At 40.9% G+C, this 72089-nt stretch overlaps 1 protein-coding gene, 4 long non-coding RNA genes and 7 gene segments (V, D, J or C); 6 read left to right on the plus strand and 6 right to left on the minus strand.

The window, feature by feature from the left end:
- Positions 1 to 20296: 20296 nt before the first annotated feature.
- Positions 20297 to 21572, minus strand: LOC124392107. The gene is made up of 2 exons (XR_006927104.1): positions 21467 to 21572; positions 20297 to 20772 (listed from the first exon to the last, which is right to left on the minus strand). It is a non-coding gene; the product is annotated as an uncharacterized LOC124392107 (long non-coding RNA).
- Positions 21573 to 21599: 27 nt separating this feature from the next.
- Positions 21600 to 22565, plus strand: LOC124392103. The segment is given in 2 exon segments: positions 21600 to 21782; positions 21910 to 22565. Coding segments are annotated over 2 exon segments (435 nt in total).
- Positions 22566 to 26914: 4349 nt separating this feature from the next.
- LOC124392106 lies at positions 26915 to 28294 on the minus strand. Its single transcript, XR_006927103.1, has 2 exons — positions 28169 to 28294; positions 26915 to 27389 (listed from the first exon to the last, which is right to left on the minus strand). It is a non-coding gene; the product is annotated as an uncharacterized LOC124392106 (long non-coding RNA).
- A 71-nt stretch (positions 28295 to 28365) lies between these two features.
- LOC124392102 lies at positions 28366 to 29460 on the plus strand. The segment is given in 2 exon segments: positions 28366 to 28458; positions 28591 to 29460. Coding segments are annotated over 2 exon segments (435 nt in total).
- A 3989-nt stretch (positions 29461 to 33449) lies between these two features.
- On the minus strand, positions 33450 to 34838 carry LOC124392069 (the record flags this gene model as incomplete). The annotated part of the segment is given in 2 exon segments: positions 33450 to 33881; positions 34811 to 34838. Coding segments are annotated over 2 exon segments (342 nt in total), but the record flags the coding sequence as incomplete, so codon positions are not given.
- A 127-nt stretch (positions 34839 to 34965) lies between these two features.
- Positions 34966 to 36355, plus strand: LOC124392108. Its single transcript, XR_006927105.1, has 3 exons — positions 34966 to 35122; positions 35226 to 35392; positions 36219 to 36355. It is a non-coding gene; the product is annotated as an uncharacterized LOC124392108 (long non-coding RNA).
- Positions 36356 to 45242: 8887 nt separating this feature from the next.
- On the minus strand, positions 45243 to 46073 carry LOC124392070. The segment is given in 2 exon segments: positions 45243 to 45718; positions 46064 to 46073. Coding segments are annotated over 2 exon segments (324 nt in total).
- A 581-nt stretch (positions 46074 to 46654) lies between these two features.
- LOC124392101 lies at positions 46655 to 47954 on the plus strand. The segment is given in 2 exon segments: positions 46655 to 46840; positions 46966 to 47954. Coding segments are annotated over 2 exon segments (441 nt in total).
- Positions 47955 to 51555: 3601 nt separating this feature from the next.
- Positions 51556 to 52982, minus strand: LOC124392105. Its single transcript, XR_006927102.1, has 2 exons — positions 52885 to 52982; positions 51556 to 52031 (listed from the first exon to the last, which is right to left on the minus strand). It is a non-coding gene; the product is annotated as an uncharacterized LOC124392105 (long non-coding RNA).
- A 57-nt stretch (positions 52983 to 53039) lies between these two features.
- Positions 53040 to 53793, plus strand: LOC124392104. The segment is given in 2 exon segments: positions 53040 to 53196; positions 53300 to 53793. Coding segments are annotated over 2 exon segments (432 nt in total).
- Positions 53794 to 59314: 5521 nt separating this feature from the next.
- On the plus strand, positions 59315 to 60150 carry LOC124392575. The segment is given in 3 exon segments: positions 59315 to 59452; positions 59568 to 59961; positions 60117 to 60150. Coding segments are annotated over 3 exon segments (510 nt in total).
- A 4873-nt stretch (positions 60151 to 65023) lies between these two features.
- Positions 65024 to 66512, minus strand: LOC124392671 (C-type lectin 1-like). Its single transcript, XM_046859838.1, has 4 exons — positions 66446 to 66512; positions 65938 to 66285; positions 65636 to 65727; positions 65024 to 65499 (listed from the first exon to the last, which is right to left on the minus strand). Exons 2-4 carry the CDS (start codon positions 66236 to 66238, stop codon positions 65392 to 65394), a joined length of 501 nt encoding a protein of 166 aa, XP_046715794.1. The 5' UTR covers positions 66239 to 66285; positions 66446 to 66512; the 3' UTR covers positions 65024 to 65391.
- Between the last annotated feature and the right edge of the window lie 5577 nt (positions 66513 to 72089).

Here is a 72089-nt window from a genome sequence, read left to right on the forward strand (position 1 = left end):
GCCGTCACACTGTCCTTATACATGTCCTGCACCACCCTCACATACTTCTCTGACACACCTGACTTCCTCATACAATACCACAACTCCTCTATTGGCACTCTGTCGTACGCTTTCTCTAAATCCACAAACACACAATGCAACCCCTTCGGTCCTTCTCTATACTTTGCCATCAACATCCTCAAAGCAAATAATGCGTCTGTGGTGCTCTTCCTTGGCATGAAACCATACTGTTGCTCACAGAATGTCACCTCTTCTATCAGCCTGGCTTCCACTACTCTTTCCCATAACTTCATGGTGTGACTGATCAACTTAATTCCCCTGTAGTTACTGCAGGTCTGCACCTCTCCCTTATGCTTAAAGATCAGTACCAGCACACTTCTTCTCCATTCCTCAGGCATCTTCTCACCTTCCAGAATCCTGTTAAACAATCTGGTTAAAAACTCCACTGCCATCTCTCCTAAACATCTCCACGCTTCTACTGGTATGTCATCTGGTCCAACCGACTTGCCACTCTTCATCCTCTTAATCGCTGCTCTCACTTCCTCCTTACTAATCCTATCTACATCCTGCTTCACCAACTCCACATCATCCAACCTTCTCTCTCTCTGATTTTCTTCATTCATCAGCTGCTCAAAATACTCCCTCCACCTTCTCAACACACTCTCCTCACTAGTCAACACATTTCCCTCTTCATCCTTTACTGCTCTAACTAGCACATCCTTCCCAGCTCGGTCCCTCTGCCTGGCCAATCGGTATAAATCCTTTTCTCCTTCCTTAGTATCCAACCTCTTATACAGCTCCTCATATGCCTTTTCCTTGGCTTTCGCCACATCCCTCTTTACAGAGCCTCTGTCTGACCTCTTCCCTGAACCTCACACTACACTCTTCCTCCTTCAGTTTCCACCATCTTATTCTTCTTTCAGTCCTCACTCTCCTCCTCTTCTTCTTCACCTCTAAAACCATCCTACAGACCACCATCCGATGCTGTCTAGCTACACTGTCCCCCGCCAACAACTTACAGTCTCCAATCTCCTTCAGGTTGCATCTCCTGCATAGCACATAGTCCACCTGTGTGCACCTTCCTCCACTCTTATACGTCACCCTATGATCCTCCTTCTTCTAAAAATAAGTGTTCACCACTGCCATTTCCATCCTTTTAGCAAAATCTACCACCATCTGCCCTTCCACATTTCTCTCCTTAAAACCATACCTACCATCACCTCCTCATCACCTTTTTTCCCTTCACCTACATGCCCATTAAAGTCTGCCCCAATCACCAATCATTCTTTCCTAGGTACACCATCTACCGCTTCATCTAATTCACTCCAGAATTTTTTCGTTTTCCTCCATCTCACAGCCGACTTGTGGAGCATACTCACTGATGACATTTATTATCATCCCTTCAACTTCCACCTTCATGATCATCACCCTATCAGAAACTCTCTTCACCTCCACTACACTCTTACTGTACTCTTCCTTCAGAATCCCCCCTACACCATTTCTTTTTCCATCCACACCATGATAAAACAGTTTAAACCCACCTCCAATGTTCCTGGCCTTACTCCCTTTCCACTTGGTCTCCTGAACACACAACATATCTACCTTTCTCCTCTCCATCATATCAGCTACCTCTCTCCCTTTACCCGTCATAGTACCAACATTTAAATTACCAACCCGAACCTCCACTCTCCTACACTGCTCCTTTCCCTGCCGTCTCTGTAGACGCCTTCCTCCTCTCCTTCTCCTCCTTCGCCAACAGTAGCGCAATTTCCACCGGTACCCTGTCGGCTAACGATACCGGTCGTTGTTAACCCGGGCCTCGACCGATCCGGTATGAATTTCTCATTTGTGATCCGCATATTTGATTTAGCATGTTTTACGCTGGATGCCCTTCCTAACACAACCCTCCCCATTTACCCGGGCTTGGGACCGGCACTAAGAGTGCACTGGCTTGTGCATCCATAATGGCTTCATAGATAATTGGAGCAATTTTGAGTGCAAGTGTAACACCCCTTTAAGTTAGTCGGCACCTCGTGAATTATTTAAATGCCCAGGTGAATTAGACAGAGGGTAACATGGACCAGTATTCTAGATTCGGAGGGAGCAGCAGTGAGAGATTAAATAAACAGACAGACAACAATAATGTGGTTGAATTATAATGAAGAGATTATATTGTAGCGAAGAGAAAATGAATGAAAAGTAACCAATTAACTGCTTCCCTTTTAGCAGAAAACACAAAATTCTATAAACCCAGATAATTTATTCTTTAATGAATGCAAATTGAATTAACCAAATTAGTTTCTATCTGTCTTTCTTTTCTTTAATATATATATTTATATTAGGATTTATTCTCATTTTAATCTAAGTCAATCTAATTTCACTTTGAACCTATTTAATCTCAACTGTTTTACCTTGAACTTAATTTAGAATTTGAGAAATTCCCCCTAGTTTAAACCACCTCTTTTATAATCACAATACCTCTTAACTTGGATAGAACATTTAAAATGGGCAGAAAAACAAACAAAAAAACAATTCTTGTAACCAGCAAAGTATAGGACTCAATTTAACAATGTATGGCAAAGAAATGAAGAACCATGAGAAAAAAACACAATGACCCTTAACCTTAAACTCTAATGAGCAATCGAGTGGAATGAACAATAATGCCACAAAATTCAACAGTCAATAAAATAAACAATGGTGATGCATAAAATCGATTATCTTTTTTTTTTTTTTTTTTTTTTAAAGCAAACAGTTCGTCCTTACCGAAGTGATGTTAGAGGAACAGTTCAGGCCTACCGTTATGCTGACCAAAAAAAAAAATAGTCCACAAACGATTGAGGAAAACAACCAAAGAGTTCGATGTCAAGTCAATCTGTCGCCCTGTGCAATTCTTCCTCTTTCCTTTTTTTTATTTATTTATTTATTTTTATTTATTTCAGGAAAACAAAGTAGTAAATCCACTGAAGTCCTCAGATATCCTCGTTTCACTCAAGGTCTGTTGGGTGGCTCGCCATCTTGTTCCGTGGTAGCAACTTAGTTCGTGTTGTTGCCAAATCCAAAATTCAACCAATTCAACAAAAAAAATCAGTTCAAACTAAACTAATACTTTACTAGAATCTCCTTCTAGTTTTTTTTTTTTTTTGTTTGTCTTTAATTCCCAAACGTGTTATTTTTTTTTTCTCTCTTTCTCAAATCTCCAACAATCCTTAGTATTCCTCTCTCTCTTCTTTTTTCCGTGCTGTCCCTCAGTCATTTCCGGCAATGAGTCCTCTCACTTCATTGGTCAATATCTCACACTCTCTTAAAGGAGACAACGTTCAGTAACGACCAATTACATTTTCACATTCAGAAAATGAAATAAAACACATATTTATTCAAATATAAATGTTATATTATTATTTTTTCTGAATTCAATCAATAATTTTCTCCTTCCTGTTTATTCAGTATCCCTTACTGATTTACTATTTATTTATTTATAATCACTCTGGGTTACACTCTCCCCCGTTTACTCTAGGCACGTCCTCGTGCATGCTAGTAGTAGGTTGTGTATCTATAAGTGAGTTGGCAAAATTGCTGTCTATAATAGACTTAGTGATAAAAGCACTGAGACTCTGGACGAAAGACTGCACTATCGAAATCAAAGGATTACCCAATTCAGGGTAGGTAAGTATTCGTGGTTTCTGTCTAACTCTATCAGACCTTCTGATAAAACTGCTATCACCCTCAGTTTGCTCCGCCTCTGTTTCACACTCACAGACTGTTTCTGGTCCCCCTATAGGTATATTCTGATCAGTCAACATGTCAGAAATACTGCAGGTGTGCTTTTACTGGCCACAGACTCCACAACCTCTGGACCAACATCAGATGAGTATCTCAATGTAGATGTACCCTCAATTCTAGATTGCTCTGAAACAGGCAGACAACTGACAGGAGAATCTGCCAGGGCAGGCAAATCATCATCTTGAACATGATCAGAGTCCAGATCCACTAGGACTGAAGGAACACCATTCTGTGACCTCTGTCCAGGCTCATATACCTCAGTAAGTCTAGTAGTCGTCAAAAGTGGACGATCTTGATACGGCAACTCTAAGCAGCTATCATCATCAGCGTCTGTCTGATCTTGTACATCATTACTAGGATTTCTACGAGTTGGCGGACGTTTCCGAGTCTTGGTCAAATCTACTGCCTCTTCTGATAACTTCAACAGATTACAAGGCAGCAAGAGGTCTCTGTGAAGTGTCCTAAAAGGCCCTTCCTTAATTTCTGGCTTAACAGTGTACACAGGAAGATCCCCTGCTCTGCTCACGACAACATACACAAGCGATTCCCACTTATCAGCTAGTTTCTGTTTACCTCTTAAGCGTACATTTCAACTAAAACCCTATCGCCAATGTCTAGGGTGGAATCAAGAACATGCTTATCAAAGCGAGCTTTGTTCCTCTCTCCAATTTTAGCAACATTTTTCATTGCTAGATCATATGTTCCCTGCAACCTAGACTTCAAATCACGTACATACTGAGAGTGTGTATTATACTGTTCTTTGTTCCTAGGAATATTGAAAACCAAATCAATAGGCAATCGCGGCTGCCTTCCAAACATCAATTGCACGGGTAAACCCAGTCGAGTCATGCTTGGTGCAATTATATGCGTGTACAAGAGGTTTCACAAAGCTACTCCAGTGCACCTTATCAGACTCTTTCAATGTACCCAGCATGCACAAAAGAGTACGATTAAACCGTTCGACTGGATTTCCTGGGGTGGTAAGGAGTTGTCCTGATCTTCTGAATCCCCATCAACGCCAAAGCTCTTTAATAGTCCTAGACTCAAAATCAGCCCCTTGATCACTATGCAATTTTTCAGGGATCCCATAATAGACTATGAAGTTCTCCCAAAGAGCCTTAGCTACAGTACATGACTTCTGGTTGGAAGTTGGCATAGCAACTGCATACTTGGTAAAGAAATCTGTAATAACTAGCACATCCTTTGTATTTTTGGAATCTGGCTCAATCGACAAGAAGTCCATACACACCAACTCAAGAGGTCGAGTCACTTGGATATTGACTAAAGGAGCAGCTTTTTCAGGTAAGGATTTATGACACACACATCTAGGGCATGTTTTGATCTTTTGCTCCACATCAACAGCCATTCTAGGCCAATAGAACCTTGATCTTACCAGATCAAGTGTGCGTTCTATACCTAAATGTCCCATTCCATCATGTAAATATGTGAGAACCACACTACGCAAAGATTCAGGAAGGACCAATTGGTATTGGAGGTGCTCACCCTCTCGTCTTCTCCGATAGAGGATTCCGTTCTGCAACTCCAATTTTTCCAGCTCCCTTATCAGCAATGGAAGGATAGGAAGTTCTTTCCTCACAGAAGGAGAAATTGTCTCCCCAGTCTCTAATTGTTGAATAACCTCACGTATGACAGGGTCAGATCTTTGCTTTTCTTTCAGATCATCTTCTCCAACAGTTAGAATTTCAGAAAGACCATTACATATCTCATTCCTATCAAAGCTGCATGGTATTGCATCAACATGCATAGCGATTCAACCAAAGCAAAAGGAGGATCTGCACAAAGACCCGAGTTGTGATGGACCGAGTGTTTTTCGCATATGGCCTGTATAGCCTCAGTGGGAACGGTGTAACCATCATCAACCAGGTGATTTAAAGTGAATTGCCGAATTCGCTCTAGCTCCTTTTGAGACGCCACATCATTTCTCAACCCTCCCTGAGGACGTCTGGACAGACTGTCAGCATCCAGATTTAGTTTCCCAGCTCTAAACTGCAACTTGAAAGAAAAAGTCGAAAGAGCTGAGAGCCATCTGTAGCTTGTAGAATCTAACTTTGCTGATGTTAATATGTATGTCAAAGGATTGCTGTCGGTAACAACAGTGAATTGGTTACCGTACAGATAGTCATAGAACTTCTCAGTGACAGCCCATTTAAGGGCCAAGAATTCTAGCTTATGAGCTGGATAATGGGCTTCACTCCGGGAAAGACCTCGACTGGCAAAAGCAATAACCTTCATTTGCCCATCTTGCTCTTGATATAGAGCTGCTCCCAGCCCTACAGTGCTTGCGTCTGTGTGAAGGACGTACGGAAGTTTTGGATTCGCAAAACCAAGCACTGGGGCGGTAGTAAGTGCCTCAATGATTGCTTCAAATGCATGCTGACAACTTTCAGACCAACGTTTCCCAAAAGTCTCCTTGGGATCATAATAATCTCTTCTCCTTAGACTTGCAGCCTTTACGGAGTGGCGGGTATCCCGATGTCAATCCGTTTAAAGGCTTCACAATCTTGGCAAAATCTCTGATAAACCTTCGATAGTACCCTACGAAACCTAAGAAAGAACGCAGTTCCTTCAGGTTCTTTGGGACTGGCCAAGATTTTAACACCTCCACTTTGTCAGGGTCTGTTTCTACACCACTGCTAGACACAATATGTCCAAGATACTTCACAGATGTCTGAAAAAATTTACATTTTTCTGGAGAGAGTTTTAAACCATACTCTTTCAATCGTTGCAGCACTCTCAACAACCTGCTCGTGTTCCTCCAACGTGTCCGAATATACAATTAAATCATCCAAGAAAACCACAACCTCCTTCAGATGGATGTCACTCATGCATCTCTCCATGAGCCTTTGAAAAGTACTGGGAGCATTAGTGACTCCTTGTGGCATCCTATTAAACTCCCAGAACCCCAATGGACAGACAAAAGCAGTTTTATGTTTATCGGACTCTTCCACCTCAATCTGATAGTAACCAGATTTGAGGTCAAGAACAGAAAACCAACGAGAACCAGTAAGAGCAGAAAAAGTCTCTTCCAAGTTGGGGAGGGCATATGCATCTTTGATCGTTTGTAAATTAAGTTTGCGGTAATCGATGCAGAGTCGAACATCCCATTTTTCTTTCGTACAACTACGATAGGTGAGGAAAAGATGACTCCGACTCCCGGATGACACCAGCATCCAGTAACTCTTGCAGATGCTTACGGACTGCATCATAATCCTGAGGGTGTATTGGCCGAGCCCTCTGTTTGAATGGAGTTTCATCATGTAACCTTATATGATGCTTCACCTTATCCGTTCTACCAAAGTCAAGATCATCAAGGGCAAAGATCTCTGCCATTGACCACAGCTTTTGTGAAATTCTGTCCTTCCATTCAGCAGGAACAGGTGAGTCACCAAAATCTACAGAGAAAGGCTGAGCAGCTTCCATCACTTCATTTTTTCACCGCAGCTTCGCTAGTGATCACGCTTTGCAGTGAGTGTAATTCTGCAATTACACACTTTGCAGGGATTGAAATATCATGCTCAGTTTCATTTTTCAGAATCACTGGTATTTTCTGTGATGTCCTATAAGGGAGTGAGACAAGACAGGAGGTGCACAAAAGACCTCCTGGCCAAGAAGACTCAGAAGGGGGCTCCATGAGGACCCATTTATCAGAGCATGGCTCTCGTGTGGTCACTGATCCTTCAAAAACGAAAGTTTGCCCAGCAGGAACAATCCCAGGCTTTGTACCTGGAATTCGCACAGATCCAATGACGCTATTAGATTTTTGTTTAAATCTATATTCAAGAACATTCAGAATAGCTTTGAACCCATAAGGTAAAATCTGATGTGATTCAGTAAGCCCTGAATCAGAGTGGCTCTTGTAGGCTAAATCAAGACTGTTTGTGCCTATAAGTACAGTAGATTGAACACTACTAGTGGTATCTGCAGTGACTAAAGCAAGAGTGGAAAGTTTTGTCTCAGCTCCAAGGAATTCTTTGGGGAACACTACATCTACTTCAATATACCCAAGATAAGGAACAAGCTGACCATTCGCTGCTTCCACCTCAAGAAGTTGCTCAAGAGGCTTAATTTCCAAATGAGACAAATTTTGCTCGTAGTACATCTGAGGAACTGTAGTCACCTGTGAGCCTGTATCGAGAAGACAATTACATTTCTGCCCCGCAATTAAGATATCGGCAGTGCATTTTGCCCCAACCAAACCCTTAGGCAGAACAAAAGCCTTGTTCCTAGTGCGAGTATGCCAGGTGTGATTTCTATTTTTACACCTGTTGGGACCTCTAGTATACCCCTCAGCCCCTGTTTGTCCCACAACTGGGGCTGATTCTAGTTTAACGGGACAGGATTTGATGACCCTCCTCTGGTCTCCCAAGCAACCTGCCTCTCTCTCAGAAGCTTCCTTTTGGATGCTACCAAAGTAGGATTTGGGGCATTCTCACAAGTAGCGACAATGTGACCATCTTCGCCACAATGGAAACAGTACCAGGGTTTGGGTTTACTCAGTTGCTTAGAAGAAAAACTATAGGATGCGTCAATCGGGTCTGTGCACACAGACTGCGATTTAGTGGTCTTTGCAGCGAATTTGACATTCGCAGACCTGGTGGGCTTACCAGCAGCAAATTGGCTCTGCAACTCGACTACTTGTTTCTGCAAATCATGAACCCTACTTTCATGAGTGTCTTTATTTTTATCTTTAGTTTTCTTCAAGCTCTCAACCTGTCCTTGAAGCGCTGAAATCTGCTTCTCCAAGTCAGCAACAGAAATTTGTTTAGACACTACCTCATCAGAGGAAAGGTACAAAGAATGAGAAAGAGCACGCTTAGACATACCAAAATGCTTCCTCATACGAGACTCTTTAGCACTTTGTTTGTCTTCTGCTGTGCGCAACAGCAGCAAAACTTCTGAGAAAGAAGGGGTCATTTTTCTTTTGTTCAAGCTGAAATTCTGAGATGAGGGCATCATCCCAACAGCCCCTACAGAACTGTCTAAGCAAATGTCGATCAGATTCACTAGCGGACACACCACCGCGTCGCACAACACGTGTCAACGCTACTTGTAGACGCTGCAAGAACAGTGATGGCTTCTCTCCCGCATCCTGCAAAGTATTCAAGAATTTAGCAAAAAGCTCGTCACCATCTTCGACTGTTCCAAAAGCTGAATCCAAAAGATCAAGATAAGCTCTGGGTGAGGCATGGGAACCCAGTGTTCTCACAATGTCTGCTGCCGGAGGCAAAAGGCTGTCAAGAATCTTTCGGGATCTGACTAGGTCAGAAACAGCAGGATCTTGCAGCATAAGTTCAATACTATTGTGCCATGTTTCATAGTCCACCTCGTTCCCTGGTCGAGGGGATCTCCCAGAGAAGAACCTTAGCTTAAAAGGAGCGTGCATGTGAGAAACAGCTTCCTCGCTCTTCACAATATGCTCAACTACAACGCTGCACTTCTAGGGGATTTACATTAGTAACAGGCGTTCCGGCTAATGGAACAAACAAAGCATCATTTAACGTTCTTTGGTTCTCATGGGCTAGACTAACATTTGGAAAAGCAGGTGGATGAGGAGTTCTCACAAGGACATCTTTGTCCTGAGGCACAGGTTTTTTACATCTTGCAAACTGTTCATTTAAGAGCTCCTCGAAAGGCTTACCACTGAGCTTTGCAATGCGTTCCAGCTCCTCCATGTAACCCCTGGTTGCGCTACTAGTTACTAACTGAACATACGTACTAGCCAAAGCTTTAATCTCATACCTGATTCTGGGCTCATGTGGGCTTTCAAAAATGAATGGCAGCTGGGGCCCCAAGGTCTCCAGTGCCCTTCCACTCTCATATTCAATTATCACATGCTTATGATAAGGGGAATCAGGACTGTCAATGCGAACAATTCTGCCGATGTGGCCATATCTGCTGAGATGATCAGTCAGATCATCATCTCTCTCTGTGTTTGTAACTCCACTCACAATAAGTGAGTTCGGAACCTTAACATTTTCTTCCTCAATAATTTCCATTCTCAAACACAATGTCTCGCTATATCTGTCTGTTATGTTACAAAGTTATCTCTCTACTCACTACTCCTGGCTGGCTCGCCAATAATGTAACACCCCTTTAAGTTAGTCGGCACCTCGTGAATTATTTAAATGCCCAGGTGAATTAGACAGAGGGTAACATGGACCAGTATTCTAGATTCGGAGGGAGCAGCAGTGAGAGATTAAATAAACAGACAGACAACAATGATGTGGTTGAATTATAATGAAGAGATTATATTGTAGCGAAGAAAATGAATGAAAAGTAACCAATTAACTGCTTCCTTTTAGCAGAAAACACAAAATTCTATAAACCCAGATAATTTATTCTTTAATGAATGCAAATTGAATTAACCAAATTAGTTTCTATCTGTCTTTCTTTTCTTTAATATATATATTTATATTAGGATTTATTCTCATTTTAATCTAAGTCAATCTAATTTCACTTTGAACCTATTTAATCTCAACTGTTTTACCTTGAACTTAATTTAGAATTTGAGAAATTCCCCCTAGTTTAAACCACCTCTTTTATAATCACAATACCTCTTAACTTGGATAGAACATTTAAAATGGGCAGAAAAACAAACAAAAAAAACAATTCTTGTAACCAGCAAAGTATAGGACTCAATTTAACAATGTATGGCAAAGAAATGAAGAACCATGAGAAAAAACACAATGACCCTTAACCTTAAACTCTAATGAGCAATCGAGTGGAATGAACAATAATGCCACAAAATTCAACAGTCAATAAAATAAACAATGGTGATGCATAAAATCGATTATCTTTTTTTTTTTTTTTTTTTTTAAAGCAAACAGTTCGTCCTTACCGAAGTGATGTTAGAGGAACAGTTCAGGCCTACCGTTATGCTGACCAAAAAAAAAAATAGTCCACAAACGATTGAGGAAAACAACCAAAGAGTTCGATGTCAAGTCAATCTGTCGCCCTGTGCAATTCTTCCTCTTTCCTTTTTTTATTTATTTATTTATTTTATTTATTTCAGGAAAACAAAGTAGTAAATCCACTGAAGTCCTCAGATATCCTCGTTTCACTCAAGGTCTGTTGGGTGGCTCGCCATCTTGTTCCGCGTGGTAGCAACTTAGTTCGTGTTGTTGCCAAATCCAAAATTCAACCAATTCAACAAAAAAAATCAGTTCAAACTAAACTAATACTTTACTAGAATCTCCTTCTAGTTTTTTTTTTTTGTTTGTCTTTAATTCCCAAACGTGTTATTTTTTTTCTCTCTTTCTCAAATCTCCAACAATCCTTAGTATTCCTCTCTCTCTTTTTTTTCCGTGCTGTCCCTCAGTCATTTCCCGGCAATGAGTCCTCTCACTTCATTGGTCAATATCTCACACTCTCTTAAAGGAGACAACGTTCAGTAACGACCAATTACATTTTTCACATTCAGAAAATGAAATAAAACACATATTTATTCAAATATAAATGTTATATTATTTTTTTTCTGAATTCAATCAATAATTTTCTCCTTCCTGTTTATTCAGTATCCCTTACTGATTTACTATTTATTTATTTATAATCACTCTGGGTTACACAAGGCTGGCCTGTTAGGGCAGGACGGTATAATCCCACTGGTGCTGCTCTCATTTCTTGTAGTATAGGTCATAGTCTCAGAACAGCACTAGTTAACATGTGACTGTCCAGAGCCAAGGCCAGGGAGCAGACAGACAAGCTAAACTGACCGTCTGCTAGCTCATCACTCAGGAGCCACAAAATTGAGACTGTGTCTGTCCTCTGAGCGAAACCAAAATGTAGGAATTCTCAGAAAGTCTGTTTTAGTAACCTGATTAAAATTAAATTGGACTGAATGCACAGCAGCACCTCTGATCTAAAGATAGGATTGCTGAATATGAGCTCTCTCACGTCAAAAGCGTTTACTATAAACAAAAAGTATTACTAATCAGGAGTTTAATATAATGTGTTTGACAGAAACGTGGATTAAACCGAATGAATATGTAGCATTAAATGAAACAAGTCCTCCTGGGTATAGTTCCATACACCAACCCTGTCTAAATGGCAGAGGAGGCGGAGTCACAGCTATTTATAATAATAATCTAAACATCACACAAAAGACTAAACAAAAATGTAAAATATTTGGTATAAGACAAGTTCTTTACACCAACATAAATTATTTAGTGTCCATAATTAAGTCTGGTCTGTCAATTCCATTAATTATTATTTATAGACCCCCAGGGGCCCGACTCTGATTTTTTTAATAATAGAATTTGCAGATTTCATCACAAATTTAGCTACTTTAAACAAAGCATTAATTGTTGGTGACTTTAATATTCATTTTGATAATCAGGAAAACTCTTTAAGAGCAGCAGTTGTGTCCATTCTAGATTCAGTAGGAATTAATCAGAATGTTATAGGACCCACTTTGGTTTTGTTAGTAACATTTGGATTCAAAATAAAAAATATAGTCCTAATTATACAGTCTAAAGTTATTTTAGATCATTACCTCATCTCTTTTGAAATCTGCTGCAGTCATTGCATTAGTACCTCGCCACGTTTCCGTGTTAAACACATTCACGTCACATTCACATGCACACCATCAATAGTTGAAAAACATCAGGCAAGAAATCCAGACGATTAAAATAAATCTAGAATCTAAATTAATTTATTTATAAAACTATTTTATAAATAACCCTGTAGACAGCAGTGTAATTATAACAGACAATCAAATACAGTTTTACTGCTATTCAAGAGAACGACTTAATTTCATTTATTTCCTCATCAAAATCATCAACCTGCATTCTCGATCGTTTGGTGTTCTGCAAGGATCTGTCTTAGGCCCTCTGCTTTTTTCTTTATATCTGCTGCCTCTGGATAAAATTATACATAAACATGGGATTCGCTTCCATTGCTATGCTGATGATACACAGCTGTATATTTCAGCAAAGCCAGATGAGAGAGATCAGCTTAACAATGTTGAGGAGTGTGTAAAGGACATTAGACAGTGAATGCTTAATAACTCTCTTCTGCACAACTCAAATAAGACAGAAGTACTTTTACTAGGACCACATGCAGCTAGAAGTAAACTTCTTCTTGATCCACTTCCGGTTTGGGAACGCTGTGCGCGTCTAGCTGCCGCTCCATGCTGGGTTATTGTTTTGTTTGCTTGCTGCGTTAATTCACATTTCGGAATTATTGTTTGGATTACTTCTTGATCTGAGGAATTTCCATACGTCTGGGATGTTATCTTTTGCCTTTTGGCGTGTTGGAGAGTTTTTTGCGAGCTATCTTTTGCCTTTCGGCGTGCTGGAGAACTCGTGTTGGAGAGGTTTTTTGTGGCAAGAAAAGTTTGGTTTCTAGTTTTTCGCAAGCCCTCTACCCTCTCGATCCACCATCGATCTGACTAACTATGAGGTGAGTTAACACTCTACTTGTGGATTGTCTGCTAGCATACTGTTTGGTCAGGTAGCTGCCCTTTCCGTCTGCTTTTGTTGATGTTGGGTTGGGTTCGGCTCTGGCTAACGCGGTAATGCTGGTTGCTGACTTTTCCATGGCTCTTCTCAACACGTTAAAGTTTCTGGCATTTACTACTCTATCTCTGGCTATTTTTGGTTTCAACACTCAAATGGAAATCGTATACAGGCCCTGCAAGCTAGTGGCTCTAAACGGGCACTGGCGCCTCGACCCCGCGACGTATAACCATTGCCGCTCATCTGGTATCCTTCGTCGCCCAAGATATATACATCGCTCTTCCAGAAGGAGATACGTCCTTCATCAGTCATCATCATCTGCGATACCCTCTATCTGGTTCAGTAGCAGGGCTATGAAACAGTCGGCGCGTTCTAATAATCGGCATCGCTCCCTTGTCAACATTAATATAACTAACTCTGAGATTAAGCATACCCCTACTGTCAATGGAACAAATAAACACTGTGCCCTCCTAAATTGTCGATCTATCTCAGACAAAGGCACCTACATGAATGAGCTAATAGTTGACAATAAATTTGATATGTTATTCCTCACAGAGACTTGGCAGGTACCAGATGATTTTATCCAGCTGAATCTGCTTACCCCTATTGGATATCGACATACGTCAGAACCACATACAACTGGTAAAGGGGGTGGTCTTGCTGTCATTTTTCGTGCGTCTTTAACTGTCTCTAAACTGGTTTTTACAATACCACGACATTTGAGTACATGGTTATGAAGTTTGGTATCAAACATCCCGTTGTACTTATATTATTTTACAGACCACCTAAACAACAAAGTGACTTTTTCTCAGAACTCAGTGAACTACTAACCCAAGCATGTGTGTCGTCCCAAGTTATTCTTCTTGGTGATTTCAACATTCATGTTGATACTGCTTGCTCCACTGCTTCTCAGCTAAATGTTGTCTTTGACTGTTTTTACCTCATCCAGCATGTTAATTTTCCAACTCATACTCATGGTCACACGCTTGATCTTGTTTGTACATCTGGTCTGAATAATATCTCTGTTGACAGTTTAGCTACCCTCTTTCTGACCATAGACTCATCTCCTTTGATTTTACATCCATCTGTCCAGTCAACCAAACAATCTAACCAAACGTTATCGTCATTTAAATACTGTTGACACTAGCTCCTTTTGTGATTCTGTTGCCTCCTCTGCTCTTTCTGATGTGCTAAATTTAAACTGCCCATCTATGATTTATGACAAGTATTGCTGTACTGTTGAAAAATTGTTGGATGATTTTGCCCCAACTAAGATTAGGTCTGTTCCTATGTTCCATTCCTCCCCGTGGTTTAATGCAGAGCTTCGAGGTTTGAAGGTAAAATGTAGACAACATGAACGTCTGTTCAGGAAAACTGGTTCAACCGGCCATTTTCTTATATACGCTGAATGCCTTCAGCAATACAAACTGGCCTTAAATACAGCCCGCTCTTCCCATATCTCCAGCATCATTAACAAAGCAAGCAATAGGCCCAAAATATTATTTAGCACAATTAATAAACTGATTTAATCACCAAAGCACAGCCTTAGTGACTCTGAATCCATGGTTATGTGCTGCTCTTTTCTGAACCATTTTCAGGGTAAGCTAGATACTCTGTATGCGACATTTGGTGAGGAACCAACTACCGATGAGTATTTGAAATCTCAATCTAATAATTTTATGACAACGCTAGCCCTAACCAATTCCTCAATAATCACTGAGTTAATACAAAAATCTAACTCCTCATCATGCACTCTTGATCCTGCACCTACTTTCCTGCTAAAAGACTGTACATTGGCGATTTCTGCCCCCATCTCCCACCTTATTAATATGTCATTCATCTCCACTACTGTACCTGTGTCACTTAAGACTGCTGCTGTTACTCCCATACTCAAAAAGACTAATCTGGACCCGGCAGACTTATCCAACTACCGCCCTATCTCCAACCTGCCATTTGTATCGAAGATCATGGAAAAGGCTGTGGCCTCTCAACTGCAGTCATTCCTAGCTGGTAACAACCTCTACGATATTTTTCAATCTGGCTTCCGCCAACAGCATAGCACGGAGACTGCGCTAGTAAAGGTTGTTAATGATCTTTTACTCATTGGAGACTCAGGTAGTCTCTCTATACTTCTGTTATTAGACCTTAGCTCTGCCTTTGATACTGGTTTTCCTCTTATCTAACGGGCAGGCAATATCACATCTCCATACACAATTCCAAATCTCCTACTGTCTTACTTAAACAGGGTGTCCCACAGGGCTCTGTTCTTGGCCCACTACTATTTATTCTGCACATTCAGCCGCTTGGCAACATCATTCGTTGACATGGTTTTAGTTATCATTGTTAGGCTGATGATATTCAGTTATATACTGCTTGTCAACCAGATTCTCCTAATGTAAAATCCTCACTCTCCTCTTGTGTTAGCGAGGTAAAACAATGGCTACACTCAAGTTTTCTTAGCCTGAATCTGGGTAAAACCGACATTCTGATATTGTTAGAAACTTAGGTATCATATTCGAACCCTCACTATCCTTTGATGCCTATATTCGCAGCCTCTCTAAAACGTATTTTTTTCATTTACAACGAATTGTCAAACTGCGACCTTTTATCTGTAGAAATTATGCTGAAACATTAGTGCATGCTCTGATTACGTCCCATCTCAACTACTGCAATTCACTCTTCTCTGGTCTATCAGCTCACTCAATCTCACGTTTACAGTACATACAAAACTCGGCTGCCAGAATGTTAACCTCCAATAAAAAATCTGCCCACATTACCCCTATATTATTTGATCTTCACTGGCTGCCAGTCTCATCTCGCATAAAATATTAAATCATACTGCTCACTTATAAGGCACTAAATGTTCTCCCCCCCCCCTATTTTTCCGATCTTCTCTCATCCTATGTTCCTTCACTCCGGTCTTCAAATTCGGAACTTTTATGTATTCCTAGATACCGTCTATCCTCTGCGGGTGGCAGATCCTTTTCTGTCATTGCTCCAACACTATGGAACTCCTTACCAATTGCACTCAGAACCATCACCACTCTGTCTGAATTTTAATCAAGGCTTAAGACCCACCTTTTCAACCTCCACTATCAGTCAATGCATATGTGTTAGGAGTCCTTAATTTTTCTGAAATGTGGTGTATGTTTCATGTACTATGTAGTGTTCACAAATGTTTTTGTGTCTGTGTTGTCTCTGTTATTAACTCATGCAGCTGCATGTGATCCTTCGTCCTGGGCATATGTCTGACGAATATGTTTATGTATGTTCATTATATTTCATCTGTCTTAAAATATTGAACTATTGTACCTTGTAAAGCGTCCTTGAGCTTGGGAAAGGCACTATATAAATTAAACTTATTATTATTATTATTATTATTATTATTATTATTATTATTATTAAATTTTCTGATTGCGTAGCATCTCTGGATGGTGTTTCTGTAAGTGCAGAAATAAGCTTCAGTTAGTTCAAAATGCAGCAGCAAGAGTCCTCACTAGATCTAGAAAATATGACCACATCAGCCCTGTTTTAATCATCTACATTGCTCCCAGTTACATCTCACACTGATTATAAAATACTACTACTGACGTATAAAGCACTTAACGCTCTCACGCTGCAGTATCTGAGTGAACTTCTGTACCAGTATGATCCTCCACACCTACTTAGATCAAAAGGTGCAGGCTTTTTGTTGGTACCTCAAATAATGAAGACTCCAGCAGGGGGCAGATGTTTCTCTTATAAACCCCACAGTTATGGAACAACCTTCCAATCAGTGTTCGGGACTCAGACACTGTTCAAGTCTCAGTGTTCAAGTCGAGGCTGAACACATTTATTTAGTGGAGTCTTTAGTCAGTAGGTGTTTATGAGGTAAAGGAGCAGATCTGTAGGGATTATGGATATGGAGTGTTCGGTGAATTGGGATATGGTTGTTGAAAGATTTATGATCAAACTCTTGATGTCACCCAAATGAGGATGGGTTCCCCTTTTGAGTCTGGTTCCTCTCAAGGTTTCTTCCTCATAACATCTAAGGGAGTTTTTCCTTGCCACAGTCGCCATGGCTGCTCATCAGGGACAAATTCACACCATTCACCTTCACTGTTGATTTGTGTAAAGCTGCTTTGAGACAATGTCTGTTGTGAAAAGCGCTATACAAAAAAAAAAAAATATGGTGGTGGCATCTTTTATCCCAGAGATACCTCATGTCTGTGTCCTTTCTAGGTATGTTGTCATGTATATTTGTTGCCAGTCCCCACTTGCAGCTTGGTCATATTGTACAACCAGGAGCAGATCTGGAGGGATCATGGATATGGATTGTTTGGTGAACTGGGATATTTGGATGCTGTCGTCTCCTCACTCTCACACGTTCACTCAGGTTTGTTGACGGTAGTGTGGTGGGTCGTCTCTTTTCCCAGAGATCTCTTATGTCTGTGTTTCCTTCTGGTTCTCCCTTTTAGTTATGCTGCCATAGTGAGTCTTGCCAGAGTCCAAACTGCACAGTAACATTAACTTTCATACAACAATAAGGAGACTTAATAATCCATAACCTTCTCTTCCTGTCACCCCGTTCTCTCTCTCTCTCTGTCGAGTTAAACATGCTCTTGAGGTTCCAGTGATCACTTTCCTGCCCCTCTTTCCTTCTTGGATCTTCCCACTTCGTCCTGGTCTGCCTCTGGTTGATGTTCTCTTCGACTGGACTCTGTGCAGCTGGGGACGGTTTCTCATCAACACACTGGGGTTCCATGAAATTTCAGAGTAACAAGAACAGGAGTTTTAACGATTTGGATTTGGACTGTAGTTAATATCTACAGTCTGCTACACTGACTCAGGACTACAGCTTGCATCTGATCACCATCACTGCACCTCAACATCGTTTATCTGTAATAAATGGACATTTGATGCCACACAGATGAGGATGAGGTTCCCTCTTGAGTCTGGTTCCTCACAAGAAACATCATTAAACATAATTAGCGTCTGCTAAATGCCACAAACATGAATTGAATTGAAGTAAATTGAATTGAATTGAAAGACTCAGTGTTTGTGTTTATATTAGCGATGCTTGATGCTTCTGTTATTCTTAAACACTGTTCTCCGCTGGTAGAGTTTATAATTATTAGGTGCTGACCCTTCTACCTACTGAGGGAATTCACAGTGATTTTACTCGTCGCTGTTTACACCCCACCCAACGCTAACAACAGCGACTGAATTTAGGCACTTAATGACGGATTTCTCATTGCTGGGGACTTTAATCATCTTCAATCATCATTTTAAAGATTTAAACCTTTTCTGACAAAACTTCAGCACATAGACTTTTCCACAAGGGAAAATAATACACTGGACTTGGCATACACAAACAGCAAAGGAGCATACAAACCTCCACCCTCCCCCACCTCGAACTGTCTGACCACATCACCACTATGCTCAGACCTGCATACAGACTGAAGGTGAGAGTCACCAGACCAACCAAGAAGGAGGTACGTGTGTGGCCAGAGGGGGCGCACTCCGCCCTAAAAGACTGTTTTGACACAAGAGAATGGGACATCTTCAAAGAAGCAGCTACTTACAATGACCACACAGACTTAGAGGAATATACTGAGGCTGTTACTGCTTACATCCCAAAGTGCACTGATGACGTCACACACAGGACAACCATCACTAAGATAAGATAAGATAAGATAAGATAAACCTTTATTCGTCCCACAGTGGGGAAATTTCTATGTTACAGCAGCAAGACAAAGAAATAAAAATAGATGCAAATATATATAAAAAAAAAGAATATACAAAAAATAAAAACAGAAATAAAAATAAATAATAATAACAATAATAATAATAATAATAATAACAACAAAGAAATAAAAATAAATGCAAATATCTAAAAAATAATATACATATACTACAATACCAGTATATATACAGTACAATGTAATAATACAAATAGGAAAAAAAACAAAAGTACGCTTTTTAAGTCCTATTTGGGCTAACCAGAAACCATGACTGACTGGAGAAGTACACAAGCTTCTGAGGGCTCGGGATGCAGCCATTAAGAGCAAGAGCCAACTTGTCCTGTGGAATCGGGGAAGGAAAATGTCAATACAGAAATCAAATATCTGGATATTTCAGCAACACAAGAGACACACAGAGTCTCTGGCAAGTCATTCGAACTTTAACAAACTATAAACTATAAACCCCTACCACAGATCTGTAACAGTAACATATCTCTGCTAAACAGCCTCAACAAATTTTTTGGACGATTTGACATCCAAAACACCACACAGGCACACAAGATCCCACCTCTGTACGGATATAGAAACTGCACATTGATACTCTAAAATATCTCATTTTCTCATAAGTTTCATTTCTATTGTATTGTCCCTTGAGAAGATACTAAAATGCTTCTGAAATGTGAGGGGTGCACTTACTTTTGTGAGATACAATAAATGAGTTTTAATAAACAGCTATTGGAGAGAGAGAGAGAGAGAGAGAGAGAGAGAGAGAGAGAGAGAGAAAGATAATATGTGTGTGTGATGTGTAACTTATTTACTGTAACATGCAAAACTCCTTCATTGAGCTCAGTATACAATCTGGATCTCAATCTCGATGGAACTGGAACTGGATGTTCTAATGGTTACAGGTGTTTATAAGCAGCACATTTAACTGCTGACTCATGTTTAGAAGCACACAGGGAAGTGATAGAGGAAAGCACCCAGATGCTATATGTAATAGCACACATATCTAAAAAAGACCTAAAAGATGAATAAAAAAGAGATTTACATGAACGCAGCTTCCTGCTCCACACCCAGATAAACACACAGAGTCACACTGAAGCAGGAAATCAGAGAGCAGTGTAGAGGAAGTGAGATTTCTATGGGGACGACTGAGTGATTCTGTTTCTCCCAGAATAGAGCAGAACTTTCACCAGATGTTCAACTTCCTTCAGCCAAACTCAGTGAAGCACAACACACAGCACTGAATCTCCAGCTAAACACACTCTCTCATCACACTGATAATGACTATTAACTCGAATAAAAGAACACACAATGTCCAAAATGAAGCTTTATTTCAGCAGAGCAAAACTACAGGAAGAGCAACAGGACAGTGAAGAGAGGAAAGACAGAAATGTCAGCATTGTGTAGAATTGAAACTCGATTGTAGATGGATGTGTGAGCAGCTCAGTGTTCAATTCTATCTTGGAGCTGTTGGTCTTAACACTGGCTCTTTCTGAACGTGAGCGGATGATGGACACCACCATGGGAGACGGTACAGACAAACTCCTCCCCCTTTTCCCAGAGTTCTTTGCTGAGGGTCAGGGTGCTGCTGCGTGTGTAACCGTCCTTCTTCTGTTCTTCTGGGCTGGTCAGAACCCCGTCCTTCACCTCTGAGCCGTCCACCGTCCAGCTCACCAGCGCCCCCTGTGGAGAGTAGGCAGACAGCAGGCAGAGCAGCGAGGCCGATCTGTCAGACGGCTGCAGAGAGGAGGGAGGGAGCAGAGACACGGAGGGCTTCACCGTGGGACCGGCTGGAGACCACAAACACACAATAAACACACATTTACACACAGTTACACAACATTTACTCATTACTGCTTATTCACATTACTGCAGTTCAGTAGAACTTCTCAGCAGGAGAACATTTACTAGTTCCTCGTTATATTGTGGAGAGACTCGGACTTTGATCAGATTTCTTATGGGAGTGTTTTCCCAATATAAATCAGGGCTGGAAAATGCAACATCACACCTTCCTTTTGAGTTTCCTAATACCAAGATTTCACAATCCCACATCTGGCAAAAAGGCTGAGATCAGTTCAGTGATGGAAATCAGCACATCACACCACATCCACCTTTCTACACACTGTTTCTCTTTGTTTGGAGATTCAAACTCAGTACATCAGTACAATGATAGAAGACTAACAGGCACAGGATGAAGTTTTATACCATGTCCTTCACAGCACACAATATGACCTTCAGAAGCTGTGAATGTAAAAGTGCCGTGTTTCCTGAGGAACAAACTGCACACTTATTCAGCTAACAGCTAAATCCTGATTTCTTCTTTCTTTTAGCTTCATTTCATTTCACTCAAACTGTGTCTCAGTGTCAGAATAACACACAATTATTTCTTTCTAAATGATAAATTCATCAAAAAATATAATCAAACAAATCAACCTAAAATAAACTCATTTTACAGGTAACAAAGTTTATAGAAGAGAAACTTACTGATGATCAGTTTGGTTCCTCCACCGAAAATCCACCACAGTGATACATCCTAATGAAACTGTCGTACAAAAACCTCTGTAACACTACAGTGACCACACACACACACACACACACACACACACACACACACACACACACACACACACACACACACACACACTTTGCATTAGCAGCTCATGCTTCAGTGCTCTGAGAGACTTTATAGCTCTGTGACTTTAACACTTCATGACTGAAAGCTGCTGCTCAGCGACTTCACCCACAGCAACCATGAGTTTGATCATCATTTTCATCTGCACACTGGCCCTCTGCACTCGAGGTAACACAATGTTTTATCTTCTACTGTTCAGCTGATAAATCCATGTGTAGTAGCCCGACTTGATGTTCTTCAAACTCCAAATCATTGTTAATGTGGAGAACTTCTTCTACTTTTTCTTCTTTTTCAGGATCCAGAGCTCAGACTGTGACTCAGAGTCCTGCAGTAAAATCTGTTTCTCCAGGAGGCACGCTCACCATCAGCTGTAAAACCAGTGTTGAAGTTTATTCTAACTGTTTCTTCTGGTACCAGCAGAAACCTGGAGAAGCTCCTAAACTCTTGATTAAATATATTAGCACTAGAGAATCAGGAATTCCAGATCGTTTCAGTGGCAGTGGATCTGGATCTGATTTCACTCTGACCATCAGTAGAGTCCAGACTGACGATGCCGCAGATTATTACTGTATGTATGTACCTAATGTCAGTGGCTGGATGTTCACACAGTGTTTTATCACCGTACAAAAACCTCAGTGAGTGTGACTGCTGCAGCTGGGACCTTCTGCAGGTGCTGAGGGGGATTTACAGTACAATGACTCCCTCTAGACTGAGTCTTGCAGCTACAATCTAGCAGCAGCATGGCTGCTCTAAATGATTGGTGTAACACATACAGGAGATCTAAGGCCTAACAAAGACAGAAATGTTACAGGACTTTTCTGTAAATGTTTTTAACATGGATGCATGTAAGTGGAAAAATCCAGGTTGTGAATCATTCATCACGCTGAAAACAACCGGGCATGAAAAAACACACTTCACCTGTGTTCTGAGCTGCACGGCATCGGGAGAAAAGCTTCACCGATGGTGATTTTTAAACGCACGACGATGCCAAAAGAAAAACTCCTGAGAGAAATAGTTATGAAGGGAAGGAGGAAGACAGTGAACAATAACTTTCTTGGTCGGCTACTGTTTAGATCCAAGCCGTGTTACAGACACTGTCTTTCATTAAAACCTGTGTAAAGTTCATTAGTTTCAGTGTAGACACCTGCGGCTTATAGACAGGTGCGGCTTATTTATGTTCAAAGTACAAATCTTTGTCGAATTCAGTGTGTGCGGCTTATATATGGGTGCGTTTAATAGTCCAAAAATTACGATAATAGTGTGCAGTGAAGGAAGTGGGATGAAAAGAGAAGTCCAGAAAGAAGCTCCTCTTCATTCTCTCTATGTTTGCTTTCAGGGAGCGGAAGCCCTTCCCTGAACACAACAGAGAAAAGTGTCCATTGTTGGGTCCATTGTTTCACCTGAGAGGGTAGTTTCAAGTCCCTTAAGTGTTTCAGATGGTACAAACGCTGCCGGGCCCCTTCACCAGGGTGTTGATGTGACAGGCTTAAGACAGGTCCTGTGTGATGTAAACTCCCAGGTACCAGAAACTGTCCACTCTCTCCACTGGGGGTCTGTTGATATTTAGTGGTTGGTATGACTGCTCCTGTTTTCTGCTGAAGTCCACTATCAACTCCTTAGTCTTGCTGACGTTCAGAAGAAGGTTGTTCTCCTGGCACCATTTTTCCAGGTCTTTAATCTCCTATAGGTAGGCCATCTTGTCATTGTTGGAGATCAGGCCCACCACAACAGTGTTGTTCGAAAATGTGATGATGGTGGTGGAGTTGGAAGTGGCCACACAGTCATGTGTGTACAGAGAGTACAGCAGGGGGCTCAAAACACAACCCTGAGGAGCTCCAGTGCTGAAGGTGAGGGTGGATGAGGTGTGTCCATTGTTACAATGATGATACTTCATGAATCTCTGCTCTCCCCTTCAGCCACTGCTCGTAACCTTGGGGTAACTATGGACAATGAACTTTTTTTCTTTTTTCCCCACATGTCGCTAATGTCGCTCGTTCTTGTCGATTTCTTCTCTATAACATCCGAAGGATTCGACCATTTCTGTCCATACAGGCTGCCCAGGAGCTTGTTCAGTCTCTTGTCATTTCAAGACTTGACTACTGCAGCTCTCTGCTGGCAGGTCTTCTCCTGAACGCTATTCGTCCACTGCAAATGATCCAAAATGCAGCTGCACAACTTGTGTTCAATCAGCCCAAGTTCTCCCACACCACCCCACTGCTGTGCTCCCTTCACTGGCTTCCAGTAGCTGCACGTATCAGATTCAAAACACTGATGCTTGCCTACAAGGCCAAAAATGGACCAGCACCATCTTACCTCAGTGACCTCATCACATCTCGCACTGCACCACGCTGTCTGAGATCCTCCAGCACTGCTCCACTGGTACCACCTTCTCTCAGAATGAGAGGTAAGTACACTTCAAGGCTCTTCTCTGTTCTGGCACCGAGGTGGTGGAATGAACTTCCCCTAGATGTCCGTACAGCAGAGTCCCTGATTATCTTTAAGCGACGACTGAAGACATACCTCTTCCTGAAATACCTAAATTAGCACTTTCCAAGTTTGTAGAATTCGAGTTATATTTATATTGAGTTTGTAATCTTGCGTACCAGTGTGAATTTATTCATTACTAGAGATGTAAAGCACGTTTGTACGTCGGTCTGGATAAGGGCGTCTGCTAAATGCCGCAAATGTAAATGTAAATGTAAATGATACCCAGCTATATATCTCAACAAAACCAGGCGATACGCTCAGTAAACTCGGATAACTGAGTGTGTTAAAGAAATAAGAAATTGGATGACCCATAACTTTCTACTATTAAATTCTGATAAGACGGAGATTTTGCTCATCCGCCCAAAATTCAGTATACAGAAGCACCAGCATCTCAACCTGCAATTAGACGGATGTTATGTAACCACTAGCTCAACGGTAAATGACCTGGGAGTTATTTAAGACAGCAACTTGTCTTTCAAAAATCATATCAACCAAGTCACAAAAACAGCTTCTTTCACCTTAGAAATATTTCTGTTTAAGAAACATGTTGTCTATATCTGATGCAGAGAAGCTCGTCCATGTGTTCATGACCTCCAGAATAGACTATTGTAATCCATTACTAGGTGGATGTCCTGCTTCATTAATAAACAAGCTTCAGTTAGTTTAGAATGCAGCAGCAAGAGTTCTTACAAGGTCAAGAAAATATGAGCACATAACCCCAATCTTCTCATCCCTACACTGGCTTCCTGTTAAGTTTCATATAGACTACAAACTACTGCTTCTTACTTATAAAACACTAAATGGTTTGGCTCCATGTATCTCCAGTCTTTTAACACGCTACAATCCGTCACGCTCCCTGAGATCTCAAAACTCTGGGCTTCTAGTAGTTCCTAGAATAGCAAAGTCCACTAAAGGCGGTAGAACATTCTCACATTTAGCTCCTAAACTCTGGAATAGTCTTCCTGACAGTGTTTGGGGCTCAGACACACTCTCCCAGTTTAAGTGTAGATTAAAAACATATCTTTTTAGCAAAGCCTACACATAACACACATCACATCATCACCTTGTGCTCCAGAACATCTGATCACATGCACATTATCAACTTGTGCTGTTAATATCATGAACAGCAGCTACGCTAATTCCTCTCCACTGCTTCTCTTTCTCTCCCCATCCCGAGGCATCCTGAGGTTTGGCCAGCTCCAGTCACGTCCCACCTCATAAAGTTAACGGACCTTTGAAGAAGTAGATGCCGAGTTTGCAAACATACCCTACCATCTAGGGATGTACCAGTGCCAATTGGATCCCACTACATGTGTGGAGTTTTGACATTGGACCTTCTGGAGTGTTTAAAGGCTCTGGCATGGAGAAGCTGGTGCTGGATCTGTGATGATCACAAATGTAGCTCCTAGTTTTATAACCATAAAGACTGTATAAGACTATAGAAAGAACATCACTTATAATCTTATACTCCAGTACTCATGTTAGTTCTCACTCTCCAGTGTTCTGTATTGTTGAAAGATTTATGATCAAACTCTTGATGTCACCCAAATGAGGATGGGTTTCCCTTTTGAGTCTGGTTCCTCTCAAGGTTTCTTCCTCATAACATCTAAGGGAGTTTTTCCTTGCCACAGTCGCCACGGCTGCTCATCAGGGATAAACACACATCATTCACCTTCACCGTTGTTTTTTGTAAAGCTGCTTTGAGACAATGTCTGTTGTGAAAAGCGCAATATAAATAAACTTGAAACTTGAAACTTGTTTGCCCACTGGCTTGTGGTCTGTCTGTCAGGAAGTTGGAGATCCATTAACACAGCTGCAGGCTGAGTCCCAGGACCTCGATCTTAGAGGTGAGCATGGAGGGAATTATGGTGTTGACCGCTTAACTGTAGTCGACAAAAAGCATTTTATAGGCGATAGGCGGAGGAGGAGGGAAAACTTGTTTTTTTGCTATCACTACTGATAGCAGTACACTACGTATCCCTAAACTTTACATTTTTTACTTTTTCTTCTTTGCTTATCTAATTTTCATCACAGTCTCCGCTTTCTGGCTTCGCTTCGCCATCTAGTAGCGGCGTCTCGAGCTCATACAATAAAATTTTTGCTCGGGTAACAAAGCAAAAAATCGCAGAGTGACCGCTTGTATCTCATAAAACTCGTACATTAATGCACTCGTTGGTCAAGGTATCACTTTTTATTTATCTGCCTTTTTCTTGGTTTATTTTTCTCCTCATTCTATTCCCTCATGCCGGAACGTCATATAAAGCATTTCACTGCATGCCGTACTCTGTATGTATGTGTATGGGAAAAATACATTTTGATTTGATATTGAGTCATCCAAATACAGTGACCTCTAGTGGTGAAAAAGGGTAATGATTCAAGATGATCAGAACAATACAATTAATTTCACTTTTAAATCTGTACCTGATGCACCTGCTGTTTATCTCTGTAATAAAATTTTTTATATAAAAATTATGTATTAAACTGGATTATGATAAGATAGAATTTGGAGTAAGTTGACATTATAAATTATTATATACTTAAACCAGAGCTCAGTTCGGACTACAGTTTAAAATGGATGTAGGAGAGCAGAACTGAGCAGCAGTTAGTGGAGATCAGTGAACTGAGAGAGAGATTTCCATGGAGACGACTGAGTGATTCTGTTTCTCCCAGAATAGAGCAGAACTTTCACCAGATGTTCAACTTCCTTCAGCCAAACTCAGTGAAGCACAACACACAGCACTGAATCTCCAGCTAAACACACTCTCTCATCACACTGATAATGACTATTAACTCGAATAAAAGAACACACAATGTCCAAAATGAAGCTTTATTTCAGCAGAGCAAAACTACAGGAAGAGCAACAGGACAGTGAAGAGAGGAAAGACAGAAATGTCAGCATTGTGTAGAATTGAAACTCGATTGTAAATGGATGTGTGAGCAGCTCAGTGTTCAGTTCTATCTTGGAGCTGTTGGTCTTAACACTGGCTCTTTCTGAACGTGAGCGGATGATGGACACCACCATGGGAGACGGTACAGACAAACTCCTCCCCCTTTTCCCACAGTTCTTTGCTGAGGGTCAGGGTGCTGCTGCGTGTGTAACCGTCCTTCTTCTGTTCTTCTGGGCTGGTCAGAACCCGTCCTTCACCTCTGAGCCGTCCACCGTCCAGCTCACCAGCGCCCCCTGTGGAGAGTAGGCAGACAGCAGGCAGAGCAGCGAGGCCGATCTGTCAGACGGCTGCAGAGAGGAGGGAGGGAGCAGAGACACGGAGGGCTTCACCGTGGGACCGGCTGGAGACCACAAACACGCAATAAACACACATTTACACACACAGTTACACAACATTTACTCATTACTGCTTATTCACATTACTGCAGTTCAGTAGAACTTCTCAGCAGGAGAACTTTTACTAGTTCCTCGTTATATTGTGGAGAGACTCGGACTGATCAGATTTCTTCTGGGAGTGTTTTCCAGTCCTCCTAAGTTGTTGTGTTACTTTGACATGTAGTCCTACAGAAAAATCACTACACTGATGATGTAAATACACTGATATTCCACAGAATCAGGGCTGGAAAATGCAACATCACACCTTCTCTTTGAGTTTCCTGATACCAAGATTTCCTCTATTACAATCCCACATCTGGCAAAAAGGCTGAGATCAGTTCAGTGATGGAAATCAGCACATCACACCACATCCACCTTTCTACACACTGTTTCTCTTTGTTTGGAGATTCAAACTCAGTACATCAGTACAATGATAGAAGACTAACAGGCACAGGATGAAGTTTTATACCATGTCCTTCACAGCACACAATATGACCTTCAGAAGCTGTGAATGTAAAAGTGCCGTGTTTCCTGAGGAACAAACTGCACACTTATTCAGCTAACAGCTAAATCCTGATTTCTTCTTTCTTTTAGCTTCATTTCATTTCACTCAAACTGTGTCTCAGTGTCAGAATAACACATAATTATTTATTTCTAAATGATAAATCCATGAAAATAAACAGACATCAAATAGCCTTCAAATAAAATAATTGTACAGAAGTTTATAAACAGAAGAGAAACTTACTGATGATCAGTTTGGTTCCTCCACCGAAAATCCACCACAGTGATACATTCTAATGAAACTGTCGTACAAAAACCTCTGTTACACACACACACACACACACACACACACACACACACACACACACACACACACACTTTGCATTAGCAGCTCATGCTTCAGTGCTCTGAGAGACTTTATAGCTCTGTGACTTTAACACTTCATGACTGAAAGCTGCTGCTCAGCGACTTCACCCACAGCAACCATGAGTTTGATCATCATTTTCATCTGCACACTGGCCCTCTGCACTCGAGGTAACACAATGTTTTATCTTCTACTGTTCAGCTGATAAACCCATGTGTAGTAGCTCGACTAGATGTTCTTCAAACTCCAAACTTCAAAATCATTGTTAATGTGGAAAACAACTTCTTCTTCTTCTTTTTCAGGATCCAGAGCTCAGACTGTGACTCAGAGTCCTGCAGTAAAATCTGTTTCTCCAGGAGGCACGCTCACCATCAGCTGTAAAACCAGTGTTGATGTTTATTCTAACTATTTCTCCTGGTACCAGCAGAAACCTGGAGAAGCTCCTAAACTCTTAATTAAATATATTAGCACTAGAGAATCAGGAATTCCAGATCGTTTCAGTGGCAGTGGATCTGGATCTGATTTCACTCTGACCATCAGTAGAGTCCAGACTGACGATGCCGCAGATTATTACTGTATGTATGTACCTAATGTCAGTGGCTGGATGTTCACACAGTGTTTTATCACCGTACAAAAACCTCAGTGAGTGTGACTGCTGCAGCTGGGACCTTCTGCAGGTGCTGAGGGGGATTTACAGTACAATGACTCCCTCTAGACTGAGTCATGCAGCTACAATCTAGCAGCAGCATGGCTGCTCTAAATGATTGGTGTAACACATACAGGAGATCTAAGGCCTAACAAAGACAGAAATGTTACAGGACTTTTCTGTAAATGTTTTTAACATGGATGCATGTAAGTGGAAAAATCCAGGTTGTCTCAAATGATGTATTGTATTAAATGATAGATTTATTTGGCCACTGTGTGACTATACCCCATACTGCAGAAAAACAAACCCAATATACTACTATCCTTTAAGTCCTGTACACCTCTTAATGTTTTTTCTCAACCTCTAGCATGGACCACTAGACACTCAGATGCAAACTGCTTTCCTTCATTCTATCTTTCACATAAACAGTCCCACTGGTTTCACTATGAATATCAACAGTCATTTTGTAGAAATGTACATGACAAATAATATAAAGATGAAAACAATCACATTTAAGACAGATGTTTTTGTTCTCTCCATTAAAAATGGGGATGCTCCCTTTGGTTGAGGGTAAAAGCCTTGAAATGCAAACCTTGCTAGTGATGGAATAAAGACAATGAACAAGTCAGTGAATGCAGTGTTACAGTTGCTGTGTGGTGAAGAAGAAAGAATTCCAGAAGGATCTCTCAATTTACTTGTCAATTTACATCTTCTTCTTCTTCTTCTACTTCTTCTTCTTCTTTCAGCTTCTCCCATTAGGGGTCAATAATGATCATCCGTCTCCATTCCCCCGTGTCCTCTACATCTGCTTCTTTTAAACCAACTACCTGCATGTCTTCCCTCACCACATCCATAAACCTTCTCCTTGGTCTTCTTCTTTTCCTCCTACCTGGTGGCTACATCCTCAGCATTCTCCTACAGATATACCCCATGTCCCTCCTCTGCACATGTCCAAACCATCTCAATCACAACTCCCTCATACATGCTACATGTTCTGTTCCTCTTATAAACTCAATTCTAATTCTGTCCATCCTCATCACTCCCAATGAACATCTCAGCATCTTTTACTTGTCAATTTACTTCCCTGTAAAATTTACTGCTTTTAAATACCACAATCTGCCATCTCATTTCAACTGTTGCTCTCAAGTCTGGTATTGCAAAGGTCATTTCAAGCCTCTTTACCCAGATGGTCCCTCTGTCACCTTCATCTGGCTGCACCTACTACTGTTTAGTTATCAATGTAGTAAGTAGTAACTTATGTAGTACGTTATGATGGACTGATTTTTCTTACCTTTTCTTTTATCCAAACACCAGTCTCATTCCACTCTCAGAAAACCTAATAATCTGAGCACCAGCCACGAACACATTTGCTTCTACAGTGCAGAAAACAGGGTTGTCCTTTAGAAACTCCTCAATAATGATGAACTGTAATGAATGAACCTGCCGTCTTCTTCATGACATCTCAGGAAGTTTTTCCTTGCCACAGTCACCACTGACTTTCTAGTTAGAAATAAACTTACAATTATAATGAACAAACTTATTCATTCTTCTATTCCCACTTTATCTGTACAAAGCTGCTTTTGAGACAATTTCCATTCTCAAAAGCACTTTACAAATAAATTTGATTCGAGCTGAACATTAATATTCAGTCTTTAGGACAAATTGATTAGATGAATTTCTCTGTTCTCAGTTTTCATACTTTACATTTTTTAATTTAAGAATATGTATAATCTGTTTATAAGTTCTTTAGTAAAGTTTCGTGGAGATCAGGCCCACCACAACAGTGTCGTTCGCAAATTTAATGTTAGTGGTACAGTTGGAAGTGGCCACACAGTCATGTGTGTACAGAGAGTACAGCAGGGGGCTCAGAACACAACCCTGAGGAGCTCCAGTGCTGAGGGTGAGGCTGGATGAGATGTGCTTGCCCACCAGTACGGCTTGTGGTCTGTCTGTCAGTAAGTTGGAGATCCATTGACACAACGGGAGGCAAAGTCCCAGGACCTCCAACTTAGAGGTGAGCGTGGAGGGAATTATGGTTTTGAACACTGAACTGTAATACACAAACAGCATCTTTGCATAATTCACTTTTCTGTAGTCCAGGTGACTCATTGTAGTGTGGAGAAGATGAGCAATGGCATCCTCATTATAGTGTAGTGATTGTAGATGATTATGTATAATATCATGTTGGCTGATGACTCACCTGTTATCCAGAAATCAAGTGGACTGACTGTGATTGCCCCATATTTTTACTATTATTTTCTAGAATTTGTTGTTCATTTTGAAGACATAATTAGAAAAATGTTTTGGGCACATCTCTGGTCTGCATCATATTCACAATATTAATTATATTCTTTTTTTGTGTAAAGAAAGTTCTAGCAATCTAAGGATTGTATTTAGAGAGAGCTGTGAACGCACAGTCAGACGTCCAAATACAGTGACCTCTAGTGGTGAAAAAGAGTAATGGTTCAAGATGATCAGAACAATACAACTAATTTAAATGTTAAATCTGTACCTGATGCACCTGCTGTTTATTCCTGTGATGAAAATGCTTATATGAAAATTATGCATTAAACTGTATTATGATAAGATGGCGTTTAGTGTAAGTTGACATTATAAATTATTATATACTCAAACCAGAGTTTAGTTCTGACTACAGTTTGAAATGGATGTAGGAGAGCAGAACTGAGCAGCAGTTAGTGGAGATCAGTGAACTGAGAGAGAGATTTCCATGGAGACGACTGAGTGATTCTGTTTCTCCCAGAATAGACCAGAACTTTCACCAGATGTTCAACTTCCTTCAGCCAAACTCAGTGAAGCACAACACACAGCACTGAATCTCCAGCTAAACACACTCTCTCATCACACTGATAATGACTATTAACTCGAATAAAAGAACACACAATGTCCAAAATGAAGCTTTATTTCAGCAGAGCAAAACTACAGGAAGAGCAACAGGACAGTGAAGAGAGGAAAGACAGAAATGTCAGAATTGTGTACAGGGAGTGCAGAATTATTAGGCAAGTTGTATTTTTGAGGATTAATTTTATTTGAGGATTTAATTTGAACAACAACCATGTTCTCAATGAACACAAAAAACTCATTAATATCAAAGCTGAATATTTTTGGAAGTAGTTTTTAGTTTTAGCTATTTTAGGGGGATATCTGTGTGTGCAGGTGACTATTACTGTGCATAATTATTAGGCAACTTAACAAAAAACAAATTCATACCCATTTCAATTATTTATTTTTACCAGTGAAACCAATATAACATCTCAACATTCACAAATATACATGTCTGACATTCAAAAACCAAACAAAAACAAATCAGTGACCAATATAGCCACCTTTCTTTGCAAGGACACTCAAAAGCCTGCCATCCATGGATTCTGTCAGTGTTTTGATCTGTTCACCATCAACATTGCGTGCAGCAGCAACCACAGCCTCCCAGACACTGTTCAGAGAGGTGTACTGTTTTCCCTCCTTGTAAATCGCACATTTGATGATGGACCACAGGTTCTCAATGGGGTTCAGATCAGGTGAACAAGGAGGCCATATCATTAGATTTTCTTCTTTATACCCTTTCTTGCCAGCCACGCTGTGGAGTACTTGGACGTGTGTGATGGAGCATTGTCCTGCATGAAAATCATGTTTTTCTTGAAGGATGCAGACTTCTTCCTGTACCACTGCTTGAAGAAGGTGTCTTCCAGAAACTGGCAGTAGGACTGGGAGTTCAGCTTGACTCCATCCTCAACCCGAAAAGGCCCCACAAGCTCATCTTTGATGATACCAGCCCAAACCAGTACTCCACCTCCACCTTGCTGGCGTCTGAGTCGGACTGGAGCTCTCTGCCCTTTACCAATCCAGCCATGGGCCCATCCATCTGGCCCATCAAGACTCACTCTCATTTCCTCAGTCCATAAAACCTTAGAAAAATCAGTCTTGAGATATTTCTTGGCCCAGTCTTGACGTTTCAGTGTCTTGTGTGTCTTGTTCAGTGGTGGTCGACTTTCTGCCTTTCTTACCTTGGCCATGTCTCTGAGTATTGCACACCTTGTGCTTTTGGGCACTCCAGTGATGTTGCAGCTCTGAAATATGGCCAAACTGGTGGCAAGTGGCATCTTGGCAGCTGCACGCTTGACTTTTCTCAGTTCACGGGCAGTTATTTTGCGCCTTGGTTTTTCCACACGCTTCTTGCGACCCTGTCGACTATTTTGAATGAAACGCTTGATTGTTCGATGATCACGCTTCAGAAGCTTGGCTATTTTAAGACTGCTGCATCCCTCTGCAATATATCTCACTATTTTTGACTTTTCTGAGCCTGTCAAGTCCTTCTTTTGACCCATTTTGCCAAAGGAAAGGAAGTTGCCTAATAATTATGCACACCTGATATAGGGTGTTGATGTCATTAGACCACACCCCTTCTCATTACAGAGATGCACATCACCTAATATGCTTAATTGGTAGTAGGCTTTCCAGCCTATACAGCTTGGAGTAAGACAACATGCATAACGAGGATGATGTGGTCAAAATACTCATTTGCCTAATAATTCTGCACTCCCTGTAGAATTGAAACTCGATTGTAGATGGATGTGTGAGCAGCTCAGTGTTCAGTTCTATCTTGGAGCTGTTGGTCTTAACACTGGCTCTTTCTGAACGTGAGCGGATGATGGACACCACCATGGGAGACGGTACAGACAAACTCCTCCCCCTTTTCCCAGAGTTCTTTGCTGAGGGTCAGGGTGCTGCTGCGTGTGTAACCGTCCTTCTTCTGTTCTTCTGGGCTGGTCAGAACCCCGTCCTTCACCTCTGAGCCGTCCACCGTCCAGCTCACCAGCGCCCCCTGTGGAGAGTAGGCAGACAGCAGGCAGAGCAGCGAGGCCGATCTGTCAGACGGCTGCAGAGAGGAGGGAGGGAGCAGAGACACGGAGGGCTTCACCGTGGGACCGGCTGGAGACCACAAACACACAATAAACACACATTTACACACACAGTTACACAACATTTACTCATTACTGCTTATTCACATTACTGCAGTTCAGTAGAACTTCTCAGCAGGAGAACTTTTACTCATTACTGCTTATTCAGAGTTCAGACTGGAACCATTAATGTGTGTTCAGTAATCAGTGCAGTGATCCACACTGTTCTCACATCACTGCAGTTCAGGAGAAACATCTGGAAACTTCTAGGACCTTCAGCAGCATCTATAAACTCTACCAATAGACATGAATACAGTTCCTAACTCTAAATGAACAGAGACACATGGGGGAACTACAAGTTAGGAGCAGCTTTAGTGAAGAAACATCAGTCCATTTGGTTTAAAGTTCACTAAGAAACTAAGAGAACATGTGGAAGCCATCAGCTTTAACTCCACACCATAATCCATCTTCTATCTGATTTAGTCTTCACCCAGTTCTATTCAGTAACTGCACCCAATAGTCCCACTGTATTCCAACACTCAAACACTCAGTGACTTTATTCTGTAAATGTTCTGAACTCCAATAGAGACAAAACTGGAAACTCTGCAGCAGCACAAATGTGTTTTTGCAGCAGGAGAACATCTCCAAGTTCTTAATTAATTCATGGAGCCATGAGAACTTTGATCAGCTTCATTCTGGTGTTTATACTCAATAAAAATTAATCACTAGATGCTGAAATCAAGGTGACTTTCAACATCACAACTATCTGGATTTATTCTGTCAATTCTATTATTATAATTATCAAAAGGAACAAACAAATAAATTTTTTTTTTATTTAAGATACACTTTTTTTAAACCTAATTTCTTATTTTCACTGTCTAACATTTTGTTTAATTATAAAATTATTAGTAAAAAATAAGTTCAAGAATTTTTGTGAATATAAATAAATTAGTCACTTACTGATGATCAGTTTGGTTCCTCCACCAAAAGTCCACCACAGTGATACATTCTAATGAAACTGTCGTACAAAAACCTCTGTTACACACACACACACACGCACGCACGCACGCACACACACACACGCACACACACACACACACACACACACACACAGTTGTGGTATTTACATATGTGTGTGTGTGACTGCTGCACACACTTTAAGAGCTGTAGTGCTGATCAGAGTGTGTTCAGTCCTTTCAGAGCCACTGACACGCAGCACAATGATGATGGTACTGATTCTACTGCTGGGGACACTGGGACTCCTCGCTCACCGTGAGACTCTCTTTACTTTTATTATTCCTACAAATCATCACATCACTCTCACACTCATTACTACATTTGTTTCCATTATTCAACTCTGCATCCTTTTCTTTAGAGTCCTTTGGGGAAATCGTCCTGACTCAGTCTCCAGGATCTCACACTGTTTCTCCAGGAGACACTGTTACTCTCACCTGTAGAACAAGTCATGATGTTAGCAGTGACCTCCAGTGGTACCTGCAGAAACCTGGAGAAGCTCCTAAACTTTTGATCTATAATGATAATGTACGGTACACTGGGGTTCCAGATCGTTTCACTGGTATTCGATCTAATTTTAAAGAATTTTAACTAAAAATCTCTGGAGTTCAGTCTGAAGATGCAGGAGATTATTACTGTCAGCAGAGTGAGAGCTGGCCGTACACACAGTGTTATAGCGCCGTACAAAAACCTCCCTCAGCTGTAGAGGAAGTGCTCTGAGTCAGAAACACACACTGATCACTGATCTGAGAACTGCTGAACATTCTCCAGTGAACATCATCAAACATCTTCAGCTTTAATAAATAATTATTTCTGAAAAGCAGAAAATTCTTTCTCAGCTGAAAAAAATCAGCTGATAGTAAAAGATGATTACAGCAGTGTCTATTACACCACTGTCACACAATGCAGTTCAACATCTTTCATTAAGAGGCAAAACTCTTTTATATACTATTCTCTATTTCAGGATTCATTTCCTCTTCATCTGTAAAGTTTATAATCTGAGGTGAACTGATGACTGTATTTATGATGTTATTACATCATAGTGATTATATTTATTATCTCAGCCTGTACATTCTTTCTGCACATTCTGCTAATCAGAGACAGACTGGTTTCACTGTTCAACCCCAGCAGATAAACACCCCAGTAACATACAGCAAGGTTTGATCTATACTGAAACCCAGATTTAAATCCATCTGTGACTATAAAGCTCCTGCTCCTGGTCTCTTGGTCTTAACCTCCAGAATGATCTTGATCTTGCGTTCTATTTTAATGGACTGTTTGGAAACAAATTAATGTTTAATTGTTAGTTATTTTCAATCTTCCTCAGTCTGATCTATGATTTCTATGGTTTCAGCTCTTCTCAGAGACAAGCTCTCCCAGCTGAATGTACCTGATTCCATGTGCAGCTGGATGCTGGGAATGCATGTATCTGACTCCCGGATATTCTGCACTGGATCCCCCTAAGATCCCCCCTGTGTCCTGTCAAACTTTGCTGATGATACCACCCTCATCGGCCTCATCTCTGAAGGAGACGAGTCAGCCACCGACTCCGGTGACACCGGTCAAGTCTTTCAGATTCCTGGGCATCAGCTCCCTCACTAAGAAGGCTTAGCAGGATGTATTTCCTGTGGCAGCTGAAGCAGTTTCTCCTCCTTGGGAAGGTGTTGGTGAACCTCTACCCTGCTATCATCAAATCTATCCTCACATCCTCAATCACGCTCTGCAGCATGTCATCCGCTCTGCTGAGAAGGTGATAGGCTGCAGTCTCCCATCCCTCCAGGAGCTGTACGTTTCCAGGCCCCTGATACATGCAGCCGAGATTGCAGCCGACCCTTCTCATCCTGGAACGAGCTCTTTCTGTCCGTCCCCTCAAGAGGTTCCGGTCCATCAGGGCCTCATGCCACAAGAACAGTTTCTTCCCCACTGCAGTCAGTCTGCTTTACACACACACACACACACACACACACACACACACACACACACACACACACACACACTTACATTTCAAGCAATTTTCTTATAAAGACAAACGGGCAATAAAACTGTAAAGGGAAATATATTGTAACTTACAGATGTAAAGGCTCAGATTTTGCATCTCCATGCAGATCACCACGTCTCTGTTGTTACCCAAGAATATTTTCCTCATTGCTGCTTTGTGAAAATCTCCGAAATGTTTTGACTGTCCAATATTTCTTTTTTATTTTATGTGAAAACAAAGGCCGGTTAGCACGAGCTGGAAAAAGCTGTTCGTGCAGAACCGAGAGCTGCATCACTTCCTGTTGTGTCACAGTGCACATGCTCCCCTGTTTGACCACTAAGAGTTTATAAAGAATAATGAAACTAAGAACTCGCACACATGGGGAATAAACTCCTCCCATATATCATTAGAATCCTGCACTTACTGGCTACATTTTCCATTAACCTTTTAGTTTCCATAATGCTACTGTCTGGAAATGAAAGGAATGAAATGATAGGTGATGCAGAACAAACATCACCACCACACCTGCAGAGAGAGTGGATGCTCAGCTGTGTGGTCTCATTTGATTTGTAACACTATATTCTATCAGCCATATTTGTTTTTTTTACCACCAAGATGGCGTTTTTATGCGAAAGTTATTCTGAAACATATACAAACGATTTGTGACTTGTTATTACAATAATAATGTGAGTAGTGCAGTTTTTTATGCATGTTGTTGTTGTGTGCTGTTTACACACATTCAGCAAAAACATTCGTTATACGTTTTCCATTAAAAACAGAGATCTGAAATCGCTGCTTGAGGTTTAGAGCTTTAGAATGATGTAGAGTCATGTGACTCTTCTCCCTTTTTATTTCATCTATTGTTAAACATCAGCACCTGAGACCACTGGGATATGGGTCATGCTGGCGCAGCACTGAAGACGAAGAGGTTAATATTTCAAATTGTACTACTTTTCATGCAAACTCACACTTCTATATACAATATTTATTTCATTCTAGATTGTGTACATTCTTCGTGGCTGTATATACGTTTGGACAGTCACTTTCACTTTTACATTCTAAATGTCACTACTTCTCATGCAATACTGTATACAGTTTTTAGTTGATTTATTATAGTTGATTTAAAAGCTGTGTACACATTTCGTATCTGTGTATATGTTTGCACCTGACACCAAGACAAATTCCTAGCACTGTAATGTGCTCTTTGCTGAACTCTTTGCTGTACCTGGCAATAAACATTTTCTGGTTCTGATTCTTTTCTGATTCTTTTCTGATCTATGATATGGTCATTTTTTATAGATCCTTTTCAGTGTTCCACAACAAATGAATGTCTGGGATATAAATTTAGAAAACTCTACTGTTTCAAACCTGAAAAACAGATTTCTATAGCAAAGTCAGAATAACCAGAAAATCTACCAGTGTGAATAAGTTTTGGCACTTCAGAAACAAGAACACCGAATGATCCTCAGACTGGCTGACTGTTTTAGGACTGTTATATAGGGATGAGTTGTGTGTGATGATTGCAAATCTCTTTTTCTGTTTTCAAAACACAAAACAGAAAAAATGTGTACCTTAAGCAATGCACTATTTTAAGAGAAATATAAAGTAATTTTGAATTTGATGGCTGTAACATGTTTCTAAAAGTTGGGACACGGCAACAAAAGTAAATGTTGCTAAAAAAAGAAACAATTAGAGGATCGTCTCCAGGTTACGTATGTAACACTGGTTCCCTGAGGGAATGAGACGCTGCATCAGCAATGCTTCGTGAACACGTCCGTGTTCTACATGAATGTGCTCTGAATCACGTGTGTAATCCGTCCAATGTACTGCTGCAACCCTGTTGTAACGACTCGTCATTCCACGACACAATGCAGAGAACAAGAGCACCAGAACTGGATGCAACCGGTTACAATCATAGAATCTGTTATAACTAATACAGTAAAACCCCGCTGTACGAGAAGAATTCGTTCTTGAAAATTGCTCGTGTGTCCATTTGCTCGTACGTTCGAACTGATTTTCCCCATAAGAATGAATGTAAAAGTGATTTAATCCGTTCCGAGACCTCATTCGATCGCTTATTTCTGCACTTATAAAGTATTTGTAGCCTATTTTACACAAATACACCGCAAATGAGCGTAATTTAAACATAATTTAACACTTACTCATGTAGTAGTGGTTGATTGCGTGTGTGAGACGCACAGAGCTACACCACGCTCATAACCTGGTAATTCTATTTACTTTCGTGTTCACAGCACCATCACTGATTTACTTGGGAGACATTTTTAAAGATTCTAGTAAAAAAAAAATTATGACTGTGATAAAAAGAGAGAACACTAAACTGTTTGTAAACTGAAATACAAGAGCTGAGTCAGAATAACTAGAATTTTAAACAGTATGCATAAGTCTCGGCATTTCAGAATCAATGACCCTGAATGATCCTGAATGATCCTGAATAATCCTGAATGATCCCCTGAATGATCCTGAATGATCCTGAATAATCCTGAATGATCCCCTGAATGATCCTGAATGATCCTGAATAATCCTGAATGATCCTGAATAATCCTGAATGATCCCCTGAATGATCCTGAATGATCCTGAATAATCCTGAATGATCCTGAATGATCCCCTGAATAATCCTGAATGACCCTGAATAATCCTGAATGATCCTGATTGATCCCCTGAATGATCATGAATGATCCTGAATGATCCCCTGAATGATCCTGAATGACCCTGAATGATCCTGAATGATCCTCAGACTGACTGAATGTTTCAGGAGTGTATATAGGGATGAATGGTGAGTGGTGGAGGTGGCAAAAGTACACACATCCTCCACTCATGTCGAAGTACAGTAGTACAGATACTCGTGTAAAAGTTCTGACTGCACTTTTTTACTTATTGAGTTACAGTAAAGAAGTTTGAGCTCGGACATGAACTTCAGTAAAAGGTAGTGATTATTACTACCTGTTTTAGTGTCACTGTAACTGAACCAGATCATATTAATATTAGGGCTGTCAATCAATTACAATATTTCATTAATTCATGCACTTAATCAAATGATTGTCATGAGTTCACTCACGAATTAATCACAACTTTAAATTATCTTTAAAATCTTTTTCACGTTTTTAATACTCCAATTACCATGGATTATTAAATGTTCAATTTCATCCCATACATTAACCTCAGTCTCCTCATTGAACAAGTGTCATAAAATGAATGTTGATTAAATCAGCCCAATTTAAGAAAACTACACCTCCAATTACGTATGACTGGTGTAAATTCTGCTGGGTGGCTGGAAAATACAGCAGAAGTGTAGATGGTTGGTATGTGAACATTTCTGGGGTCACTTGATTTTTTTGTTTTAGCTTGAAGGACCAAAGGGTAATCAACCATTTCAACCACATCAACAATTTTATACAATACCAAAATAAACAAATTTACTCTAATTCTTGCTCTTTCATCTGAATACCTTTTTTCCAAAATCTTTGTGCCATTGTGTTGTTTTCTCATGATTGTCAGTAGTCCAGTGATTGTGTATTTTATTTAATATAAAAACAGCATTATTTTAACACACTATTTTAATTTGAGCCCAAACACCAGGGGGTAAAGAATCCTGTTGATAGGATTCTGTTTATCATTGTTTTAAAGCTTTAGTAGTTTTGTTGGTGCGATGATAGAAAAGATTTAAACTTGGAGCTAAAAGTTTCATAGAATAAAATTAATGTGAGATAAATAGATACTTAAACAAATATAGATTTTTTCTGAAAACCAGTGTAGATTATCAGATGTGTCAGGTTTAAAGAGGAAATGAATTAGAAACTGATAGCAGTTTACATAACTAGACGACTGAGTGATTCTGTTTCTCCCAGAATAGAGCAGAACTTTCACCAGATGTTCAACTTCCTTCAGCCAAACTCAGTGAAGCACAACACACAGCACTGAATCTCCAGCTAAACACACTCTCTCATCACACTGATAATGACTATTAACTCGAATAAAAGAACACACAATGTCCAAAATGAAGCTTTATTTCAGCAGAGCAAAACTACAGGAAGAGCAACAGGACAGTGAAGAGAGGAAAGACAGAAATGTCAGCATTGTGTAGAATTGAAACTCGATTGTAAATGGATGTGTGAGCAGCTCAGTGTTCAATTCTATCTTGGAGCTGTTGGTCTTAACACTGGCTCTTTCTGAACGTGAGCGGATGATGGACACCACCATGGGAGACGGTACAGACAAACTCCTCCCCCTTTTCCCAGAGTTCTTTGCTGAGGGTCAGGGTGCTGCTGCGTGTGTAACCGTCCTTCTTCTGTTCTTCTGGGCTGGTCAGAACCCCGTCCTTCACCTCTGAGCCGTCCACTGTCCAGCTCACCAGCGCCCCCTGTGGAGAGTAGGCAGACAGCAGGCAGAGCAGCGAGGCCGATCTGTCAGACGGCTGCAGAGAGGAGGGAGGGAGCAGAGACACGGAGGGCTTCACCGTGGGACCGGCTGGAGACCACAAACACACAATAAACACACATTTACACACGGTTACACAACATTTACTCATTACTGCTTATTCACATTACTGCAGTTCAGTAGAACATCTCAGCAGGAGAACATTTACTCATTACTGCTTATTCAGAGTTCAGACTGGAACCATTAATGTGTGTTCAGTAATCAGTGCAGTGATCCACACTGTTCTCACATCACTGCAGTTCAGGAGAAACATCTGGAAACATTTAGGACCTTCAGCAGAATCTATAAACTCTACCTATAGACATGAATACAGTTCCTAACTCTAAATGAACAGAGACACATGGGGGAACTACAAGTTAGGAGCAGCTTTAGTGAAGAAACATCAGTCCATTTGGTTTAAATTTCACTAAGAAACAGAGAGAACATGTGGAAGCCATCAGCTTTAACTCCACACCATAATCCATCTTCTATCTGATTTAGTCTTCACCCAGTTCTATTCAGTAACTGCACCCAATAGTCCCACTGTATTCCAACACTCAAACACTCAGTGACTTTATTCTGTAAATGTTCTGAACTCCAATAGAGACAAAACTGGAAACTCTGCAGCAGCACAAATGTCTTCCAGCAGCAGGAGAACATCTCCAAGTTCTTAATTAATTCATGGAGCCATGAGAACTTTAATCAGCTTTATTCTGGTGTTTATAAAACTTTCTTTCGGCTTCTCCCGTTAGGGGGCGCCACAGCGGATCCTCCGCACGTTTGATTTGGCACGTTTTTACGCTGGATGCCCTTCCTAATGCAACTAGGAAGGGCATCCTTCCTGCGTTAGGAAGGGCATCCAACGTAAAAACATGTGCCAAATCAAACGTGCAGAGGATCCGTTGAGGCGCCCCCTAACGGGAGAAGCCGAAAGAAAGTTTAGTTTAAGTGAATGGAAAAGGTAATGCTCCTGCGTCTAAAGAGGTCCTGTAAAATTCTGTGATAAAATTTGTGTAACAGTTTGGGAAGAACCACAAATGGCTGTACAAACATTTGGTCCCTATATAACTGGTATTTTTGTTAAATATTTAAAAGTAAAATTTTTATACATTACAAATAAATTGTGAATATTAGTAGTTTAATTAAACACTAAATTCATTTGAATATAAATTCGTACAAAACGAGATGTTCAGTAATAGTGATGCGTGTGCAGTCTAATGCAGAGTTCACTCTACGAAATTCTAATAGTGTCAGGAATATTATTCCCACTCCGAGTGCTGCATGCTAAAGCTCAGCCCTACTGCAAACACCTGGATTTTGATGTTGTGTTTCCTAGACATATGTGTGTTGTCATGTCTCCACTCCAGCATGTCACTGGTAGTTGACTCATGTGTCTTTACAGCTCACACCTGTTTTCATTTGCCCTTTTGTTTAGTGTTTGTATTTATACCCCTGTGTGCCCATTTTCCATTGAAAAGTACACACTTACATTTCTATGTGCACCTTCATTCAGGTGAATAAGGCAGATCCAGAAAGAAGAAGCAGACAGGAACACTGGAACATCAGGAGCATGTTTAACTCAACAGGGAAAGAGAAAACATGGATTTTAGGTTCTTATGGTTGCATAATAGTTAAGGATATTGTACAGTATGACCAAGGTGCACTTAGAGACTGGCAAAATATATACATGACAACATACCTAAAAATGAGAGTCATGAGGACACAGACATGAGGGATCTCTGGGATAAAAAAAAGCCACCACCATATCCCAATTCACCGAACACTCAATACCCATAATCCCTACAGATCTGCTCTTTTTACTCAGAAACACCTACTGACTAAAGTCTTGAAAAAATAAATGTGTGTTCAGCCTCGACTTGAACACTGAGACTGTGTCTGAGTCCCGAACACTGGTTGGAAGGTTGTTTCATAACTGTGGAGTTTATAAGAGAAACATCTGCCCCCTGCTGGAGTCTTCATTATTTGAGGTACCAACAAATAGCCTGCACCGTTTGATCGAATTAGGCGTGGAGGATCATACTGGTCCAGAAGTTCACTCAGATACTCAAGTCAAGAGAGTCAAGAATTAAGAATCTTTTATTGTTAATGCTACATACAGCAACAATCACAGAAACAGAAAACACAGAGCTATGGACTAGTAAGTGTCCTCGCCACATAAAGTGCATGTGTGCAACCTGGTGCAAAGACAACACAGGACAGTGCAAGACAACTACACAAAACACAAAATAGCTCTGCCATTAAACCTGTTGTAAAGAGACAAATTGAACAGTAGCAAAAATGTAAACAAAATCTTGTGTCAATGATAGAGGGAAGTGAGACTCTGATGATCTTCTCAGCTGTCCTCACTATGCTCTGTAAGGTCTTGATATCCGAGATAGTGCTGTTCCCAAACCAGGCAGTGATGCAGCTGCTCACGATGCTCTCAATGGTCCTTCTGTAAAACATGTCCAGGATGGGCATGTTGGGGAGGGAGATGGGCTTTCCTCAGCCTTCTCAGGAAGTAGAGATGCTGCTGGGCATTTTTGGTGATGGAGCTGGTGTTGAGCGATCAGGCGAGGTTATCCATTAAATGAACACCAAGGACGATCTCTTGACCATCTCCACGGAGGATCCATTGATGTTCAGTGGAAAATGGTCACTCTGTGCTCTCCTGAAGTCAACAACCCTCTCTTTAGTCTTGCCAACATTCAGGCTGTTAACCGTTGCACCTCCTCTCTGTATGCTGACTCATCGTTCTTGCTGATGAGACCCACCACGGTCGTGTCATCCGCGAACTTGATGATGTGATTTGAGCTGTGCATTGCTACACAGTCGTAAGTCAGCAGAGTGAACAGAAGTGGACTGAGCACACAGCCATGAGGTGCCCTAGTGCGGTGGTACTGGAGATGCTGTTTCTGATCCGGACTGACTGAGGTCTCCCAGTCAGGAAGTCCAGGATCCAGTTACAGAGGGAGGTGCTCAATCAGATGCTGAGGGATGATCGTGTTAAATGCTGAGCTGAAGTCTAGGAACAGCATCCGTACATAAGAGTCCTTGTTGTCTAGGTGGGTGAGGGCCAAATTAAGGGTTGTGGAGATAACATCATCTGTGGAGCATTTTGGACGATACCCGAACTGCATGGGGTCCAGTGCGGGTGGAAGCTGGGTCTTGACCTGCCTCACGATGAGCCTCTCGAAGCACTTCATCATGATGGGTGTGAGCACGACAAGACGATTGTGGCAGCAGGGGCGGGGCAGAGCGCCGGTTTGTAAATAGAGGGTAAGGCCGGGAGCAGGTAGACATAAGAATGCCTCACCTGAAGGGAATTCTGACTATTGAGTGTTCTCTCTCTTGCAGTGAGCATTTAAGGATGAACGTAAGGACACACACATTACCGCAGGAAAGAAAGAGATTATATGAAGTTTGGGTTACATCCCTGATCTGCACTATATTTACAAAGCATTAAAGAGAAATGTGTCTAAATAGTTACAATTTGTTTGGTTATGCAGTAATTTAGCAGGGAGAATGATTCATCTTGATTCATCGTGAAAGTTGATCAGAATAATACATCTGACTTTCACATAAAATCTGTACCTGATGCACCTGCAAAAATGTCCATTTGAAAATTGTGACTTTAAAATTGATCATAAGATGACTTTCAGAGTAAGTTAACATCAGAAATTATTATATACTCAAACCAGAGCTCAGTTCTGACTACAGTTTAAAATGGATGTAGGAGAGCAGAACTGAGCAGCAGTTAGTGGAGATCAGTGAACTGAGAGAGAGATTTACATGGAGACGACTGAGTGATTCTGTTTCTCCCAGAATAGAGCAGAACTTTCACCAGATGTTCAACTTCCTTCAGCCAAACTCAGTGAAGCACAACACACAGCACTGAATCTCCAGCTAAACACACTCTCATCACACTGATAATGACTATTAACTCGAATAAAAGAACACACAATGTCCAAAATGAAGCTTTATTTCAGCAGAGCAAAACTACAGGAAGAGCAACAGGACAGTGAAGAGAGGAAAGACAGAAATGTCAGCATTGTGTAGAATTGAAACTCGATTGTAGATGGATGTGTGAGCAGCTCAGTGTTCAATTCTATCTTGGAGCTGTTGGTCTTAACACTGGCTCTTTCTGAACGTGAGCGGATGATGGACACCACCATGGGAGACGGTACAGACAAACTCCTCCCCCTTTTCCCAGAGTTCTTTGCTGAGGGTCAGGGTGCTGCTGCGTGTGTAACCGTCCTTCTTGTGTTCTTCTGGGCTGGTCAGAACCCCGTCCTTCACCTCTGAGCCGTCCACCGTCCAGCTCACCAGCGCCCCCTGTGGAGAGTAGGCGGACAGCAGGCAGAGCAGCGAGGCCGATCTGTCAGACGGCTGCAGAGAGGAGGGAGGGAGCAGAGACACGGAGGGCTTCACCGTGGGACCGGCTGGAGACCACAAACACACAATAAACACACATTTACACACAGTTACACAACATTTACTCATTACAGCTTATTCACATTACTGCAGTTCAGTAGAACTTCTCAGCAGGAGAACATTTACTAGTTCCTCGTTATATTGTGGAGAGACTCGAACTTTGATCAGATTTCTTCTGGGAGTGTTTTCCAGTCCTCCTAAGTTGTTGTGTTACTTTGACATGTAGTCCTACAGAATAATCACTACAATGATGATACAATGAATATACACTGATATTCCACAGAATCAGGGCTGGAAAATGCAACATCACACCTTCCCTTTGAGTTTCCTGATACCAAGATATCCTCTATTACAATCCCACATCTGGCAAAAAGGCTGAGATCAGTTCAGTGATGGAAATCAGCACATCACACCACATCCACCTTTCTACACACTGTTTCTCTTTGTTTGGAGATTCAAACTCAGTACATCAGTACAATGATAGAAGACTAACAGGCACAGGATGAAGTTTTATACCATGTCCTTCACAGCACACAATATGACCTTCAGAAGCTGTGAATGTAAAAGTGCCGTGTTTCCTGAGGAACAAACTGCACACTTATTCAGCTAACAGCTAAATCCTGATTTCTTCTTTCTTTTAGCTTCATTTAATTTCACTCAAACTGTGTCTCAATGTCAGAATAACACATAATTATTTATTTATAAATGATAAATCCATAAAGATAAATAAACAAATAACAAATCAACTTAAAATAAAATAATTGTACAGAAGTTTATAAACAGAAGAGAAACTTACTGATGATCAGTTTGGTTCCTCCACCGAAAATCCACCACAGTGATACATTCTAATGAAACTGTCGTACAAAAACCTCTGTTACACACACACACACACACACACACACACACAGACACACACACACAGACACACACACACACACACACACACACACACACACACACACACACACACACACTTTGCATTAGCAGCTCATGCTTCAGTGCTCTGAGAGACTTTATAGCTCTGTGACTTTAACACTTCATGACTGAAAGCTGCTGCTCAGCGACTTCACCCACAGCAACCATGAGTTTGATCTTCATCTTCATCTGCACACTGGCCCTCTGCACTCGAGGTAACACAATGTTTTATCTTCTACTGTTCAGCTGATAAACCCATGTGTAGTAGCCCGACTAGATGTTCTTCAAACTTCAAAATCATTGTTAATGTGGAAAACAACTTCTTCTTCTTCTTTTTCAGGATCCAGAGCTCAGACTGTGACTCAGAGTCCTGCAGTAAAATCTGTTTCTCCAGGAGGCACGCTCACCATCAGCTGTAAAACCAGTGTTGATGTTTATTCTAACTATTTCTCCTGGTACCAGCAGAAACCTGGAGAAGCTCCTAAACTCTTGATTAAATATATTAGCACTAGACAATCAGGAATTCCAGATCGTTTCAGTGGCAGTGGATCTGGATCTGATTTCACTCTGACCATCAGTAGAGTCCAGACTGAAGATGCCGCAGATTATTACTGTATGTATGTACCTAATGTCAGTGGCTGGATGTTCACACAGTGTTTTATCGCCGTACAAAAACCTCAGCGAGTGTGACTGCTGCAGCAGGGACCTTCTGCAGGTGCTGAGGGGGATTTACAGTACAATGACTCCCTCTAGACTGAGTCATGCAGCTACAATCTAGCAGCAGCATGGCTGCTCTAAATGATTGGTGTAACACATACAGGAGATCTAAGGCCTAACAAAGACAGAAATGTTACAGGACTTTTCTGTAAATGTTTTTAACATGGATGCATGTAAGTGAAAAAATCCAGGTTGTCTCAAAAGATGTATTGTATTGATTGATAGATATTTGGCCACTGTGTGACTATACCCCATACTGCAGAAAAACAAACCCAATATACTACTATCCTTTAAGTCCTGTACACCTCTTAATGTTTTTTCTCAACCTCTAGCATGGACCACTAGACACTCAGATGCAAACTGCTTTCCTTCATTCTATCTTTCACATAAACAGTCCCACTGGTTTCACTATGAATATCGACAGTCATTTTGTAGAAATGTACATGACAAATAATATAAAGATGAAAACAATCACATTTAAGACAGATGTTTTTGTTCTCTCCATTAAAAAATGGGGATGCTCCCTTTGGTTGAGGGTAAAAGCCTTGAAATGCAAACCTTGCTAGTGATGGAATAAAGACAATGAACAAGTCAGTGAATGCAGTGTTACAGTTGCTGTGTGGTGAAGAAGAAAGAATTCCAGAAGGATCTCTCAATTTACTTGTCAATTTACATCTTCTTCTTCTTCTTCTTCTTCTTCTTCTTTCAGCTTCTCCCATTAGGGGTCACCACAGTGGATCATCCGTCTCCTTACCCCCCTGTCCTCTACATCTGCTTCTTTTAAACCAACTACCTGCATGTCTTCCCTCACCACATCCATAAACCTACTCCTTGGTCTTCCTCTTTTCCTCCTTCCTGGTGGCTCCTTCCTCAGCATTCTCCTACAGATATACCCCATGTCCCTCCTCTGCACATGTCCAAACCATCTCAATCACACCTCCCTGCATGCTACATGTTCTGTTCCTCTTATAAACTCATTTATAATTCTGTCCATCCTCATCACTCCCAATGAACATCTCAGCATCTTTTACTTATCAATTTACAACCCTGTAAAATTTACTGCCTTTAAATACCACAATCTGCCGTCTCATTTCAACTGTTGCTCTCAAGTCTGGTATTGCAAAGGTCATTTCAAGCCTCTTTACCCAGATGGTCCCTCTGTCACCTTCATCTGGCTGCACCTACTACTGCTTAGTTATCAATGTAGTAAGTAGTAACTTATGTAGTACGTTATGATGGACTGATTTTTCTTACCTTTTCTTTTATCCAAACACCAGTCTCGTTCCACTCTCAGAAAACCTAATAATCTGAGCACCAGCCACGAACACATTTGCTTCTACAGTGCAGAAAACAGGGTTGTCCTTTAGAAACTCCTCAATAATGATGAACTGTAATGAATGAACCTGCCGTCTTCTTCATGACATCTCAGGAAGTTTTTCCTTGCCACAGTCACCACTGACTTTCTAGTTAGAAATAAACTTACAATTATAATGAACAAACTTATTCATTCTTCTATTCCCACTTTATCTGTACAAAGCTGCTTTTGAGACAATTTCTATTCTCAAAAGCACTTTACAAATAAATTTGATTTGAGCTGAACATTAATATTCAGTCTTTATGACAAATTGATTAGATGAATTTCTCTGTTCTCAGTTTTCATACTTAAAATTTTTAAAATAAGAATATGTATAATCTGTTTATAAGTTCTGTAGTAAAGTTTCGTGACAACAGGCCCTCAGGCCACCAGAAGGGAAACATTCTGAACACGACTGCCGGCATGGTGCTGAATGGACAGCGCCACTTCAGCTCTCCTGTTGTGGAAAGCAGGTGCACACATGGCCGAGGGGCTGGACGGAGAAACGAGACACAGCTGGGTGCAGATCATAAGCTTAGCAGTTACTCACTGTATCTGAGAAGCGTATAAAAGGAGAACTGCAGCAGTTACTCGGGAAAAACAAAATCATCTCCACTAATGCCCTGTGTCTCTTTTCTACTTTATGCAGGCAATGATAGCGGCAACGACCAAAATGAATCTTCAGAGACGTTGCAGTTCATTGACTTCTATGCCTGGAGAAGACTTTCAAACTCTTTGATGTAGTATGGTGCCCTGTAGTTGCCCAAAACTTTAGAAACATCATTCTTAAAAGTGGTCAATGTAACGTTCGGCACCCTGCAGAAGGCCATCAAAGTGAGTATCCTTTATCCCTTGTTGTATCTGCAGGCCAAAGAAAACATTTTAGAACTGATGGGTGGAAACATTTGTTGTAAATGATGCAAAAGTTTCATTTTGCTTGTTCATAGCCTTACAATTTTTTTCTATTGTCCAAGTTTAATGTGAAAAGGTGGAAGAAATATGTTCTTTGGATCAAACAGAAGGTCAGATGCAACATTCCAAACTGTCCAAGACTCAGTTCTTTATCATGTTATATGAATCTCTTATTCAGCTGAACCTTTTGCAACGAAAACAACAGTACTTCGTGGATAAAAGCTTCAGAGTGAGAAAATTGCAACCACCGTTAAATCACTGCATATATTCCAGCTGTATTTTAAATACTGAATGTGTTTTATCTGCAACTCCATACGTACGGCTCCTTCGTGTAAGCAGCATGTTCCACAGGTATGGAAAGGGTACCAATGTTCCATTGTGCAGCAAAATGGCCTTCAAATGAATAATAAAAATTCAGGGCTCGCCTGTTCTGCATGGTGCTGTTCCTGAACCAGGATGTGATGTCATTTGGACGCTCTCAATGAAGCAGGTTGAGAAAGTCCTTATCACCTGAGAGTGTAGTTTCAAGTCCCTTAAGTGTTTCAGATGGTACAAACGCTGCCGGGCTTCTTCACCATGGTGTTAATGTGACAGGACCAAGACAGGTCCTGTGTGGTGTGAACACCTAGGTACCAGAAACTGTCCACTTTCTCCACTGGGGTCCCGTTGATGTTTAGCGGTTGGTATGACTGCTCCTGTTTTTTGCTGAAGTCCACTATCACCTCCTTAGTCGTGCTGACATTCAGGAGAAGATTGTTCTCCTGGCACCATCTATCCAGGTTTTTAATCTAAAGTAGGTGGGCCGTCTTGTCATTGTTGGAGATCAGACCCAACACAACAGTGTCATTCGCAAATTTAATGATAGTGGTACAGTTGGATGTGGCCACACAGTCATGTGTGTACAGAGAGTACAGCAGGGGGCTCAGAACACAACCCTGTGGAGCTACAGTGCTGAGGGTGAGGGTGGATGAGATGTGCTTGCCCACCAGTATGGCTTGTGGTCTGTCTGTCAGTAAGTTGGAGATCCATTGACACAACGGCAGGCAAAGTCCCAGGACCTCCAACTTAGAGGTGAGCGTGGAGGGAATTATGGTTTTGAACACTGAACTGTAATCCACAAACAGCATCTTTGCATAATTCACTTTTCTGTAGTCCAGGTGGCCCATCGTAATGTGGAGAAGATGAGCAATGGCATCCTCATTATAGTGTAGTGATTGTAGATGATTATGTATAATATCATGTTGGCTGATGACTCACCTGTTATCCAGAAATCAAGTGGACTGACTGTGATTGCCCCATATTTTTACTATTATTTTCTAGAATTTGTTGTTCATTTTGAAGACATAATTAGATAAATGTTTTGGGCACATCAGTGGTCTGCATCAAATTCACGATATTAAGTATATTCTTTTTTTTTATGTAAAGAAAGTTGTATTAATCTAAGGATTGTATTTAGAGACAGCTGTGAACGAATACAGTGACCTCTAGTGGTGAAAAAGGGTAATGGTTCAAGATGATCAGAACAATACAACTAATTTAAATTTTAAATCTGTACCTGATGCACCTGCTGTTTATTCCTGTGATGAAAATGTTTATATGAAAATTATGCATTAGACAGGATTATAATAAGATTGCGTTTAGTGTAAGTTGACATTATAAATTATTATATACTCAAACCAGAGTTTAGTTCTGACTACAGTTTAAAATGGATGTAGGAGAGCAGAACTGAGCAGCAGTTAGTGGAGATTAGTGAACTGAGAGAGAGATTTCCATGGAGACGACTGAGTGATTCTGTTTCTCCCAGAATAGAGCAGAACTTTCACCAGATGTTCAACTTCCTTCAGCCAAACTCAGTGAAGCACAACACACAGCACTGAATCTCCAGCTAAACACACTCTCTCATCACACTGATAATGACTATTAACTCGAATAAAAGAACACACAATGTCCAAAATGAAGCTTTATTTCAGCAGAGCAAAACTACAGGAAGAGCAACAGGACAGTGAAGAGAGGAAAGACAGAAATGTCAGCATTGTGTAGAATTGAAAGTCGATTGTAGATGGATGTGTGAGCAGCTCAGTGTTCAGTTCTATCTTGGAGCTGTTGGTCTTAACACTGGCTCTTTCTGAACGTGAGCGGATGATGGACACCACCATGGGAGACGGTACAGACAAACTCCTCCCCCTTTTCCCAGAGTTCTTTGCTGAGGGTCAGGGTGCTGCTGCGTGTGTAACCGTCCTTCTTCTGTTCTTCTGGGCTGGTCAGAACCCCGTCCTTCACCTCTGAGCCGTCCACCGTCCAGCTCACCAGCGCCCCCTGTGGAGAGTAGGCAGACAGCAGGCAGAGCAGCGAGGCCGATCTGTCAGACGGCTGCAGAGAGGAGGGAGGGAGCAGAGACACGGAGGGCTTCACCGTGGGACCGGCTGGAGACCACAAACACACAATAAACACACATTTACACACAGTTACACAACATTTACTCATTACTGCTTATTCACATTACTGCAGTTCAGTAGAACTTCTCAGCAGGAAAACATTTACTCATTACTGCTTATTCAGAGTTCAGACTGAAACCATTAATGTGTGTTCAGTAATCAGTGCAGTGATCCACACTGTTCTCACATCACTGCAGTTCAGTAGAAACATCTGGAAACTTCTATGACTTTCAGCAGCATCTATAAACTCTACCTATAGACATGAATACAGTTCCTAACTCTAAATGAACAGAGACACATGGGGGAACTACAAGTTAGGAGCAGCTTTAGTGAAGAAACATCAGTCCATTTGGTTTAAAGTTCACTAAGAAACAAAGAGAACATGTGGAAGCCATCAGCTTTAACTCCACACCATAATCCATCTTCTATCTGATTTAGTCTTCACCCAGTTCTATTCAGTAACTGCACCCAATAGTCCCACTGTATTCCAACACTCAAACACTCAGTGACTTTATTCTGTAAATGTTCTGAACTCCAATAGAGACAAAACTGGAAACTCTGCAGCAGCACAAATGTGTTCCAGCAGCAGGAGAACATCTCCAAGTTCTGGTGTTTATACTCAATGAAAATTAATCAATAGATGCTGAAATCAAGGTGACTTTAAAAAGCAGAAACAAGTGGATTTATTCTGTCAATTCTATTAATATAATTATCAAAAGGAACAAACAAATAAAAAATATATATTTTGTTATTTAAGATAAACCAAATTTTTCTTTTTCAATGATATAATAATAATAAAAGCTCAAGAATTTTTGTGAATATAAATAAATTAGTCACTTACTGATGATCAGTTTGGTTCCTCCACCGAAAGTGAGCCACAGTGACACATTCTAACGAAACCGTCATACAAAAACCTCTGTTACACTACAGTGACCACACTCACACACACACACACACACACACACACACACACACACACACACACACACACACAGTTGTGGTATTTACATATGTGTGTGTGTGACTGCTGCACACACTTTAAGAGCTGTAGTGCTGATCAGAGTGTGTTCAGTCCTTTCAGAGCCACTGACACGCAGCACAATGATGATGGTACTGATTCTACTGCTGGGGACACTGGGACTCCTCGCTCACCGTGAGACTCTCTTTACTTTTATTATTCCTACAAATCATCACATCACTCTCACACTCATTACTACATTTGTTTCCATTATTCAACTCTGCATCCTTTTCTTTAGAGTCCTTTGGGGAAATCGTCCTGACTCAGTCTCCAGGATCTCAGACTGTTTCTCCAGGAGACACTGTTACTCTCAGCTGTACAACCAGTCAGAGTGTTAGCAGTTACCTCGCCTGGTACCTGCAGAAACCTGGAGAAGCTCCTAAACTCCTGATCTATGCTGCAACTTCTCGTCAGTCTGGGATTCCAGATCGTTTCATTGGCAGTGGATCTGGTACACAGTTTAGTCTAAAAATCTCTGGAGTTCAGTCTGAAGATGCAGGAGATTATTACTGTCAGCAGTACACCAGCTATCCGTACACACAGTGTTATAGCGCCGTACAAAAACCTTCCTTTAGCTGTAGAGGAAGTGCTCTGAGTCAGAAACACACACTGATCTGAGAACAGCTGCAGAGCTGCTAAAGCTGCACTCAACTGAACTTCATCAGTTTTCCCGTTCATTATCACTTCTTCATCTCATCTCAGGCTGTGCAAGGGTTTTTTTTCTACCATCACATATGAATCACCTTGTTTAGTAGACGTATATAAACTCATAGAGATAAATTTACCAGATTATATATTCCATAAACAGTATGAGATTTTAATTCAATATTTTTATTGAATTGAATTGAATTGAACTAGTGCTAGTGCAACAGGAAATGAATTTCTCACCTGGGGCATTTGTTTTGACAAATAACAGAAGAAAACCTGGTAGTTCTCCAGCTCCTCATTAAACACTGGATGACTATTTAGCTCTTTAATGGAGGACTGCACCTTTGAGATACTTCTTCTGTACCAGGTGGCTTCAACAGATTCATGTATTTTGTAGAAGTTGAGTACAAGTGGACAAAACTGGTCTGTAATTGAAATAGTATTATAAGTTTTAATGAAGTGAGTTTTGCTCTTTGTTCAGTCACACTGGAATCTCGTAGTTTCTACTTGTAATATTATTCATGCTGCTTAACCCACATGGCTTCCACTAACAAATTACCACAGAACCTAGTAACCTAGGCAAACCAGAGTGACCTTACATTAGAAAGTAAAAAATATCCAAATTAAGCAGCATTTGATCTTCGCCCAGGTGTGAGTACATTTTAATGTACGGATGCAACACACACCTTTAACTAAATCAAACTGCAAAATCAACAGCTGTTTTTGAGAAATGGTTCACTTTGCTATTTAAAAACAACAACAACAAAAAAAAAACACTGTAAGGACAAAAGTGTGTGGACACCTGAGCATAAGATTGGTATTTTCTTTTTTTTTTAACGTCCCATTTCACATTTAATCTCCATTCGCTGTTATAATGAGCTCCACTCTTCTGGGAAGATGTTCCACTAGATGATTGTGAAGATTCATTCAGCTACAAGGGTGTTAGTAAAGTCAGGATGTGAGGTAGGTGAGGTGAGGAGACCTGGAAACAGATTTGGGACTCTTAGTTTAAGTGAATGCGGTTCCCTGGTGGTCTAGTGGTTAGGATGCGGCGCTCTCACCGCTGTGGCTCGGGTTCGATCCCCGGTCAGGGAGCCAACCCCAGCCACTTTCAGTGCTGGTCCCAAGCCCGGATAAATTGGGGAGGGTTGCGTTAGGAAGGGCATCCAACGTAAAAACATGTGCCAAATCAAACGTGCAGAGGATCCGTTGTGGCGCCCCCTAACGGGAGAAGCCGAAAGAAAGTTTAGTTTAAGTGAATGGAAAAGGTAATGCTCCTGCGTCTAAAGAGGTCCTGTAAAATTCTGTGATAAAATTTGTGTAACAGTTTGGGGAAGAACCACAAATGGCTGTACAAACATTTGGTCCCTATATAACTGGTATTTTTGTTAAATATTTAAAAGTAAAATTTTTATACATTACAAATAAATTGTGAATATTAGTAGTTTAATTAAACACTAAATTCATTTGAATATAAATTCGTACAAAACGAGATGTTCAGTAATAGTGATGCGTGTGCAGTCTAATGCAGAGTTCACTCTACGAAATTCTAATAGTGTCAGGAATATTATTCCCACTCCGAGTGCTGCATGCTAAAGCTCAGCCCTACTGCAAACACCTGGATTTTGATGTTGTGTTTCCTAGACATATGTGTGTTGTCATGTCTCCACTCCAGCATGTCACTGGTAGTTGACTCATGTGTCTTTACAGCTCACACCTGTTTTCATTTGCCCTTTTGTTTAGTGTTTGTATTTATACCCCTGTGTGCCCATTTTCCATTGAAAAGTACACACTTACATTTCTATGTGCACCTTCATTCAGGTGAATAAGGCAGATCCAGAAAGAAGAAGCAGACAGGAACACTGGAACATCAGGAGCATGTTTAACTCAACAGGGAAAGAGAAAAACATGGATTTTTAGGTTCTTATGGTTGCATAATAGTTAAGGATATTGTACAGTATGACCAAGGTGCACTTAGAGACTGGCAAAATATATACATGACAACATACCTAAAATGAGAGTCATGAGGACACAGACATGAGGGATCTCTGGGATAAAAAAAAGCCACCACCATATCCCAATTCACCGAACACTCAATACCCATAATCCCTACAGATCTGCTCTTTTTACTCAGAAACACCTACTGACTAAAGTCTTGAAAAAATAAATGTGTGTTCAGCCTCGACTTGAACACTGAGACTGTGTCTGAGTCCCGAACACTGGTTGGAAGGTTGTTTCATAACTGTGGAGTTTATAAGAGAAACATCTGCCCCCTGCTGGAGTCTTCATTATTTGAGGTACCAACAAATAGCCTGCACCGTTTGATCGAATTAGGCGTGGAGGATCATACTGGTCCAGAAGTTCACTCAGATACTCAAGTCAAGAGAGTCAAGAATTAAGAATCTTTTATTGTTAATGCTACATACAGCAACAATCACAGAAACAGAAAACACAGAGCTATGGACTAGTAAGTGTCCTCGCCACATAAAGTGCATGTGTGCAACCTGGTGCAAAGACAACACAGGACAGTGCAAGACAACTACACAAAACACAAAATAGCTCTGCCATTAAACCTGTTGTAAAGAGACAAATTGAACAGTAGCAAAAATGTAAACAAAATCTTGTGTCAATGATAGAGGGAAGTGAGACTCTGATGATCTTCTCAGCTGTCCTCACTATGCTCTGTAAGGTCTTGATATCCGAGATAGTGCTGTTCCCAAACCAGGCAGTGATGCAGCTGCTCACGATGCTCTCAATGGTCCTTCTGTAAAACATGTCCAGGATGGGCATGTTGGGGAGGGAGATGGGCTTTCCTCAGCCTTCTCAGGAAGTAGAGATGCTGCTGGGCATTTTTGGTGATGGAGCTGGTGTTGAGCGATCAGGCGAGGTTATCCATTAAATGAACACCAAGGACGATCTCTTGACCATCTCCACGGAGGATCCATTGATGTTCAGTGGAAAATGGTCACTCTGTGCTCTCCTGAAGTCAACAACCCTCTCTTTAGTCTTGCCAACATTCAGGCTGTTAACCGTTGCACCTCCTCTCTGTATGCTGACTCATCGTTCTTGCTGATGAGACCCACCACGGTCGTGTCATCCGCGAACTTGATGATGTGATTTGAGCTGTGCATTGCTACACAGTCGTAAGTCAGCAGAGTGAACAGAAGTGGACTGAGCACACAGCCATGAGGTGCCCTAGTGCGGTGGTACTGGAGATGCTGTTTCTGATCCGGACTGACTGAGGTCTCCCAGTCAGGAAGTCCAGGATCCAGTTACAGAGGGAGGTGCTCAATCAGATGCTGAGGATGATCGTGTTAAATGCTGAGCTGAAGTCTAGGAACAGCATCCGTACATAAGAGTCCTTGTTGTCTAGGTGGGTGAGGGCCAAATTAAGGGTTGTGGAGATAACATCATCTGTGGAGCATTTTGGACGATACCCGAACTGCATGGGGTCCAGTGCGGGTGGAAGCTGGGTCTTGACCTGCCTCACGATGAGCCTCTCGAAGCACTTCATCATGATGGGTGTGAGCACGACAAGACGATTGTGGCAGCAGGGGCGGGGCAGAGCGCCGGTTTGTAAATAGAGGGTAAGGCCGGGAGCAGGTAGACATAAGAATGCCTCACCTGAAGGGAATTCTGACTATTGAGTGTTCTCTCTCTTGCAGTGAGCATTTAAGGATGAACGTAAGGACACACACATTACCGCAGGAAAGAAAGAGATTATATGAAGTTTGGGTTACATCCCTGATCTGCACTATATTTACAAAGCATTAAAGAGAAATGTGTCTAAATAGTTACAATTTGTTTGGTTATGCAGTAATTTAGCAGGGAGAATGATTCATCTTGATTCATCGTGAAAGTTGATCAGAATAATACATCTGACTTTCACATAAAATCTGTACCTGATGCACCTGCAAAAATGTCCATTTGAAAATTGTGACTTTAAAATTGATCATAAGATGACTTTCAGAGTAAGTTAACATCAGAAATTATTATATACTCAAACCAGAGCTCAGTTCTGACTACAGTTTAAAATGGATGTAGGAGAGCAGAACTGAGCAGCAGTTAGTGGAGATCAGTGAACTGAGAGAGAGATTTACATGGAGACGACTGAGTGATTCTGTTTCTCCCAGAATAGAGCAGAACTTTCACCAGATGTTCAACTTCCTTCAGCCAAACTCAGTGAAGCACAACACACAGCACTGAATCTCCAGCTAAACACACTCTCTCATCACACTGATAATGACTATTAACTCGAATAAAAGAACACACAATGTCCAAAATGAAGCTTTATTTCAGCAGAGCAAAACTACAGGAAGAGCAACAGGACAGTGAAGAGAGGAAAGACAGAAATGTCAGCATTGTGTAGAATTGAAACTCGATTGTAGATGGATGTGTGAGCAGCTCAGTGTTCAATTCTATCTTGGAGCTGTTGGTCTTAACACTGGCTCTTTCTGAACGTGAGCGGATGATGGACACCACCATGGGAGACGGTACAGACAAACTCCTCCCCCTTTTCCCAGAGTTCTTTGCTGAGGGTCAGGTGCTGCTGCGTGTGTAACCGTCCTTCTTGTGTTCTTCTGGGCTGGTCAGAACCCGTCCTTCACCTCTGAGCCATCCACCGTCCAGCTCACCAGCGCCCCCTGTGGAGAGTAGGCGGACAGCAGGCAGAGCAGCGAGGCCGATCTGTCAGACGGCTGCAGAGAGGAGGGAGGGAGCAGAGACACGGAGGGCTTCACCGTGGGACCGGCTGGAGACCACAAACACACAATAAACACACATTTACACACAGTTACACAACATTTACTCATTACTGCTTATTCACATTACTGCAGTTCAGTAGAACTTCTCAGCAGGAGAACTTTTACTAGTTCCTCGTTATATTGTGGAGAGACTCGGACTTTGATCAGATTTCTTCTGGGAGTGTTTTCCCAGAAGAAATCAGGGCTGGAAAATGCAACATCACACCTTCCCTTTGAGTTTCCTGATACCAAGATTTCCTCTATTACAATCCCACATCTGGCAAAAAGGCTGAGATCAGTTCAGTGATGGAAATCAGCACATCACACCACATCCACCTTTCTACACACTGTTTCTCTTTGTTTGGAGATTCAAACTCAGTACATCAGTACAATGATAGAAGACTAACAGGCACAGGATGAAGTTTTATACCATGTCCTTCACAGCACACAATATGACCTTCAGAAGCTGTGAATGTAAAAGTGCCGTGTTCTGAGGAACAAACTGCACACTTATTCAGCTAACAGCTAAATCCTGATTTCTTCTTTCTTTTAGCTTCATTTCATTTCACTCAAACTGTGTCTCAGTGTCAGAATAATACACAATTATTTATTTATAAATTATAAATTCATGTAAATAAACAAAGTAAATCAAGTTTAAATGATATAAAATGATTGTACAGAAGTTTATAAACAGAAGAGAAACTTACTGATGATCAGTTTGGTTCCTCCACCGAAAGTGAACCACAGTGATACATTCTAATGAAACTGTCGTACAAAAACCTCTGTTACACACACACACACACACACACACACACACACACACACACACACACACACACACACACTTTGCATTAGCAGCTCATGCTTCAGTGCTCTGAGAGCCTTTATAGCTCTGTGACTTTAACACTTCATGACTGAAAGCTGCTGCTCAGCGACTTCACCCACAGCAACCATGAGTTTGATCTTCATCTTCATCTGCACACTGGCCCTCTGCACTCGAGGTAACACAATGTTTTATCTTCTACTGTTCATGTGAATATGGACCACTAGATGTTTTTTAAATTCCACATCATTATTAATGTAGGAAACGCTTTTCTTCTTCTTCTTCTTTTTCAGGATCCAGAGGTCAGGTAACTGTGACTCAGAGTCCTGCAGTAAAATCTGTTTCTCCAGGAGACACGCTCACTATCAGCTGTAAAACCAGTCCTGATGTTTACCGCTACAGTGATGGAGATGAAGGAATGTTCTGGTATCAGCAGAAACCTGGAGAAGCTCCTAAACTCCTGATCATATTTGCTAAAAAGTTACAGTCAGGAGTTCCAGCTCGTTTCAGTGGCAGTGGATCTGGATCTGATTTCACTCTGACCATCAGTGGAGCCCAGACTGAAGATGCTGGAGATTATTACTGTCAGAGTGCACATGAGATCAGTGATAGCTTGGTGTTCACACAGCGTCAGAGAGTCGTACAAAAACCTCAGTGTGTGACTGCTGCAGCTGGGACCTACTGCAGGTGCTGAGAGGAACCATGTGATACACTATCACATACACACACACACACACACACACACACACACACACAACAAAAACTAGTTCCCATGTAAGAGGTTATATTTAAAATACAAAAAGTAGTAGATGTACAATTCATAATTCTTCTTCTTCTTTCAGCTGCTCCCATTTGGGGTCTCCATAGCAAATCATCAGTCTCCATACCCCCCTGTCCTCTACATCTGACTTTTTCAAATCAACTACCTGCATGTCTTCCCTCACCACATCTATAAACCTCCTCCTTGGTCCTCCTCTTTTCCTTCTTCCTGGTGTCTCCATCCTCAGCATTCTCCTACTGATATACCCCATGTCCCTCCTCTGCACATGTCCAAACCATCTCAATCTCACCTCCCTCACCTTGTCACCAAAACGTACTACATGCACTGTCCCTCTAATAAACTCATTTCTAATCCTGTCCATCGTCGTCACTCCCAACGAACATCTCAACATCTTCAGCTCCGCTACCTCCAGCTCCACCTCCTGTCTTTTACTCAATGCCACTGTCTCTAATCCATACAACATCTCAGGTCTCACCACAGTCCTATAAACTTTCCCTTTCACTCTCACAGATACTCTTCTATCACAAATCACTCCTGCTATCACTCTTCTCCACCCACTCCACCCTGCCTGCACTCTTTTCTTCACTTATCTAACACACTCTCCATTACTCTGCACTGTACCTGAACTCCTCCACCTTCTCCACCTCTTCTCCCTGTAACCGCACCCCTCCACTGCCCTCCCTCTCATTCACACACATGTACTCTGTCTTACTCCTACTGACTTTCATTCCCCTTCTCTCCAGCGCATATCTCCACCTCTCCAGCATGTACCTCCTGTCGAGTTATGTGGGAATTTTACACATCAGTATCTGCTTCTAACTCGAAAAGAGCATTAAGTCAACAACAGGGGACACAGGGAACAACTCCAAATCACTTTTCAGCTCTTGTATTTGGTAGTTCGTACAAGCTTACAGAGATTGTTCAATTCAGCTCAAGTAGAGTGAATTAGGTTGACAACCTTAAAGAAGGAAACACAAAACAAAAGGAAACAAAGCAAAATAAAATGAATAAAATAATGCTAATAAAAATAGGCATTCACTTATCTGTAAACAAACCTAACGTAAATAAAGATTTTCCCATACAAACTGCCTCGATGTCGAACAAACTGTTTATTTGCATACTAGCTTGTTTCAGCCGTTATTTAAGCAGAGCATTAATATTCTAGGTATACTATTTAAACAAACAAGTGGTATGTCCGCACTTTGTATTTCTTTAGGAACGCAAACTATGTACCGTGCATTTAAATATTAACCAATACACAACTATTCTCCATATTGCACATTATTCCAATAAAATAATACAGAATTTAGTGGCAAGGAGTCTTTAGATAGAGACTTCTTCATACCATCAGTGTCCCTGAGGTGACCATTTGCTGATGCATTTTCCCTCTCATCGCATTTCCAAATCTCACTGCATTCTGAATCCGCATTCTTGATGCAGTCCACCTTAAACCTTCCACCTTAAGTCGTTTCTACTGCACACTTTACTCCTGTCACACTGTCCTCATACATGTCCTGCACCACCCTCACATACTTCTCTGACACACCAGACTTCCTCATACAATACCACAACTCCTCTCTCCACCCTGTCGTACGCTTTCTCTAAATCCACAAACACACAATGCAGCTCCTTCTGACCTTCTCTATACTTCTCCATCAACATCCTCAAAGCAAATAATGCATCTGTGGTGCTCTTCCTCGGCATGAAACCATACTGTTGCTCACAGATGGTCACCTCTTCTCTCAGCCTGGCTTCCACTACTCTTTCCCATAACTTCATGGTGTGTCTGATCAACTTAATTCCCCTGTAGTTACTGCAGGTCTGCACATCTCCCTTATGCTTAAAGATCAGTATCAGCACACTCCTTCTCCATTCCTCACAATTTCTTTAAAAACTCCACTGCATCTCTCCTAAACATCTCCACGCTTCTACCGGTATGTCATCTGGTCCAACCGACTTTCCACTCTTCATCCTCTTAATCGCTGCTCTCACTTCCTCTTTACTAATCCTATCCACTTCCTGCTTCACCACCTCCACACATCCGACCTTCTCTCTCTCTCATTTTCCTCATTTATCAGCTGCTCAAAATACTCCCTCCATCTTCTCAACACACTCTCCTCACTAGTCAACACATTTCCATCTCCATCCTTTAATGCACTAACTTGCAGCACATCCTTCCCAGCTCGGTTCCTCTACCTGGTAAATCGCTACAAAATGTACAATATACCCCATGTAAGTTTTTTAGCTCTGCAATAAGCAGCCCAGTGAATAGACAATGTCTGTCTTGAGACTGGGGTTTGTTATACAGATTCTGCCCAGGATAGGGCAGGAGTACAGTTACAGCTGCTTCTTTTTAAGCGGGGTTGTGGGGAACAGGGTGACAGGAGGATGTTGCTCTTCTCTTGTTTAGCTAAAGACATCGCTCTGCCTCTTTCTGGCCTTGCTGCCATCATTGCTCCCCTCTCTGGCCCTTGCCGTTATTTTAGCTCAACCCAGTTCTTGAGACCCTTCAATGTTTGACCACTTTAGGAGCCACAAATTAAGGGTGAGGTATCATGATAACTTAGAATATTTTCTCTCCAGAGCTAGAGGGCATCCTTTGTCATAGCTGTTCCTTCTGTAATTTTCTGAGTAAGTTTTGCGCACCTGTTTTGTGTTATCTAATTAGTCACAATATTTCCAAAGCATTTCAACGCAGCTTAAGTTCCTGAAAGGAAATTTCCTTAGATGTTATCAGGAAGAAACATTGAGAGGAACCAGATGTAAAAGGGAACCTCATTTGGGTGATATCAAGTGTGTAATTATGAGTAATGTCCTTTCTACAGTCTTATACAGTCAGTTGAGGTTATGGAAGCAGGAGCTACTGAGCAACTCATAAAACATTTGAGATCACCATTGATCCAACACGAGCTTCTCCATGCCAGAGCCTCTAAACACTCAAAGAGTTCCAATGTCCAAACATTACATGAAGTGGAACCCATGTAAGCTTTAAAATGTTTTCGGGCATCTACTTCTTTAAAGTTCCACAACCTTCAGGAAGAAGCTGGACTGGAGCAGGTGCAACCTCAGGATGCCTTGGGATGGGTAGAGAAAGAGAAGCAGTGGAGAGGAATTAACGTAGCTGATGTTCATGATATTAACAAGCACAAGCTGTTAATGTGATGTGATTAAATGTACTGGAACAGTGGCAGGCCGTGTATTTGGTACCTGGGCCTTCAGTGTGGACGTACCGGACTTAATCCACCTCTTAATACACCACTATCACGTCGCAATTATAGAAACCATCAATACAATAGGAACCAGCCAATACATTAAACCAGCTTAATGCCTGTCCCTGAATGCAGATGTAATTCTGTAAGCGATCTAGGAGAAGATCATGATCTATAGTGTCGAACGCAGCACTAAGATCTAGTAAAACCAACAGCGAGATGAAGCCTTGGTCTGAAGCTGAAAACAGGTCATTAGTGATTTTAACTAGAGCAGTTTCTGTGCTATGATAGAGCCTGAAACCTGACTGAAACTCCTCAAAGATATTGTTCTCTTGTTAGTAGGAACAGAACTGGGCAGCGACAATCTTTTCTAAAATATAAGATATAAATGGGAGATTTGAAATGGGTTGGTAATTTAATAGCGTTTTTGGATCCAAATTAGTTTTTTTTTTTTTTAACGAGGGGCTTAATAACTGCTAACTTGAGGGGTTGATCTAAAGATAGTAAGGAGTTAATAATATTAAGAAGATATTATATTATTATGTAGATTTCTTCTCTACAACATCCGAAGGATTTAACCATTTCTGTCCATACAGGCTGCCCAGGTGCTTGTTCAGTCTCTTGTCATTTCAAGACTGGACTACTGCAGCTCTCTGCTGGCAGGTCTCCCCCTGAACGCTATTCGTCCACTGCAAATGATCCAAAATGCAGCTGCACGACTTGTGTTCAATCAGCCCAAGTTTTCCCACACCACCCCACTGCTGCTCCTTCACTGGCTTCCAGTAGCTGCACATATCAGATTCAAAACACTGATGATGCCTACAAGGCCAAAAATGGACCAGCACCATCATACCTCAGAGACCTCATCACATCTCGCACTGCACCACGCTGTCTGAGATCCTCCAGCACTGCTCCACTGGTACCTCCTTCTCTCAGAATGAGAGGTAAGTACACTTCAAGGCTCTTCTCTGTTCTGGCACCGAGGTGGTGGAATGAACTTCCCCTAGATGTCCGTACAGTGGAGTCTCTGACTATCTTCAAGCGACGACTGAAGACCTTCATCTTCCTGAAACACTTAAATTAGCACTTTCCAAGTTTGTAGAATTCGAGTTATATTTATATTAAGTGTGTAATCTGGTGTACAGTGTAGATTTATTCATTACTAGAGATTTAAAGCACTTTTGTACGTCGCTCTGGATAAGGGCGTCTGCTAAATGCCGCAAATGTAAATGTACCAATAGGTCATTGTAGCTGTATGTAACACTTCCTTCAGTTATCACATTGTATTTATTTTTGTAAAGCTGCTTTGGGACAACGTCTATTGTTAAATGTAATCCACAAATAAAAGTGTATAAAATCAATAACAGTTCTGATTGGATTCACCTTCTGCCCTTCTAGATCTTTATCAGTCAAAAATGGTCTTAATTTTAAGTTCTTAAATTGGAAAAATGGTGAATTACTGTGTAATGTGTATCAGAACCTGCTACTCAGAAAACCACTCAAACCAGCTCTGTTTCCATTGCATTAGATCCTGACAGTGATACACATGTCCAGCAGTTTGTGAAAACATTTCTAGCACTTTTCTACATCTTGACCTTTTGCTCAGTTTGCTGATGATATTTAAAGTGATGATGATGTGTGATAACATTTTTCTGGATAAATATTTGCCTCTAAAGCATTTTTTCAGACTCTTATTCAGAGAAATAAAGAAATTACCAAAGAAAAAAAACAGAAGAAAAAAAACAGATACAGTGGCAGGTATATTATACATGACTTTTCAAGACACACAGTTTATTATCACATTCTTTCACATTTCTCAGTGATCATTATTATACTGAACTGATACACCAAACTGTGTTCCAGTGTTGAAGATGTGCTCTGAGTTTATTTATATTTTCAGCTCTGGTGGTTGCAGTAAATGCTGAGAATCTGAAAAACTTGAGTTTAAAGTTGAGGTAAAGTCTAAGAGGAAATGTTCCAAACAGTGCAGTGAAAATCTCTGTTTATTCTTCTCTATGTAGCTAATTGTGTCCTCTGATTCCTTTCAGCTTGCTGTTTACTGGACATAAAGCCGAACATTTAGACCTTGTAGTTTACAGTTTATGGGATTTAGTTTTACAGTTTTATTTACAGGTCATCATTTATTTTCTTGTGGAAGATGTTTCCGTCTGGCTGCACCTTCCAGGTCACTGTGGTGTAGTTCAACATGCCTTTTTCTTTCAGTTTTTGCTTCATCTGAAAATCAGGATTTTATCAGTCAAATCAAAAAGAAAAGAAATACTTGTCACTTATAAGGCAGGAATGAAGGAGAAATATTTGAGCCAGTGAGGCGTGATAACGTGGACGGTATTTCAGACATCATGTGACTCACCTGCTCTAAAATAGACGACTGTACAGCCGGATCAAACCCAGTCTCATTAGACTTCACCTGCAATCTCAAAATCTGACTTCTCATTGGGGAAACTGTTACACACACACACACACACACACACACACACACACACACACACAATTAATAATTAATTCTGACATTTGCAATAAAACAAACTCATTCAAACCTCTTCTCTACAGTCTCATGTTATTGTTTAGTCATAAACTAGCAGCTGGAGCTGGAGCTCTGGTACCACCCTCCTTTACTCTGTTTGTTAAGAGGAAGTTGGAATCAGAACTCACTGGTGTCACAGAAAATATAATGCAGGTTGGTACATTGTTCATCATAGAAATGTCCGCTATAAACCACTGCACAGTCCTCACTGCCGAAATAATTGTCCGGTTGTCCAGGAAACCATGGAATGTTTGGAGCGTAGGTCCCATCTGACCACTTCCACATGTCCATGTCTCTGTGTAGGCCGATCCAGGAATCACCCTGGACAACCTTTATCGCCACCAATAGGTCATTGTCTGCACTGTTAAGGCAGCTGGCCAAGTCTGTGTGATAAGTTTGGCAGTAAGTCCGAGCATCAGGCCACGTCATTAAAGGATTACTGAAGCCAATGAACCTGGAAGCACCACTGAATCCAGCTGTGAAATATAAATAAATCAATAAATGCTATTCATACAAATTATATCAAAATGATCATTGTAATAATTACACACTTCTTTGTCAGATTTAATCAGACAAAACCAGCCCCAATCCTAAAACTCATGAAACAGAATATCACCATCGTAATATCAGACTCACCATCGTAACAGATGAATGGTCTAATTAGATCACATTGTACATCATCCCACTGGTTATCTTTAGCGATTATACCACATTTGATTTCCCACGATGTTATCAGGCTGTCCAGGGATCCAGTTAGACCACGCCAGTGGGATGTTATTTAAGACCCAGCGCCAGTTATAGACATCGTTATAAACTCCAGCCCAGGCATTTGTTGTCAGACCTTCGCTCGATGTTACTTTCTGCAACCTCAGCCAATCAGTATCACTCACGATTGTGGCAGCATCATTATACATCATTCTGCAGGAACTACGTGCATCTAACCACATCTTTGGTGTCATCAGCAGTTCATATTTGTGAGGGACGGTTCTCAGGATGGGGACAGAGATTGGAAGAAGACCTACAAGCAAAGTAAATTTAGATTTGTCAATTTCTGATTATAAATATTTGTTAAAAACTAAAGAGGCATATTTTAATTTTAATTAAAAAAGGGGGGTTCTTCTGGGTTCTCCAGTTTCTTCCTATTTTTAAATTCTTCCTTTCATTTGTTTTGATGCATGTGTGCTTAGTGCTTAAATATTTCACACACACACACACACACACACACACACACAATTAATAATTAATTCTGACATTTGCAATAAAACAAACTCATTCAAACCTCTTCTCTACAGTCTCATGTTATTGTTTAGTCATAAACTAGCAGCTGGAGCTGGAGCTCTGGTACCACCCTCCTTTACTCTGTTTGTTAAGAGGAAGTTGGAATCAGAACTCACTGGTGTCACAGAAAATATAATGCAGGTTGGTACATTGTTCATCATAGAAATGTCCGCTATAAACCACTGCACAGTCCTCACTGCCGAAATAATTGTCCGGTTGTCCAGGAAACCATGGAATGTTTGGAGCGTAGGTCCCATCTGACCACTTCCACATGTCCATGTCTCTGTGTAGGCCGATCCAGGAATCACCCTGGACAACCTTTATCGCCACCAATAGGTCATTGTCTGCACTGTTAAGGCAGCTGGCCAAGTCTGTGTGATAAGTTTGGCAGTAAGTCCGAGCATCAGGCCACGTCATTAAAGGATTACTGAAGCCAATGAACCTGGAAGCACCACTGAATCCAGCTGTGAAATATAAATAAATCAATAAATGCTATTCATACAAATTATATCAAAATGATCATTGTAATAATTACACACTTTTTTCAGATTTAATCAGACAAAACCAGCCCCAATCCTAAAACTCATGAAACAGAATATCACCATCGTAATATCAGACTCACCATCGTAACAGATGAATGGTCTAATTAGATCACATTGTACATCATCCCACTGGTTATCTTTAGCGATTATACCACACATTTGATTTCCCACGATGTTATCAGGCTGTCCAGGGATCCAGTTAGACCACGCCAGTGGGATGTTATTTAAGACCCAGCGCCAGTTATAGACATCGTTATAAACTCCAGCCCAGGCATTTGTTGTCAGACCTTCGCTCGATGTTACTTTCTGCAACCTCAGCCAATCAGTATCACTCACGATTGTGGCAGCATCATTATACATCATTCTGCAGGAACTACGTGCATCTAACCACATCTTTGGTGTCATCAGCAGTTCATATTTGTGAGGACGGTTCTCAGAATGGGGACAGAGATTGGAAGAAGACCTACAAGCAAAGTAAATTTAGATTTGTCAATTTCTGATTATAAATATTTGTTAAAAAACTAAAGAGGCATATTTTAATTTTAATAAAAAAGGGGGGTTCTTCTGGGTTCTCCAGTTTCTTCCTATTTTTAAATTCTTCCTTTCATTTGTTTTGATGCATGTGTGCTTAGTGCTTAAATATTTCACACACACACACACACACACACACACACACACTACTACACTACTTATTAATTTAAGTATAAATAAATCTGTACAACATTGAAGTTTAGTTTATTTAATAATTTACTGAAATAAAAAAATAAAATAATTCTCACTTTATTGTCAAAAGATAACTCACTTTATTTAATTAATGTATTTTTTCAGCACAGAGTGAAAGTATACTAAAGCAATTTACATTTAATTACGTTTGTTTATAATTCTGATTTGTTTGATTGAATCTAATATCAGCATTTAGTCGTTTAAAACAAATTATTGAGTTTAGCAAAATCAAATATTAATAAATAATTACATCTCTGTGATACTGAGTAACAAATTGAAATCAAAATCAACAGTTCATAAAATGTCTCACCAGCGAAACACAGGAGAAGAAGAAGATTTGCTGTCATGATGGATGGAAGGCTGTGAAGTCACAAAAAAGAAAGAAAGAAAGTTAAATTACTGCAATTACTGATCACTGATCTGCACAGAACTCTGTAAAACTCTGTTCCTTCACCTTTCCTCTTCTTCAGCCTGGAGATGTTTGTGATGCAGACTGCTTTCCATACTGTTTTAACTTCTCCTCAGACTCAGACTGCTTATATAAACTCAACCAATGCTGAAGCCCAGAATTCTGTAATTCAGTTCCATGTGTCAGTCATCAGATCCAACGTTCAGCACAGTATTATTAATATCTACATGTACAGTCATCATTATACAATTATTTCATTACAGATTTACATGATTCCTTAAAGGCTAGAAACAGGTCACGGCTCGACTCTTACACACCTTACAGTGTTATGAGAAGTACCTTGTGAACATTTGAATACATTTCCTTGGTAAATGAACAGTAGCACTGTTCTCCAGTGTTGGACTTACGTGTACAACAAGCTTTACAAGTGACACACCCTAGAGATTTTGCTAAGTTAAGAACCATGTTGTCTATATCTGATGCAGAGCAGCTTATTAATGCGTTCATGACTTTCAGACTGGACTATTGTAATGCATTACTAGGTGGTTGTCCTGCTCCTTTAATAAAAAAGCTACAGTTTGTCCAGAATGCAGCAGCCAGAGTTCTCACAAGGTCCCACCTCATGAAGATAATGGACCTTTAAAGAAGTAGATGCCGACCCCGCAAACTTCCCAAACCACCTAGAGACGTACCAGTGCCATTTGAAGTGAGTTTGGACATTGGACCTCTTTGAGTGTTTAAAGGCTTTGGCATGGAGAAGCTGGTGTTGGATCTATGATGATCTCAGATGTTTCTGGTTCCACAGAACTCGTTTTGAGTCTGGTTCCACTCAAGGTTTCTTCCTCATAACATCTAAGGAGTTTTTCTTGCCACAGTCTCCATGGCTGCTCTTTAGCAATAAATACACACCATTCACTTTAACTGTTAACTTCTGTAAAGTTGCTTTAAGACACTGTTGTTGTGAAAGCGCAATAGAAATAAACTTAAACTTGGCTTGACACTCAACAACTACACAACAAAGAGTCCTGATTTCTATTGGAAATGAAGGTCCAAATGTCACAGAAAACACCTCGTTACACAACTGAGGGTAAAACAAGAAATTATAGTCAGGGAAAGTAAACACCATGAACAATACCATAAAACCACCATTATGTTCATCTCACCAACATCAGAGTTCCTATCAAGTCAAGTCCATAATCAGCAGCTCCTGGCGAAGCTTCAGAAGTCCAGCAGTCAGAGAGTAAATACTAAAGACTGGAGTCAGCATTTCTGCAGCTCAGCTACTGTAGATGTTCCTCACATGCTATTGATTATTCTGCTGAATAACAATTGAAATCACATTTCTCAATTCTGTTTAAAGTGATGATGTGTTTTATGAGGACAAATTATTCAGAATGAATATAACTGATTTAATAAACATATCGAATGAAGACCACAATAAACTTAATCCTGTACTGACTATTAAATCGAAACTCACAAGTTAACTTTTTTATTTGTAATTGTTTAATGATGTACTACATTGTGTATGTTATAGCGCCTGTAGGTACAGATGTTTATATAAAAACAAGTATTGACAGCATAAAGTTTACAATAACTGATCACTTTATTAGGAACACATGTGCACCCAAACAATTATACAACAAGCCAGAAGCTTCCGGAAACATGAATTAAATCCATGGACCCAACCTGCTTTTTATCAACAGTCCAAGAATGTTTCCTTGCACACATTGTCAATTCAATTCAATTCATTTTTATTTGTATTGCGCTTTTAACAATGAACATTGTCTCAAAGCAGCTTTACACAGAAAATGTGGTGATTAAATGTAAATATGTTCTTTGTCCCTGATGAGCAACTGTGGCAAGGAAAAACTCCCGAGATGGCATAAGGAAGAAACCTTGAGAGGAACCAGACTCAAGAGGAACCCATCCTCATCTGGGTTGCACCAAATGTCCATTTGAAGCATATATACAAAGTTGCGGGTACAGTGATGATGATCAGAAGCAAACTGCACTCGAGTCAGTGCAGCAGACTGCCGACACCAACTACAGTCAATCCGTCCTCAAAAGCACCGTTCTACTCCGAATTATATGGAACCACCCAAGGTGTTGATGAGAGACCGTCCCAAGCTGCACAAGTGTGAAGATCCACGGAGGGAGAGGGGCAGGAACAGTGGTCACTGGAGCCTCAGGAGCATGTTTAACTTGACCGAGAGAGAGAGAGAGAGAGAGAGAGAGAGAGAGAGAGAGAGGGTGACGGAAGAGAAGGATATGGATTATTAAGTGTAACTATTGGTGTATGAAAGTTAATGTCACTGTGCAGTTTGGACTCGGCAAGACTCGCTATGGCAGCATAACTAAAGGGAGAACCAGAAGGTAACACAGACATGAGGATCTCTGGGATGAGGCGACCCACCACACCACCGTCAACAAACCTGAGTGAGCGTGTGAATGTGAGGGGCGACAGCATACAAATATACCAGTTCACCAAACACTCTATATCCATGCTCCTCCAGATCTGTGCCTTTACCTAAGAAATCTACTGATAAAGGCTTGACTAAATAAATAAGTTTTCAACCTCGACTTGAACACTGAGACTGTGTCTGAGTCGAACACTGATTGGAAGGCTGTTCCATAACTGTGGGGCTTTATAAGAAAGATCTGCCCCTGCTGTAGTCTTCATTATTTGAGGAACCAACAGATAGCCAGCACCTTTTGATCTAAGTAGGCGTGGAGGATCATACTGGTACAGAAGTTCACTCAGATACTGCGGTGCGAGACCGTTAAGTGCTTTATCGTCAGTAGTAATATTTTATAATCAATGCGAGATTTGATTGGGAGCCAGTGTAGACTGATTAAAACAGGGGTGATGTGGTCATATTTCCTAGATCTAGTGAGGACCCTTGCTGCTGCATTCTGGACTAACTGAAGCTTATTTATGCACTTACTCGCACACCCAGACAGTAAAGCGTTACAGTAGTCTAATCTAGAAGTAACAAAAGCATGAACTAGTTTTTCTGCATCCTGTAACGACATCATATTTCTAATTTTAGCAATATTTCTAAGGTGAAAGAAGGCGATTCTGGTGATATTATTCACGTGAGACTCAAAGGAAAGACTCGGGTCAATAATCACACCAAGGTCTTTGACAGCCGTACATGCTGAAACAGAAACACCATCCAGAGATGCTACGTCATCGGAAAGTTTACTTCTAGCTGCATGTGGTCCTAGTAAAAGTACTTCCGTCTTATCTGAGTTGAGCAGAAGAAAGTTATTAAGCATCCACTGTCTAATGTCCTTTACACACTTCTCAACATTGTTGAGCTGATCT

This window comes from Silurus meridionalis, chromosome 10 (genome assembly GCF_014805685.1).
Source record: "Silurus meridionalis isolate SWU-2019-XX chromosome 10, ASM1480568v1, whole genome shotgun sequence".
NCBI lineage: Eukaryota > Metazoa > Chordata > Actinopteri > Siluriformes > Siluridae > Silurus > Silurus meridionalis.

Coding starts and splice junctions, on each gene's coding strand:
- LOC124392671 (XM_046859838.1), bottom strand. CDS start 66,238: ATGACGTGGCCTGATGCTCGGACTTACTGCCAAACTTATCACACAGAC. Junction 65,728..65,937: donor TTATATTTTCTGTGACACCA/GTGAGTTCTGAT, acceptor TGTGTGTAACAG/TTTCCCCAATGAGAAGTCAG. Junction 65,500..65,635: donor AGTCGTCTATTTTAGAGCAG/GTGAGTCACATG, acceptor CCTGATTTTCAG/ATGAAGCAAAAACTGAAAGA.